Below are 51,111 nucleotides of genomic sequence, written 5' to 3'. Positions count from 1 at the left end.
TGTGAACTCTGGAATAGGGTGGACAGGAGGACTGGATTATTCTGAACTATTGGGTTGCGATGGGGAGGAAGAGGGCAGATAGAGCAAAGTCCCAGGTATGGAGCCTGGATGACTCCTTTGATTGAAACCTTATGCTGTTAGAATTGCTATTAGATCAGGGCAGCATGGAGTATCCTGGAATTTTCAATCAATAGGAAGAAAAAAATTCTCAAGACATTATATCTCACCTCTGTGTTTGCAAAATGTATTACACGCTTGCTAACCAAAACAAATGTAGGTTGGGTTGTTGTAATGAAAATTAAATCATCTGCCATCCGAGCAAGATAAAATGGACGATGCAATTTGAGTCATTACTAAGATCAAGTATGGGGAAAAAAAAACAAGATGCTAGAGGAACTCAACAATGCCTGGTCTGCTGAGTTCCTCCAGCATCTTGTTTTTTCATCTAGGTTCCAGCATCTGCAGTCCTTTGTCTCACTAAGATCAAGTACGTGATTCTGTAGTTGTAGACTTGTTAGTTTACCTTATAGTGTGAAAAATAATTCTATAAAGCAAGCAATTGAAGTCTTGTTAAGGAGAACAAAGGGAATTAATCCACTGAGTTTATTAGATTTATAATTCTTAAAGTACATATGAATTACAAGCAGGTGTAGGCCCTCAAGCTTGCTTGATGATTTCTGCTTTGGCAGTCCTCTAGGATCGAGGCTGATTCGATTCCACTCCCAATATGAGATGGCTCAGAGGATACCTTAGTAGTCTTCCACAGATGAGGTAGGAGGTGCCTGAAGAGGCTGGTGAGTCAGTTGTTTGTGAGGTGTTGTGATCTTTCTACCATTTATGCATTGCTCTGTGCTCCTGATGCATGGACTCGGTTCTTAATACCATTCCAAATGCTCTTCTCTGCTTTGAACAGTCATGGACCAGTTTTTCTAGGAGTCAATGGGGATGTTCCATTATTTCTGAGACGACTTTGAGTACAATCTTTCCCTCTGTCTGCCCACTAATCTCTTTCCATGATAGAGCTCTGAGTAGACTGACTGTTTTGGGGTATGGTGTTAGGGGTGCAAATTCCATGGCATACTTAACAGAGTTGACTGGGTGTCATTTTTACCTCTCTGCTGGGGAAGGTGAAAAATGTTGGCTCACTTATCCTTCCAATGAATTGGAGGAATTTTAGAGATGCCATTGGGTGCTACATCTCTGCCTGCTGTAGGCCATCTAATAGGGACATTATGAATCTGATTGCAACATCAACTGTACATTCCTCCCTACTGCTGGTAACCAATCACCTCACTTATTAAGTATTTATCTACCTCAACTTTTTGCTTCATCTCTGTTTAAATAGGTGATGCTCTATTTTTAGATTCTCTTGCCAAAAGAAAACATCCTTTCCATACCCACCCTGTCAAATCCCCTCAGGATATTAAATGTTTCTAAACTCAAGTAATGCAAATCTACCCCCTCCAACTTTACTGCATAATACAACCTCCCATTCCAGGTGTTTAATAAACCTTCCCTGAACTGTTTCCAATGCATGTACAACAGAGAATACCTAATATTTTGCAATCATTTGAAGACCCCGTCAAAAGAGGTGAGAAGTTAAAAACTGAAATCCAAAAGGTGTTTCTCAGATTTTGAGGGTGGGATCACTGGAGTGCCAAACAATTGGACTTTGGTTCCTGATTATAAGGTCCTTGGCTGAAGTTCTAAAACTTTTTTTTGGGACATCAGCATTCTTGAGCACTTAACTATCTGGTAAGACTTTCAATGTAACTATAGGAAACAGGTTTACAAGGATATTGCCTGGGATGGAGTGTTTCAGGTTTGAGGAGAGACTGGGTTTGTTTTCCTTCCAACAGATAAAGCTGAGGCATACAAAATTATGAGGGGCATAGATTGGGTAGATGATATCTAAAACAAAAGGGCTTACGTTAAGGTGTAGGATATAGAACACAGAATAGTACAGCACAGGAATAGGCCCTTTTTATGTCAAATTAAAACTAAATCTCTTCTGCCCGTACATGATCCATATGTCTATCTATCTAAAAAGCCTCCTATCTGCTTCCACCGCTACCCCTGGCAGCCTGTTCCAGACACCTACTGCTGTGTGTTTTATGTAAATTTAAAAAAAAAACTTGCCCCATGCTTCCTTTAAACTTTCCTCCCCTCACCTTGAATGCATGTCCTGTAGTATTTGACATTTCTACCCTGGGAGAAAGAATCTGACTGTCTACGCTATCTATGTCTCTCATCATTTTACAAACTTCTATCAGGTCTCCCCTCAGCCTGTGACGTTCCAGAGAAAAACAACTGAAGTTTGTTCAACCTCTCCCAATAGCTAATATCCTCTTATCCAGGCAGCATCCTGGTAAACCTCTTCTGTCCCTTTCCAAAGCCTCCACATCCTTTATGTAATGTCACCAGAACTGCACACAATACTCCAAGTGTGGCTTAACCAAAGTTTTATAGAACTGCATTATGACTTCCTTATTCATGTACTCAATGCCCTAACCAATGAAGGCAAGTATGCCATACACTGCCTTTACCACCCCATCTAATTGCATGGTCACTTCCAGAGGGTCGTTGGAGTCCAGAACACATTGGCTGAGTTGGTCACAGAGGCAAGTATTGGCACAACATTTTAGTAGTATCCAGATGAATACTTGAATTACCAAGGCATAGAAAGCTATAGACCAAGTTAGTGCAGATGGCTACTTGAAGATTGCATGGATGTAGTGGGCCAAAGGGCCCATTTCTGTGTTGAATCTGACAATATCAATACATGGACAACCTGCAACAGGCCCTCAAAGAATGGGAGAGGTACTGGTGCAAACTTGTCCATATTTACCGGCAGGATAAGTGAACCAAAGATGATGTCCTTTTCCCAAGCCCACATGCCTAGCATCAAGGCTCTAATTACAGTCAGACATCACTGAAGATTGGGCCACATTATTCACATGCCCAAAACCAGACTCAAAGCAGAAAGTCCATCATGGTAAGAGATTTCCAGGAGGACAAGGAGAATAATTTGAGGGATTTGCTCAAATTCTCCTTGAGAAAAAAATGTAACATCCTCACTGACCTGTGGGAATCTCTGGCTGTGAAAAATGAAGAGGCATTGGGATGGCACTGAGAACTTGTTTGTTTAGGACCATGTGAAGGCCCAGTGAAAATGACAGAGTGCAACACCTCCTTTGGTACTTGCCTACTCCAAGAAGCTCCAATGATCTTGCCCTTGGCAGGGTCCGTGGTTCCTCCACATTAGCCACCTCTCAAACTACAGAACTGGAGGGAAAGTGACTCATCCTCGATGCTGAGGGACTGCTAACGTATCAATGGAGTTTATACAAACTACTGATACTAAGTTGCCCTATCTTGCAACTCAGCACTCGCACAAGGAAACGTTTTTCCTTTTTTTTTTGAGCAAACAAATCCAAATTCAAGGTGCTCGCTGACCTACTTGAGAGGATAAAATATTCATGCTGCAAACTATATTTTCAATTGTTGATATTCTGGGAGAAAAAGACCACTTCAAAAATTAAATGCTTGCATGATATATTCATGGATTTGCAAGTTCAGCCATGTTTAATTCTTTGATGAAGGTTACTGGGAAAATTCCGGTGTTTCCTTTACACTGTCCTTCCAGCCAGTTGTCATTTACTGTGAAAAGAAAACAAAGCACTTCAAGTATGGTTAGAATGAAATGCTGATAACAAGTTCCTAGAGAGATTTTGATTTCTAAGCTTGATGATGTTTAAAAAAAAATTTGTGAGTAGGTATGGACGTTAGAATTTGTTGCATCATTTAAAAGGTCTACTTCTGCTAACTTTTAACCAGAAAAAGATTTAAATTTTAACAACTAGTTACAATTGTTCCTTTTTTAAAAATGGAAACTTGGAATTTTAAATTGAGATTCAAAGCTAAGTTGAGAAGGTCCATACAGCATGATGAAAGTTCAGATCAGGAAAATATTTTCTAAAAAAATCATTGAAAGGAACAGCAATGATTTCTTAGAAGTGCATTGCAACTCCTAACAGGAGAAAAATCAAATTTGATGGAGAGATTTGGAAAGTATTTGCATCTGGCATTACCGAAGAGAATAACTTGGAGGAGGTGAATAGTAGTGTATGGTGAATTATCATGGCAAATAAGCAAAATATTACAGATGTTCTAAGTATGAAATGACTCGTGTATCAAATAAGTATCAAAATACTCAGCAGAGAGCATCTGTGGAGTAAGAAGGAGTTAATATTTTATGTCAATGACCGTTATAGATGCTGTCTTACCTGCTAAACACTTCCAGCATTTTCTGTTATAGGAAATTTTAGTCAAGCTAAAGGAATACAAAGTGCCAGGGATTAATCATGGGGAAAATTAGTAAACTACAATAGAGTCTGTTTAGGAATTTGGAAGAGGAAGTTAAGATTTGCTTATCCTGTCATTGGAGGATAGCATAGCCCGTAAGCTTACTATCGATAATTTGACTACATGAATGTTTAAATTTATTTTTGATTCACTTGTCTGGCACTGCTACCAAGGTTTTGAAATGCAATCCCGCAAAAAAGTTACTAAAGAGGAGGATATAATGGTTGAAGAAAATGAAATTGATTTTCTGTAAGTGAGATAGCTATTTTATAAAACTATATCCTAAGTGTCTTGGGAATGAAAGATTTGGTATATTTTTCATGGATGCTGGAGGCAGCTACTGAAGTTCTATGGTTAATACAATGTGTTGATTAGAGTACAATGTTCAGGATGAAAATTGAAGCTTTGAAAGGAAACAAGATTTTTAATTCAGCAGCAAATAGAAAGAATACTAATTTGATGTTGTAGAGTTGGAATTTATATGCTTTACCATTATGAAAGGATGGAATAAGCTAAATAGAAGCAGATTGTTTTTGGAGTTGATGTGTTGAAGAACAAAAAGATAAGGAATGGAATTTTACATTGATGAACGTCACTGTCAACAATAATGATTAAAAGATTTAGACTGGAACTAGATAGTGATAGAGCAATGTTTTCTGGAACAAATTATTTCATTCTGTTTGATGGAATAGCCTCCTGTGCTGTTTGAATGTGTGACAAAAGCTGTTTGTCCTCACACTGAAGCAATGGGCAGAGTAAGGGCTGATGTTAGGCTTAACAACGGCTTGTTACCATAGAGAAATCTCAGGGCTAGGGAAAGCAATGCAACCAACTAGAGGAGAAGACAGCAACTTCCATTACATCCAATAGGAGCTGATCGGAGAGAATGTAGAATCCGGGCAATTTGTCGACATGTGGAGCAGTAATGGCACATATTGAGTGCCAACTGGGATGCAACCCTAAACATGGTGTGGCCACACTGTTCACTGAAGCTTGTCTGACACCTGCAGTCATGGGGCAGACATTGCAGAGTGCTTCTGATTTACTCCACAGAGCCTGTGGCGATGAGATTACTTTAACCTTTAACTGTTTCATTGCTTAAGGAGTGCCAGTAGTGGGCTGAGTCCTCAAGCACGGACCTAGCACAGCGGCACTGTGAGCAAGGTATTTGTTGGTGTATAACATTTATAATGGCCCTGTTTAGCACCTGTTCCTAGGAAAGCATTCTGAGTGCTAAGCAAGATACTAAGATATTGAGACTAAAACACTGCACAGGTCTCAATAATGTGTTCTAATTAAGGTTATGATGATGTCCCTGATCTAAAACATAATCCTCTCCCTTTCCACAGTTTTTCCAATACTCTATTTTTTGCATTTGCAGATATCCAGCATCTGCAATGTTTTTTTACTTGTAAGGTTCAATATGTTTAATGTAGCTCGATGGTTTTTCATCTTAATTACTTTAGAAATGTAGTTTTTTTTCTCTGTGGCCTTTTTAAACCTTTATTGCCACTTCAGTTCCCACAGATACCACTGTTGAAACTCTTATTATCAAAGTAGTATATGATCTATTTATTCTTAGTGAAATGGACTACCTTGCCATTATCTACATTAAATCTGTTAAATACACAATCTGCATTTATTAATCATTATCCTATAGATTATACTGATCTATCTGATGTCCTTTGCAGAGGTATTAAGCAGAGGGTGGTGGTTGAAGGTTATTTCTTGGAATGGAGGCTGGTAACTAGTGGTGTGCCACAGGGGTCGGTGTTGGGACCCTTGTTATTTGTATAAATGATTTGGATGCGAATGCATAAGGCTTGATCAGTAAATTTGTGGATGACACAAAATTAGGAAGTGTTGATCATGAAGGTTGTCAAAGACTACAGGGAGATCTTGATCAGTTAGGGAAGTGGGCTGAGGAGTGGCAAATAGATTTCAATACAGATAAATGCGAGTTGACGCATTTTGTAAAGTTAAACCAGTGTAGGACTTATACTATGAATGGTAAGGCACTAGGGAGTGTAATGGAACAGAGGGACCTTGGAGCACAAGTGCATGGTTTGTTGAAAGTGGCATCACAGGTAGACAGGGTGGTGAAAAAGGCATTTAGTATAGGAGTTGGGACATTATGTTGCAGTTGTATAAGTTGCTGGTGAGGCCACACTTGGAGTACCATGCACAGCTTTGGTCACCCTGTTTATGGGAAAGACTTGGTTAAACTGGAAAGAGTGCAGAAAAGTTTTACGAGGATGTTGCCAGGGTCTGAGTTATAGGGAGACGTTGACCAGGCTAGGTCTTTATTCCTTGGAGCATACGAGAATGAGGGGCAACTTTATAGAACTGTTTAAAATTTTGAGAGGTACAGATAAGGCAGATGGTAATAGTCTTTTCCCCAGGGTAGGGGAGCCCAAGACTAGGAGGCATAGGGTGAGAGAGGAAAGATTTAAAAGGAATTGAGGGGAAACTTTTTCACAAGAGGATGGTGAATATATGGAACGAACTGCCAGAGGAAGGTACAATAGTATCATTTAAGAAGCACTTGGATAGGTACATGGAGAGATATTGGCTGAATGCAGGAAATTGGGACTAGCTGAGTGGACAACGTGGTCAGCGTGGACTGGTTGGGCCAAAGGGCCTGTGTCAGTGCTGTATTGCTCTGACTGTTTTTAACTTTGAAATTCATCCAATTTCACAGAATGGAATGAATAGTGTGAACAATGCCAATTCCTGTGAAAGGGCACTTCCCATCTTTTACCCTTTTAAGTAGTTATCTTTAATCCTTATTCTGTTTATTATTTTCTATTTTGTATCCCGCTTGCTATCCAATCTGCTGCTTGTCCCCTGATGCCATATACCCTGACCATAGTTATAAATTTCCTGTTGTGGTACCTTATCAAAAGATTTTGAAAATTCAAATATTGCATCCACTACATTACCTTCGACCACAATTATGGTGCAGAGTTGGTGAGCAGATTTACCTTTGTATGATCAGTCACGTACAGCTTTCCCTTTTGGAATCCAACTACACTTTTTAGTGGTTGAGGTAATAACTGGCAATTTTCAGACTTGGATTGAATAGGTGAATGAAGGAAAAAGTAGTTGAGTTAATGGCAAAAGGCAAGTTAAAGCGGTTAGAATGATTTGCTGACATGGTGGGGGGGGGGGGGGGGGAAAGCAGTGGATGTTGTGGACCGAATGGCCTGTTTTGTTTTTGTAATGTTTATGGAATGGGTGACTTTGCCAAATCAATGTGTTTAATTTTATATAGGCAGTGAAATGTATTTTTGTGACCTTTGTGAAGTTAAACGGCCAATGTGACAACACAAAAATGACACTTCAGGTGTATGTACTTTAATATCACCATGCTAGATTGATAATATATTATTTACAAATCAATAACAAAACAACTGATCCAAAATTGAGGCAACGCCAAACAAAGTTAAATATTTCATACATGAGTAATTGGCAGTGGCATCATTAATTCTCACCTTGTGCTAAGACTTGGATGACATCTCCTTCTTGAAAACTCAGATCAACAGGGGATGAGACCTTATAGTCATATAATGCTACCACCTATTGTGGAAAGACATTAATATCAAAATCTTGTAACGAAATGTTTAATTGTTCCTGTCCCTGAGCCTGCTCCACCATTCAACAATGACATTGCTGAACTTCTACATCAAGTCCATTTTCCCTTGAACCTTTGTCCACAATTCCTAAGAAAAAAATCTACTGCTTTGTCTTGAATCTTTGAATGCAAAGTATATTCAAGACTCTCAGCAAAGCTGAAGAAGGATTTCCAAGTCCTTTAAGGTTCATCCCCTATCCCGACAGTATGATTGTAGTTGTCTGTTCATCAGTCAAAAGGAAAAGAACTTTCTAGTATTTGTTTTAGCAAACCTAATATCAGTGGGATCGTCACTTAAATATTTAAAGTCCATGGAAGATAACCCCATTCTTCTCAATCCATCCTCCACAGATTTATTCCCAGGATGAAATTAAATAAAAATAGGCTGTACTCTTCCAAGGTAATCCAATGGGTACCCAGTACTCCAGGTGTGGTCACACTCAAGCTCCAAAAATAACAATGTGATTTCCTTAATTTTGTACTCTGATTTACTTTCTAACTCCTCATGGAGTTCAGTGGTAATTCACCAACTTGCAGTTTCCCCCATCAGTTACACAGGAAAATCTGCCCGCTGAACCTGCACCAAGTTCAGCCTGATGTAGGTTGAGTGACTTCACTCACTTGAACAGGGAATAAGGACTGAGACGGAGGCAAGCTAATTAGTTAATTTATAATTATTCATTTATTTAAATATTAATTGCTTGTTAATTTGTAATAATTGTCACGCATTCAAAGACCTAAGTTTTGAGAGCTGATAAGCCTCTGTGTGTGATTTGGCCTATTATCAAAACACTCTTATGATTTATCTTCTGAGTGTGCGGTCTTGCCGGTCAGATCCGAGGCAATGTTGTGTAGGTGGTACTTACCAAGGAGGGACTTTCCAATGCAAGGGGAGCAGTGAGTGCAAATGGTTTCCTACTCCCCAGAAATTCTGCCTCATCATTATAATCCCAAATATCATGAATAAAAATCAGCACCAAGAATTTTAAGGAATAGTTAGTTACTGTGATTTTAACTGCAGAATACAAATATTTTTCAATCGCCCAAGGAAACCACTTTGCCTTAACCTCAAATTCCTCTGCACTGCCTCTATATCTGCAATTTCCTCAAGTCCTACAACGTTCAAATATCTTCATTGCTCCAATTCTTGCAATTCCACAACCATCACCTTACTATTACCAACTATGTGACTCATTATCAAATAGCTTTGTTACACTTGCTGTTAAATTTATCTAAATAAAAGTTGTTCTTCTCTTGAGATACTTCAAGGAACTAGATCAATGGGTTCTTGCAAGTATTTCTTCAAAGTTTACATTGGCTACTGCACTGATCTCCAATTGGATCCACTCTTTCACTTCACATTTTTATAGAATATTGTAATATCTTCCTTGATTTTACCTGCCATTATATTTTCATACATACTCTTAACATTAATGATTTCCTTTTTGATTTCACCCCCGCACCTCCAGGCTCTTTGCTGGGTTGAGCTTTCACTGTCTGCTGATAAGCTTACAATTCTGGCTTTATCCTTGTTCCTCATTATCCAGTGGGTGTTGAAATTGGAAGCTGTTTCTCTTAATGAGTACACATTTTTTTCTGAACCTTCATTATCTCCTTGAATTCCAAAATATATTTACTTCAAGTTGGTTACTTTTAGTCACCTTTTGCTAACTCTAATCTGTCAAGTAAACTTGGCTCCAGATGGGAAAGCCTGGTATCAGTATCTCCCCCTGAGGTCCCACATTCTGCAAATGTATAACACCACTTACACTGGCAGATCAATCAAACCTTTTATTTCCATAAACTAATAATAAGGAAGGATCTCTGTGCCAAAACTTTCCAACTCTGCACTGAAGCAGAGAGCATCATCATGTTTCTTATAAAGCTTTAAGAATGTGGAAAAGTGTGAATGTTTACACTAAGAAATACTTACCTCCAGAAACTTGCACCAAATGACCAAACGCTGATTACTGACTTCACTCCACATTTTCTTCATTTTGGTTTCGCTGGTAATGGGAATAAGCTTACCCTCAGCTTGTGATTTGTAACTAGTAAGAAGAACGAAAGATGGAAAGCACACTGTTACGTAAATTCAGTGAATTAAAAACTTCAGGCAAGCAGATTGTATTTCTACAGTAATCTTTACCCCACTTTCCATGAGCTTGAAAAGACATTAAGCACATATCTCTCTGCTCAGCTGTAAAGATGTATGTAGGCCTGACCTCTACAGTGAAATTGCCAACACCTGTGCAAATTTTGCACTAAGATTTGGTCTTTTTTAAAACAAAAACCTGTGCAATTACATCTCAGGGGCAGGGACTTAATACAGTTCAAACAGCTCATGTTTATCCTTCAAGTGACTTTAATAGCAATGGGCAAGCACATCATCCTTTTCAAAAAAAATCAAAGATGTGGGTGGAACAGGCAAGGCCAGTATTTATTGCCCCTTTTTAATTACCCTTAAGTTGGTGGTGGTGGGCTGTCTTGATGAATCACTGCAGTCTTGCTGATGAAGGTATTTATAATGCTAATGGGGAGGAATTAACACAGTTTAGAAACAGTGCCAATGCAGCAACACCCAACTATGTCCAAGTCTGGATAGTGTGCAACGTGGATGACACCATGCTGCTGGTGGTGATGTAATGTGCCATCTGCCCTTGTCCTCGGTGATACAGGTCTCAGACTTGAGAGGTGTTGATAGAGTAGCCAAGGGCTGTAATGGATTTAATTCATGTGTGCTGGTGCTGAGGGGAGTTATTGCATCAGGCGGCTGATGGGGCACCAAATCAGCCACTCTGGATACCTTGTCCTAAATGATCTCAAGCTTCTTGAGAACTGTTAATGCTGCACTCTAGGGCAGTGGAGAGTGTTCATTCCATCACTTGCCTAACTCGCGACTTGTAGATGGCAGAAAGATTTGTGTATCAATGTACAAGTCACTCACTGCAGGGTATCCAGTACTATCAGGAGTATTTGAAAAGTCTTGCATACCTCAGCTCAATTCTCTTTTCAGACAGATCGAACTTCCGACCGACGACAGCCAGCAACTCATTGAGCAACAACCCTGGTTTTGCACGTATAGCCACTGTATATTTGAAGTGTATTTTGACAATACATGTTTTGGGCATAGGGTGATTCTTGCGCTATTCCACAAGAAAAGAATTGCAGATTATTGTAATTTTATATTATTCGGCTTGTGAAATAAATTAAAGTTTGTAACCAATGCCCACACCATCAGGAATAATCACATTTCTTAATTTAGTGGTATGTCACAAGGTAATGTTTTAAAAGCAAGCTTATACAATAGGCTCAAGATCCACTCTATTATATCATTATACGAGTTTGAGTGTTTGTGCCTTCTGGATAATATTGCCAAGGTACCAAGAGAAATATTGATAAAATATCCATACTAAGTTGCTCTCACCCGTTATTATTAGACAAGTCTGGATATAGACTGACAGTCATGCAAGGACAGTACCTGGAGAGCCCAATGAGAAGGAGACACATGTTCTAGAAACATAGAAAAACTACAGCACAATTCAGGCCCTTCGGCCCACAAAGCTGTGCCGAACATGTCCCTACCCTAGAAATGACTAGGCTTACCCATAGCCCTCTATTTTTCTCAGCTCCATGTACCTACCTAACAGTTTCTTGAAAGACCCTATCGTATCTGCCTCCACCACCGTTGCCGGCAGCCCATTCCACGCACTCACCACTCTCTGAGTAAACAAATTACCCCTGACATCTCCTCTATATCTACTCCCCAGCACCTTAAACCTATGTCCTCTTGTGGCCACCAATTCAGCCCTGGGGAAAAGCCTCTGACTATCTACCCTATCAATACCTCTCATCATTTTATACACCTCTATCAGATCCTCCGTCTCTCCAAGGAGAAAAGGCCGAGTTCCCTCAACTTGCTTCCATAAGGCATGCTCTGCATTCCAGGCAGCATCCTTGTAAATCTCCTCTGCACCCTCTCTATGGCTTCCACATCTTTCCTGTAGTGAGGCAACCAGAACTGAGCACAATACTCCAAGTGGGGTCTGACCAGGGACCTATGTAGCTGCAACAATACCTCACGGCTCCTAAATTCAATTCCCCGATTGATGAAGGACAATACACCATATGCCTTCTTAACCACAGAGTCAACCTGCGCAGCCGCTTTGAGTGTCCTATGGACTCGAACCCCAAGATCCCTCTGATCCTCCACACTGCCAAGAGTCCTACCATTAAGACTATATTCCGCCAACATATTTGACCTACCAAAATGAACCACTTCACACTTATCTGGGTTGAACTGCATCTGCCACTTCTCAGCCCAACTCTGCATCCTATCTATGTCCCTCTGTAATCTCTGACAGCCCTCCAAACTATCCACAACACCCCCAACCTTCGTGTCATCCGCAAACTTACTAACCCACCCCTCCACTTCCTCATCCAAGTCATTTATAAAAATCACAAAGAGTAAGGGTCCCAGTACAGATCCTTGAGGTATACCACTGGTCACCGACCTCCAGTCAGAATACAACCCTTCAACAACCACTCTTTGCCTACTGTGGGCCAGCCAGTTCTGGATCCACACTGCAATGTTCCCTTGGATCCCATGTCTCTTCACCTTCTCCGTAAGCCTCACATGGGGTACCTTATCAAATGCCTTGCTGAAATCCATATACACTACATCTACTGCTCTCCCTTCATCGATGTGCTTAGTCACATCCTCAAAAAATCCAATCAGGCTCGTAAGACAGGACCTACCCTTGACAAAGCCATGCTGACTATTCCTAATCATATTATACCTCTCCAAATGTTCATAAATCCTGCCTCTCAGGATCTTCTCCGTCAGCTTACCAACCACTGAGGTAAGACTCACTGGTCTATAATTCCCTGGGCTATCTCTACTCCCCTTCTTGAATAAGGGAACAACATCCGCAACCCTCCAATCTTCCAGAACCTCTCCCGTCTCCATGGACGACGCAAAGATCATCGTCAGAGGTTCCGCGATCTCCTCCCTCGCCTCCCACAGCAACCTGGGGTACATCTCATCCGGTCCAGGCAACTTATCTAACTTGATGCTTTCCAAAAGTTTCAGCACCACCTCTTTTCTAGTATCTACATGCTCAAGCTTTTCAGGCCGCTGCAAGTCCCCACTACAATCCCCCAGATCTTTTTCCATGGTGAATACTGACGTGAAGTATTCATTAAGTACCTCCGCTATTTCTTCCGGATCCATACACACTTTCCCATTGCTGCACTTGATAGGCCCTATCCTTTCACATCTCATCCTCTTACTCTTCACATACTTGTAGAACACCTTAGGGTTTTCCTTAATCCTGCCTGCCAAGGCCTTCTCATGTCCCCTTCTGGCTCCCCTAATCTCTTTCTTAAGTTCCTTCCTTTTAGCCTTGTACTCGTCCAGATCTCTAACATTACCTAGCTCTCTGTACCTTTTGTATGCTTTTCTTTTCCTTTTGACTAGATTTATTATAGCCTTCATACACCACGGTTCCTGTATCCTATCATGACTCCCCTGTCTCATCAGAACATGTCTATGTAGAGCTCCACACAAATACCCCCTGAATATTTGCCACATATCTTCGGTACTTTTCCCAGAGAACATCTGCTCCCAATTTAATCTTCCAATTTTCTGCCTGAGAGCCTCATAATTCCCTTTACTCCAAGTAAACGCCTTTCTAGCCTGTCTGTTCCTATCCCTCTCCAGTGCTAACGTAAAGGAGATAGAATTATGATCACTATCACCAAAATGTTCACCCACTGAGAGATCTGACACCTGACCAGGTTCATTTTCCAATATCAAATCAAGCACAGCCTCTCCTCTTGTAGGTCTTGCTACATACTGTATCAAGAACCCTTCCTGAACACACTTAACAAACTCCACCCCATCTAAACCCCTCACTGTCTGGAGATGCCAATCGATGTTTGGGAAATTAAGATCCCCCATCACAACAACTCTGTTATTCTCACACCTTTCTAGGATCTGCTTCCCTGTCTGCTCCTCAATAACCCCGTCACTATTGGGCAGCCTATAAAAAACACCCAGCACAGTTATCGACCCCTTCGTGTTCCTAACCTCCACCCACAGAGACTCCGTAGACAATCCCTCCACAACGTCCACCTTTTCCGCAGCTGTGACACTATCTCTGATCAACAGTGCCACTCCCCCACCTCTCTTGCCTCCCTCCCTGTCCTTCCTGAAACATCTAAAACCCGGCACTTGAATCAACCATTCCAGCCCCAGAGCCATTCAAGTCTCCGTAATGGCCACCACATCATAGCTCCAAGTATCGATCCAAGCTCTAATCTCATCTGCCTTGTTCACAACACTCCTTGCGTTAAAATAGACACATCTCAAGCCTGTCTGAATACGTCCCTTCTCTATCACCTGCCTGTGGTACTTACTCCTAGTTTCCTCTATTTGAAAGCCAAACACCTCATCCCCAGTCTCTCCAGTACGGATCCCACTCCCCGACAATTCTCGTTTAAACTCTCCCCAGTAGTCTTAGCAAGCGTCCCCGCCAGTATGTTGGTCCCTTGGGATTCAAGTGCAACCCGTCATCTTTGAACAGGTCATACCTGCCCCAAAAGAGGCCCCAATGATCCAGAAATCTGAATCCCTGCTCTTTACTCCAATCCCTCAATCACACATTTAACCTCCTCCTCATTCTGTTCCTATACCCACTGTCGCTTAGCACAGGCAGTAATCCGGATATTACTACCTTTGAGGTCCTGCTTCTCAACTTCTTTCCTAACTCCCTATAGTCTCTTTTCAGGACCTCATCCCTTTCCCTACCGATGTCGTTGGTACCAATATGTACCACGATCTCTGGCTGTTCTCCCTCCCTCTGCAGGATATCTTGGACACGATCTGAAACATCCCGGACCCTGGCACCTGGGAAGCAAACTACCTTCCGAGTTTCTTTCCTGCATCCACAGAATCACTTGTCTGCCCACCTAACTATAGAGTCCCCTATCACTAGTGCCCTCCTCACTCCTTCCCTCCCCACCTGAGCCACAAGGCCGGGCTCTGTGCCAGAGACACTGCCACTGTTGCTTCCCCCAGGTAGGCTGTCTCCCCCAACAGTACTCAAGCAGGAGTACTTATTGTCAAGGTTCTCTTGAGATTGAGGCCAAGTTTACAACAGGGCCACCAGGAAGGACAGAAGACAAACGGGAATTACATCACCCCCAAGTTCCCCTCCAAGTCTAAAATCCTGGAAATCCTTCCTTAACAGCACAGCAGAAGAACGTTCAGTGAATAAACTGAATCATTCAAGAAAATGATTCACTGCTGCCGCCTTAAAGGTAACTGTGAATGTGCAATGAGTTCTGACCTTGCTATAGACAGCTGCATCCTAGGAAAATAGCTTCTGAAAGTTAGATTCAAAACATTATTGCACAGCACAAGCCTTTCTGCTCACATCACTTTGCACGTTTTTTGTTTAAATCAAGTAAAATCATAGCTGAAGGATGAAGAGATCCACAACTGCTCCCTTACATTTTTTAGGAAGAAGACCTAACTTTAACAGTAGAACTTACCACATACATTGGTTCCTCACTTAGCACTCAGGATACAGTCCCAGGAACAAGAACACTCATGGAGTTATTATACAGCATTATGTAGTACTGCACCAGGCACCTGGGTGCTGGAAATCTGGCACAAATGCAGCACAGTTCCACAGTTTGTTGTGGAGAGGCTACCTGTGAGAGTTGAGGTGAGCAGTGTAGCCACTGAATGCTGACATTTAGGGCTCAGTGCTGTACTCTGAACAATCACTGACCATGCTAACCAGGTAATGGCACCAGCTTCTCCATGTACTAACACACCACCAGATCCTCTCTTGTCACTTATCACCTCCTGTGATGGAAGCTGCTGTCTTCTTTCTTCTGTTTGGCTGCACAGCCAGAGATTTCTCTAAGGTAATAAGCTCAAGCGAGAGACGGCATCTTCCAACACATCCAAGAGAAGATGATTAGAGAAACAGGATCCAAGTGGTCTATCAATAGAGCAACCCCTGAGTGTACTTGGCACTTGCTGGGGCCTGTTTCAGCCAAGTTGCAGACCTGAGCCCTGCATCTCAGCGCTAAGTGACTGCACTTTAACCCCATTCTGCCTAGTCCCAGCCCTACAGCAGCTTCTCCAAGTCATGGGCAATGCACTGCTGTGAGAGCACCAATGGAGGACAGGGATCAGCACCAGATTCCCACCACAGCACTATGCTGCCTAACGAGATCTCTTTTTTTTAAAAAGAAAAAAGTTACACAGCATCCAAACCTGTGCCTGTTGTAACTCCTGGACCAACAGCACTACAATGAATCTGGACTCCCAGCCAATGATACAAGTGTAATTCTTTGTTAAACAATTAATGAAACCATCGAAAAGTTGAGATTCAAACTTTTGTACTTACAGGAAATGGAATAAGCAGCAACTTGGCAGCATGTGTTATGCAGCACTGGTGGGTTCGAGCCCTATTCTAGAACTTGAGCTCAATGTCTTCATTACAATAATTAGGACACTGTGTTTGAGGTGTGGTTCTTCATTTGAGACATTAAACTAAGTCTCTGATTGGCGTATAGAATGAGTACAGCGGGATCACCAACAGGATTTTCTCCTGGTGTTTGACCAGCATTCCCAACACCACCAAACCCAGTTAATATTTTACTGTTGCTTAGACTTTGTGATCCATGAAACAGCAGCTGCCTTTGGTACATGATGCTGGTCACAGTTTACACTCCTTGTGCATGAAATATTTAAGAATGATGACAAGGGACAATACAGTAACTTGCTTTCTTTTCTCTTTAACACAATTCACTCACCTGAATCTTCTTTGAAGGTTCTATCACCTGTGGGCTGGTTATGCTGGGTAAATTTTGATCTGTAAAAACAATTGAGTATTTTTTTTTCCCCAGAAACTGTTTTGTGAATTGAACTCTACGATGCCATTGATTTTCATTACATTTATAGTTAATGGCCCTGGCAGCCATTGACTGCAACATCCTCATTGCTTTAAAACCTCAGTCTAGGATCAGGATGCTGAATGACCAGAGCCAAGTCTGCTTCATCAGTCAACAAGATAGCATATTCAGGGTTCCCTACTGTACTTCTAATTTCACTCCCATTACAGATTATTGAGATACAACTATATTCAAGGATGCTCAAGTTAAACTTATTTTACAAACTTGCTATTCCTGGAAATGTTGGTATTTAGATCATTCATGGTGCAGGCTGCAAGCTCCAACCATGATTAGGATGCGGTGTTTCAGGTGCACTTCTTTCAGTGCACAGGTGCTGAGGGAAAGAAGCCTGTGGCAGATCTTTCAAGCTGCAGTGATTGGAGTTCATTCCATAGTCCCTGAAGCCCCATTAACTTTTATGAATTACCATACACTCCTTGTCAATCTGAAATCTGGACTCCTGGGGCTATCTCAAAGGGCTGTACTCAATTTAGAGTTTCTGCCCAAGATCTGCCCTCATTGCCAATATCAAGGAGTTTCCAATGCCTATCTAAAGATATCAACACTAGCCTACATTTGAAGGGATGAGGGAAAGAGACAGGCAGTGGATAAAAACATTTCTCGTTTTTCCCCGAGGACCGCCATGCACACGTGGTCCCAACATTAGGTGGGCTCTCGTCTCAGTCTGCTGTCACTGCTTTGCAGGAAAGCAAGGTGTGGTTCTCATTAAAGGGCACCAGCCTGCCATACACTCAGCACTCAGCTCCCACACCAGCATCAGTCTTTAAACTGCAGGTGCTAGAAACTTGAAATAAAAACAAAGTGCTGGAAACACTCAACAATTTGGGCAGCATCTATGGAGATATTACCAGAACTAATATTTCAAATCCAGGACTTTCTATTTGAACCAATTTAGGATTTGTGATTTGAAGAGATAATTTCTCTCTGCACTGATATTTCCTGACTGTTGAGCGTTTCCTGTAGTTTCTATTCTTAATTTGGTCTTGTGAATACAATGAATAAGTTTAATTTATTAAAATACTTTGGCCATTTTGCTTCTCATATTTATTACATAACTTGATGTGTCTTTTTTTTAGCTGGTGCAATTACAGTTATAAATACACTGTCTGGTGAAGGTGCTCACCTTTCACACTGGGTGGTCTGTCAGGAGCTGTTGTCCTGGGTGGTGCAGGGATATCAGGAGATGGTGATCTTTCAGCCTAATCAAAAAGCACACACAAAATGAGTTGCTATCTTTTATACAAAAGCTTAACTTAGAGTTTTCTTTAAAAAAAATTGCACAAAGCATTACACAAAGCAGTATTTATAAACAAATTCCGTACTGGAAAAATCAGGGTGGGTTTACATTGTTATTTATAATTCCATTTAGTAAAGTGTCACTAGTTCTCTATCTGCTTTGGATACTGTAACATTCTAGTGCTGGTAGGGAACTGAATTCAGACACCTTTTGAACTGTGCTTCTTCCTTTCATTCACAGGTCACCATCAGTAGGAGGCACAATCTGTAATTCTCCTGGATAATGATAAAGTTAATTGATGTGGGGTGGATGGGGACAGAGTAGCTCCACAGACATGTGCACAGTCAACAAGGTTGTTGTTGGGACTGACTGATTTTTGTTTGTTCAACATGGGTTCCCTGAACCCAGTTATACTGGGCCTGCTGCCCGTCTAACTGGGGTGAGCACAGACTAGGGAGCGAATACAATATGTGCCTGTGATTTCTGTGGCCATTGTGGGAAACTCCCAAATTAAATAAAAAGTTTTTAAACATCAAGCAAAATAAGGCACATGTCCTATAAACAGCTTTACCTTTGTCGATTCCAGTGGCTCCAGATAATTGTAGGGAACTAACCCAGTCTAACAAACAAGAAACAGAGTTAGGAAATGTCGATAAACCAGCATGCTTCACATATTAATGACACCAAACTAAACTTGGCAACAACAGCCAGGAATCCCTTTCAAAATTAAATTTTATGTAAACTGTTATGAGCCGAAAAGGTGCAATAATAATCCAAGGAACTTTACATCATATTACTGGCCTTCCATTTTATACAGGTTGAAGAGGAAGGCCGAGTGCTACTGGGAGAGTTAGGATGTGTTGTGAATAAACTCTTGTTGAGGTGATCCTCAATGACCTTCCTACGTCTCTCACCATTCCTCAGTCACTTGAGTTTTGGCATAACTAATGTCCAATCTTCAACAACTTAAAACACTCCTAGGACACCAGTTTCGCAACACAAAGAGCCAAAGTAGGGTTACCACCCATGCCAAATCCAAATGAGATTAGTGGCAAAAGGATTGGAACAGAGCCAGACTAAAAGACATCAATTTGTTTCTCTCTCCACACATGCTGCTTGACCTTCTGAGTCTTTCTATCTTTTTCTGTTTTTATTTTAATTTCAGTTCAGCTGAGTTTTGGTGGTTCTCAGTCAGCCCACTAGATGGTGCAGTGCAGAGAAGACAGGAAGAGGAACAGAAAATAGTGACTCTAAATGGTAATGCTGGTTTCAGCTACACCGGAAACTGACAGCTCATCTTGCTGCAGCTGGGTTTTTTCTACCCTGTAGAGCTCCAGTGTAGTAACATATATAAATGTATTTATAACCTACATACAGAATTGAATGTGTATAGTTGATAGTCATGGTACTTTTGGGGGCTTATCTTGGGGCACGTTTTGGTCTAACAGATGGAGTTTTAGTTAACGTCTACAAGAGCTGTGTTGGTAGATGTACATTCAGCAAGAAAATAAACTTCCTAAAGGATGAACCTCAGCCTCCACCTTTGATACATTAAGATATTGCATCTATAATGGAGGTCCAATTCCAGCTGTAATAACCCTTCCTTTGCACTTGGTGGTGTTGCCATCTCTGGTTGGAGGCATTCTGAGGTGTGATTTTTGTAACTTTCTGGCTACTTGGTGCCCAAGCTTGTGACATCTGACCACTAGCCTTTGACAGGCTGCACCCTGGTGGTTGAATATTTTTGCACCAGCAACTTCTGTGGGTCAAGTCACGAGGCAGAAGGCTATATGAGCAGGTAATCAGGGCAACCAAAGGTGGGGAGTGTGGCTAATCAAGGAAATGGAGCCCATTTCTTAGCTTCCCATACACCCTCTCTCCCTGCCAGTGACATCACCAAACTGGAGGCTGCTCCAGAACCAAACCATGAGAGGCAGACTGTTCTGGGGCAGCAAACAGACTACTGAACTCCAAATGATCAGAGCCCTGGTTCAGTAGTGCTCAGTCCCAGGAACTGACAGAACAAATTGACCACAAACAGTTCCAGGCACTGAGCTCGCCAATTGACTGAAGGGGAAACATAATGATCCAAAATAAAAAGAAAATATTGGAGACACTTAGCAGGCTAAGCAGCCTCTGGAGAGAAAGAGTTATTGACATGAAACATTAACTGTTTCTCTCTTCACAGATGTTGCCTGACGTGCAGAGTGTCTCCAGTATTTTCTGCAGTTCCAGCATCTGCAGTTGTATGGTACATTGTGCAGTAAGTACTCATTACCAGAAAATCCCATCAAGTTCGTAGAGGACTGCAGTGTGGAACTGGAGCAGACTCCCTGGTAAAACAAGCCTCTGAGCATCACGACAATGGGATCAATCCACTCCAGTGTTTCACCATTCAAGTTATTTTCTGAATCCAATACAACATCCCTGGTTACCCAAAAAACAAGAATCCTTTCTGCTCAAGGTCCTTGATCTTGTACAGAATACATATTCACACATGCACTCCATAATATCAGTAGATTATAAAGTAATAGATGGGTTAGTTTAGAGGCATTTTTGAGCCGTTATCCTTTCCTTTTGTATCTTTGCCAGTTTGGGGCATTGAATTGACCCAACAGTCAAATCTATTTTAATCTTAACATTCCACTTGTCACAGGATGGACACGCCTGAGGGAGAACCCATAGGAGTGAAGGCTGACCCAAGGCTGCCACAGATAAATTATTTTTACTTTAATAGGTATTTCAGACCAGCTACTGTGTTACTTTTGTTGTAGCAATTAGCGTAATGCTATTACAGCGCCAGCGACCCCAGTTCAATTCTGGCCGCTGTCTGTAAGGAGTTTGTATTTTCTCCCTGCGTCTGCATGGGTTTCCTCCCACATTCCAAAGACGTACAGGTTAGGAAGTTGTGGGCATGCTATGTTGGCGCCGGAAGCATGGCGACACTTGCGGGCTGCCCCCAGAACACTCTACGCAGAAGATGCATTTCACTGTGTGTTTCGATGTACATGTGACTAATAAAGGTATCTTATTGCAGACAACATGGACATGCTGAAAGCACACAATTGTATTGAGTTCTACATACACAAGGATGCATCAAACAAACCATAATGCACCTGCTAGCCTGTTGCTTTAAATGCCAACAGTTGTCTGTCCATAATTTCACCACAAAATCTCCCAGAACATTACTACAAATTTTTTTAATTGCCATACCGTTCTGGGACTGCAGGCTGCATCCAGTGGGTTTTAATCAGTCATCTCCTAAAGTGTGTGCACTATGCTCTGGTGAGCATTGCTCCATTAAAACTTGCCTTGTCGTTAAACATGACTGTGGCCCAGTTGTCCTGCCCTTGCTCCAGCAGGAAGACTATATTTCCTGATGGCAATTCCAGCTCCATTTCATTATTTGGGATGAAGTTAAATAACACACGGTAAGGTTTACCCTCCAGTGTCCTACACAGATAAAGAAACTTTATTAAATCTGGTCATATCTCTTTATGTACATTTTTCAATGTTGCACATCACGGCAGAAATAGCTGGATAATTTTATGTCCCAGCCTACCTCGACAGAAAACAAAAATGCCTCTGATCATGTGTCAAACTTCCTCATACTTGATGGACAGAATCAATCTTAAGGAGGCAACTGAGTAAACCCTCAGAAAGAGGTTAAGCTGATTAACTCTTTCAAAAATGAATCCAGCTGGGTGCTGTCTTACAGGCAAAAGGAATAAAACTGACTAAGTCATGGAACACATAGTTGGAAATGGACACACTGTGGTGGAGACACAAACATCAGTAACCATTCTGAAGTCTGGATTTATTACCTTTTGGGATCTGAGAGATTAAATGAAGCACAGTCCACAAAGGGAGGAGTAAGCATGGCCTGTGCATGCCGATAGTCATTTTGAGAGACTGACAACGAACAAGCGTAAACCTGTGAAATATCTGTGAATAATGTAATTGGCTTAATTCTAGTAATTTAAGTCTCAGAACCTCTGCTCAGCACTGGGAGCAACTAGTCCCTCTGTAGAACTTGGTATTCGCAGTCTATCTTATGATCAGAGGGTGGCAACGACTGGGTAACTCACTTGCAGCTATAAACTATATGCAAACATGCATGCACCAGTTGCCCACAACTCTCTACTAGCCAGCAAGCCATATAAATACAGGCATGGCTCAAATAAATTTTAAAAACTTACCTGAATTTTTCTGGTGCTTTCTTTTGTGGAACAGGTTCTGGTGCCTGTTAATTAAATTTGAATAATAAATCAGATTAATGTATTGGAACTCACACCTTGTTCTGAATAAAAGGGTGGGTTCAAGCTGCTTAACAGAAGTGATACAGAGGATGTGTATTACTGAAGATAAACCGCACTGACATTGCCTACAAATTATGGCTAGCTATTTCATTTTACTAACTTAAACAGACCAAGGTATAGGCATTGAATGTTCTCCAGGCTAAACAACCACAACTAGGTTTCCACAGTGTCTCACCATCACTGTTAGAGATGGTGGCAGAGAGACAGAGAAAAAAATATCAGGTTGGCTTTCCATTCATAATTTCCAACAACTGAGCATTAAATGAAATTCTACACGTTCCCTATCAATTGCTGAATAAAATGACTTATGAAGTTTTAATAATGTGGCATTAGGGGCTTGATCTTTCTGTCTTTCCAAAGCACAAGGAAATAAAATGAACAAGGGAAAAATTCAAAGCAACACACTGGTAACCAGCAAATGTCTGTTGACAAACATGATCAAGTGTTTCATAGAGACAAGATCTGCAACTCAGGTTCAACACTGGGAGGAAAAGGTTAAGTTAGAAATACTAGTTGTTAGACAATTAGAAAAAGGTTTGAGTAACAGTAGCCATGAAACTTGTGGATTGTCATAAACAGCCATCTGGTTCATTAATGTCCTTCAGGGAAGGAAGTCACCATTCTTACCCGGCCTGACTGTTGACCCATCAATGTGGTTCATTCATAACTCACACCTCAATTCGGGGTAACTGGGGATGGACAATAAACGCTAGGTGACAGCTACATCCCGCAAAGCAATAACAAATTTAAAAGTGGAAACACATCAATTTTTAAAAAAGGATACAGAAATTACTCATTTCACTAAGGCCACTTAAAAGTGCTGGTTTAGTTATATTTTTTTCCTAAATCTAGTTACAAAAGAGATTCAAAACAACAGAAGCTTCCAAATGAATTAAAAGTGTGCAAATTCAAAATTAAGTGTCACCTCTGTCTCGGACAAGATCGGCCTTTTCAGTCAAAATAACCAGGAGTACTGTTGGTATTCACTCGTATTTAGGCTCACGGGTTAGCAGATTTGAGTGAGAAGAAGATGTGTAATTCAACTCAAAACTTCAATTTTTTTTTGTCTAGGTGAAGCTGCTCTGTTATTGGCTTCATGGAAACAGCTTATTATTAACCAGTTCATCAGTGGAATGCATCGAATAGTCTAAGGTTACTGCACGTCCCTCAGATACAAAACAAGCATACCAAAGGAAGCTAGCACAGGTTGTTTCAAGTTTAAATACCTTTTTAATGATGCAACATGTGTTAATAACTGCCAAACAACTTCACTGCACTGAACATTTACTACAAGTGCATTCATTCCTTCCAACCTTGATTGTTCTTAAAATTTTCAAAAACATTTCTCTCTCTCTTCTCTCTTTTAATCCACTTTTCGCCCCTTCTCTCTATTTTACCTTCTGTACCAAATTCAATACTGAATTCACCAACCTAATTTGCAATTCTTTTCCACATGCCATCAATCTGATTGGTTCAGGAGATAGACAGTTGCTTCTTCCTTACACTCAGGTTCTTTGAGATGTGGATGTCACGGTAGTGTCGGGTTCCCACATTGTAACATCAACAGCACTTTCAGCAACTCTATGAAAAAAAATTCTACTCTAATGTCCTCGTCACAATATTTAAATATAACCCCAGAGGAAAATCTGGCCCATTATTCCATTTGAAGGGATTGGAGTTAGGTCCTGTTCAGACATTTCTATCTATTATGCATTAGGCCCCAAGACCAAAGAATTTCTGATATGGTCAAATTGGAGGATTCTCTGTGGGACCAGCTCTGTCCCAAATTCATTCCACCTTTTACCCAAACTGTGCAATTCTTTCACCACCAGAATGATGGAATTTTAGTGCTCACAATTCTAACAAAAGTAACATTTGCATCAAGTTGACGGTATGTAAACCAGTGATTAACTGAACATTTAATAACTATGGTGCAAGCCATATGTTCATCTTTTAAAACAATAATTACAAAAAATGAAGCATACCGGAGGCTGCAAGGGAGCAAAACCTGAGAATGCATCTTTGTCGATGACTGATGCGACCACCTAGAATACAAACAAATGAGAGCAGCTAAAATCAGTGTGTAGACTCAGTAGAGGCTGCTGACCTGACAGAACATTCATCAGTGATCATTGCTGGTTTAGGTCTTAACAGTACAAGCATTTTCTAAAATAACATATAGCACAAAAACACATACAACAGATTAATTTAGACCATCACCGGTTCACCCTTTCTCCCAGGTAACACCCGAGGACCCACCAGACTTGGTGTCACATTTGACCTGGAAATGATCTTCTGACCACATAACTAACCCAACACTGGCAACTTTCACCTCGAGAACAGCACCTCTGCAGCAGCTCATCTGATTTTTCCAATGCTTTCCAAACTAACCTCCCTCATCCTACACGTGATCCGGAGCTCTGCTGCTTCTATTATCATTCTCATAAGGTATCCATCAGCCACATGGCCCAAAATTAAAATTCTCACCCTGGTTTTCAAATCCCTCCAGTCCATTGCCCCCCTCTATCGCTGTCAACTCCCTAGACCCCGAGAGATATTTGTGGCTCCAGCGCTGGTTTGGAGCACCCTAGTTTTCAATTGGCCCAATACCAGCTCTGGAATTTCCTCCTTAACTCTCATTTTCCTCCTTTCAAATGCCTTTAGCTCTTTGACCAAGCTTTGGTACACAGGTCCTAATACCTACGCTATGTGGCTTTGTATCAGACTTTCTTTGATTGCACAGTGGCAAAACACCTTACTGCATCAAAACTGCTGTATAAAATGATGGACGAGGTCAGAAACTAGCTGGAGGTGTCATTTTGGTGTGATGGTGCACAGAGTGTGTTATTGACTTGTCAATGATCTACATCACTTACCACTTTTATCTCTGCTGATCTTGATCAGAAAAATGCATCAGGAGAGGTAAAGAGCAGGCTGCCAATTCACTGTCATCCATTTTATTTGATCTCAATTGTCAAAATAACCCACCATGTGGAATTTGGAAGCCACTGTTACCATGGTGTCTAAACTCTGTTCTCTACTGTGCTTCCTCATTTTACAATACTTCCTCAATCTAAGTGTTCTATGAACAACATTTCCCAGAGAACCACACTTTCAGCCATGGGGGCCCCCATGCCTGTTTTTTTAGTCAAAAACTAACCCTACTCCCCAGGCTCTTCCCCAACAGCCCTGTTTCAACACGGCTCCTTTATCCACTGATGCAGATGTGGCGGTCTCCCTGGGTCACTTGACTTTTTGTTTGAACAAGAACAACATTGGCAGGAGCCCAAGTGCAGGTCAGCTCCCCATTCACTGCAGGGATAGCAAGTCATCAACTAAAAAAATGGGAGCCAAAACTGCTCCATTTTGAGCTCAGGATTTAGCATTTAAAAAAAAAGTGACAAAATCATTCCATCAGCTTTTGTTGTGCAATATCTAAATGTCCAACATTGCTAACTGTTTAATTTTATGTTGCCATCCTTCCCCGGGTTTTCAGTTAGCCTGTATTTCTTAAAGCACAAATCAAACAAACCCTCCCTTTTCAAATAAAAGGTGCCTTCAGAAAAGGAGGCTACAATTATTAAGACCTATTTACCTCTTCTCGACATCAGAGCAAATCAAACCTCAGAGTAAAAGACTTGTCAGGAGAAAGTCTGGATGGTGGGGTTAGTTTTGGGTTGAAAAATGGAAGTGAACTGGGCCTCCCCATCGCATTTGGAACTGGGCATTTGACAGCACCTGTGAAGTGGTTCACTTTTTTGGCCATGTTCACAATTCTCTCTCTTTGGTTAAAATCTCACAAGTTGGAGAATTTACAATGATATCCGTGATCATGAGACGTGGCCCCTTGCAATGCAGCAGAGACAGCAGCAGAAAGCTGGAGCTCTGCTGACCAATGGAGTTGGGCAATCATTTAAAATACTGATTGGTTAACTGGGAATGAATCATTACCTTGGCCTCTCCCAGGAAGTCCTGCTTTTCCAGCTGAGCCACTACTTTTTTCTTTGGTCTGAAGAATTCCCCGACTGGAAACTGAAGGAGCTCAAACAGCTCTCGCTTCTGTGGAAACAGATCAGGAAACAGATAGTCACTGTACTTATTTAAAAAAAACCCACAACAATCCAAATATCGCAGGGAATTATCAACGAGACCTCAGACCTGGCGCAACTGTTAGCAGCTTCATGATGTCAGCACAAGCAGCGGAAACAGGCAAATCCCAGACTTGCTGTCAGGAGTTTATTTTGCTGACTGCATTCTGATGCTGGGCTCTGATGGAGATTAGCGTAGGGCAGGATGTCACAAAGATCTGCCATCACCTATAATGGGAAATCCTGCAACTATCTGCCAGACATTTCATTGGAGGGAAAGTGATAGAAGCAGTCCCTGCAATAATCATTGGAGTCTATAAGTTGGTTGGAAAGTTTTCTATTTTCTTCTAAGAGCTTTAAGAATTTTTTTAATATAGTGGTTAATGTTTTTGATTGTTTGAGACATTCAGAAACATTGACAACTGTGAGGGGTTGAGTTGTGCTCAATCTTAATGCTGGGCCATATCATCCCATTACAGCACAAATTCTATCCAATGTTTAGGAAGCAGGTTGTACTATGGGCAAGATTAACCTCCAGTCATTTTAAGTTTACTTTCATTTGCATTTCTATCAAACCTTTTCATCCCATTCGATTCATGATAGCAGCTGGTTTAGAGTCTCTCATGTAAGTGAGATTAGCGACAGGCCCAATAATAGATTCACAGAGTTATACAGCACGAAAACAGGCCCTTTGGCCTAACTCTTCCAATGCTAACAAAGTTGCCTTCCTGAGCTAGTCCCATTTTCCTGCATTTGGCCTATTTCCCTGTAAACATGTACCTGTCCAAACCGCTACCACTTTCTCTGGCAGCTCATTCCATGTACCCACCAGACTGAGAGGAAAAACTTGACCCTCAGATCCCCTTTAAATCTTTCTCCGCTCACCTTAAATCTATGCCCTCTAGTTTTAGACTCCCCTACCTTGGGAAAAAGACTGACCATTCACCTTATCTGCGCTCCTATGATTTTATGAACTTCTATAAGATCACCCCTCAGCCTCCTGCGCCCCAGCCTATCCTTATAACTTGCGCCCTCCAGTCCCAGTTACATCCTTGTGAACCTTTTCTGCACCCTCTCCACTTGGTGACATCCTTCAGTGAATGGCATCTGCACCAAAGGACAGACCTCCATCTTCACTCTTCTTGCACAATGACAAACCTGAGACGAACACCTGGACTAGTATCACCCAAACACATAGCGGGCCAGTACAACGCTGGGGTACTTCGCTCAAGCATACTTCATTTGTTAGCCAAGTAAAGCTGGGCAGGATCTACCGCCAATCCTCGTTCAAGTCAATTACATTGGCAGAGTCAGCAGATTAATGAGAATTAATTCTTATAAACAAATTAATTCAGAGCAGGAGGAGGTCATTCGGCCCCTCAAGCTCGCTCCATCACTTAATAAACTGATGGTTGATCTGACTATAACCTCATCTCTGTGATAATCTTTTACCTTCTGGCTTATCAAAAATTTAATCAGTCTTAAAAATATTCTAGATTCTGCTCCCATCACATGTCGAGCAAGAGAATTCCAAAGGTGTGCAATCCTCAGAGAAAAAAATGTCACCTACTCTGCCTTAAATAGGTTCTTCCACCCCCCCCCGCCCCACTCCTTTGTCTTCCCATATTCCTGTGGCTCCCTTCCACCACCTTGATGATCTGCCCATCTCCTCACCTCCCCATCCTTTATCCCACGGTCCACTGCCCTCTCCTACCAGATTCCTTCTTCTTCAGCCCTTTGCCTCTTCTACCCATCACCTCTCAGCTTATTACCTCTTCCCCCCTCCCCCACCCACTACCTTTCCCCCTCACCTGGACTCGCCTATCACCTGAACCTACCTCTCCCCTGCCTGCGTGTGCTCCTTCGTCCCCCCCACCACCTCCTTATTCTGGCTTCTGCCCTCTTCCTTTCTAGTCCTGATGAAGGGTCTTGGCCCAAAACATCGACTGTATATTTCCCTCCACAGATGCTGCCTGACCTGCTGAGTTCCTCCAGCACTTTTCATGTATTGCTCCAGATTCCAGCATCTGCAGAATTTCTTGTCTCTCTTAAATGGGTTACACCTTTTTTTTATTATAAAAACAGTGACTCCTAGTTTTAAATTCTCCCAGAAGAGGAAACCACCCTCAGGATCTTGTATGTTTCAGTCAAGTCCCCTCTCACTCTATTAACCTCCAGCAGATACAAACCTAGCCTTTCCAACCATTCCTCCTAAGAAAAGCTGACCACTTCAAGTATTAGTCCAGTAAACTTTCCACGAACTGTTTGCAATGCAATATCACCTTCCCTTAAATAAAGAGACCAACAGTGTACACAGTTCACCAGATGTGGTCTCTCCTATGCTCTAATTTATCATGGTTAACACACAAGGGGCTTGTGGACCCACGAGAGGACAGCAAATAATAGAAGACCTGTAAACTTGTAAACACTGGAGGAAAGACAATACCAAAACAGCTTCCAGAGCTTGATCCACAAAATTGTGCTTGGCTTCCGTTTTAAAAGTTAAGGCTTTCTTCATAACCTTTTCCGCTTTGTCCCACTCCTGTAACATAGCATGTGCCAGTGCTAAATTGTGAAGCACCTGCAAGGATCAAAGAGCAAAAGGGTTAAAGTACTGGTATTGTCTGTACACTTAAATCATCAGCTTTTAAGAACAAATGAACATTGTGATATAGACAAGAGTAACATTATGAGCTTTACCACACTGCTGGGCCCCATGCACCGATGCTGCAGTGCCTGATTAGAACCAACATTTTTGACAATTTCCAGCTGGCACTATGACAGCCATAGGTGGGCATTTCACAATTCCCACAGTGTCTACATTCTTACCCTCCAACTGCTCCCATTCACTCACTGACCAAGTAACCTTGTTTACAGCTTATCCCCATGGTCACCCCGGTTTTACCCTATCAAGGACTCCCCCCCGCCCTCCCTGCATCCTCACAAGCTTCTTCCGTATCCTTCCCAGTTCTGACAAAGTGTCTCTGTCCTGAAACATTGACGCTGTTTCTCTTCCCACAGATGCGGCCTGACCCGCTGAGTGTTTCCAGCATTTTCTGTTCCTCCCCCACTGGCAGCCATAGATTGGCCACAGTTACCCACTTAAATGAACGATTTAGATGCCACATCCTTTGTCTGGGCTCCACCAAAACGTCAGCCTAACTTTAAAACATTAGGTGCTCCAAAGACTTATGGTGCTTCGCGACTCCAGCCACCCACCTAAAGTGGAGAGAGAGGATTTGCATTTTCATGTGCACTTGACTGAATTCTGCTCCTTGAGGTCTCAGCTGTTAAATATTAAGTTCTTCCCCCCCCCCCCCCCACAATATTTTTTCCTCACTCATCTAAATTCCAGACTTTGTCATGGATCAAATGAAAATTTATTTTTGGTGTTGGGAGGGAGGAGTGATCTCTGGATACAATTCATCATACAAGTTGAGCCAATCAAAATATTTTAGCTGCATCACCTCCACAGGAGCTGCTCCTGGTCAGGACAGAGAAAGCCTGTCTGCTCCTTTCATTACCACAGTGCTGGTATTCCTTCTGTTTAGATTGTTCCAACCCACCTCAAAGCTATCTGCAGTGTATTTCTCCATGCTGGGGATAAATGTAACTTAATTAGGCCACAGGTTCAACCATTTCCCTGTGGTTGCAAGCATCACAGGGATTAGCTATGTCAGCACAACATTGTGGGGTGAAGAGCCTGTTGTGTGCTGTACTGTTCTATGTGCTATGTTCTGCCATATAGTTGCTGTCTTCATTTGCTGCAAGTCAAACATACTTATCCAGGATTTTGGACTCCCCATTTCAGCCACCTTCATGAAACAGATGGGGATTAATACTGAGGTGATGTCCAATTGCAAACAAAAACAGCATGTGAATTTGTGGGCATTACCCAACAAGCAACCATAATGTGCAGCACACCAGGGACCCATGTGTTTTTTTTGAAGGATATGGAATATCTGGGTGGTCAGCTCAGCTTCAACGTGAACAATACCTTCCCCTGCTGCCCGAGCTGATAATCCAACATGGAAGCTTCCCAACAGGTTGAGAAGCATCTTGGCGTTTGATTCTTGATCCTCAATTGCCATCGTCTAAAATTTGCCCAGCAGAAAGACAAACTGGAAGGATTTGAGCATGGTCCCCAGAAGCAGCAGCCATTGCCATTGAAGTTTGTGGCATGGCTGATGCCTCCCTAATCCAAAATATTTCCAGAGTGAGTATCATTTCCCTAATTTTTTCTGGATTGCGCTATTGCTCAGCAACCTATGAGGTTGGTCTTCCTATCATGGAATGCCTGTAGTGGGATCTCCTTAGTTTCTTAATTTACTGAGATGTAGTAAACAATTGGACTTCTTTTCTGTCCCTGCCACCCTAGTGGATGCCCCTTACCCCATGGGCTTTCTCTAGCTGAGCCAGTTTTGCATAGGTGAGCTTGTTCTTTAAATGTACTTACTTGACAAGCGCCCAGCTTGTACCTTAGGCCCAGCTGCTTGTAGTCAATTAACTGATTGCCTCTCAGTAGATTAAACGCTTCTATAAAGTCCCTCGAGGCCTCTTCATACCTGAACAACAAAATTTGATTCAATATTAAATGCAACAACAAAAAAAAACTATTCTGAAAAGACATCACATAAGTAACTTCTAACTTCCATCAATAATGCTTGGCTTGCAAGTTCTGGCAAACACACAGCACCAAGTTCCAAAACAGACAAAATACAAGCAGTGCTTGTATTGACCACAACTCATTATGTTTTCAGATAGTTAGAGTAAGAATAAAATCAGATCTTGCGGGAACGTACTAAATTGGGGGAGGGCAAGTTACAACAGGATAACCATAGAACCACAGAACAGTACAGCACAATACAGGCCCTTCGGCCCACAATGTTCTGCCAACCTTTAAATCTCGCCTAAGACTATCTAACCCCTTCCCCCCACATATCCCTCTATTTTAAATTCCTCCATATGCTTATCTAACAATCTCTTGAATTTGACCAATGTTCCTGCCTCCACCACCACCCCAGGCAGCGCATTCCATGACCCAACCACTCTCTGTGTAAAAAAACCTCCCTCTGATATCTCCCTTGAACATCCCACCCATTACTTTATAGCCATGCCCTCTTGTATTGAGCGCTGGTGCCCTGGGAAAGAGGTGCTGGCTGTCCACTCTATCTATTCCTCTTAATATTTTGTATACCTCTATCATGTCTCCCCTTATCCTCCTTCTCTCCAAAGAGTAAAGCCCTAGCTCCCTTAGTCTCTCCTCATAATGCGTACTCTGTAAACCAGGCAGCATCCTGGTAAATCTCCTCTGCACCGTTTCCAACACTTCCACATCCTTCCTATAATGAGGCAACCAGAACTGGACACAGGACTCCAAGTGTGGTCTAACCAGAGTTTTGTAGAGCTGCATCATTACCTCATGGCTCTCGAACTCGATCCCACGACTTATGAAAGCTAACATCCCATAAGCTTTCTTAACTACCCTATCCACCTGTGAGGCGACTTCCAGTGATCTGTGGATATGAACCCCCAGATCCCTCTGCTCCTCCACACTACCCAGAATCCTGCCATTAACCTTGTACTCCGCCTTGGAGTTTGTCCTTCCAAAGTGTACCACCTCACACTTCTCCCGATTGAACTCCACCTGCCACTTTTCAGCCCAGCTCTGCATCCTATCAATATCCCTCTGCAAGCTTCGACAGTCCTCCACACTATCCACAACACCACCGACCTTTCTGTCATCTGCAAACTTGCCAACCCACCCTTCTACCCCCTCATCCAAGTCATTAATAAATATCACGAAAAGTAGAGGTCCCAGAACCGATCCTTGTGGGATACCACTAGTCACAGCCTTCCGATCTGAATGCACTTCCTCCACCACAACCCTCTGCTTTCTACATGCAAGCCAATTTTGAATCCACACGGACAAGCCTCCCTGGATCCCATGCCCTCTGACCTTCTGAAGAAGCCTACCATGTGGAACCTTGTCAAATGCCTTACTAAAATCCATGTAGACCACATCTACTGCACTACCCTCATCAATCTGCCTGGTCACCTCCTCAAAGTACACTATCAGGCTTGTGAGACATGATCTGCCCTTCACAAAGCCATGTTGGCTGTCCCTAATCAGACCATGATTCTTTAAATGCTCATAGATCCTATCTCTAAGAATCCTTTCCAACAGCTTGCCCACCACAGACGTAAGGCTCACTGGTCTATAATTCCCTGGACTATCCCTACTATCTTTTTTGAATAAGGGGACAACATTTGCCACCCTCATTCCTGTGGACAACGAGGACTCAAAGATCCTAGTCAACGGTTCAGCAATCTCCTCCCTCATCTCGCAGAGCAGCCTGGGGAATATTCCGTCAGGCCCTGGGAACTTATCTGTCCTAATATTTTCTAACAGCTCCAACACATCCTCTCTCTTGATATCTACATGTTCTAGAACATTATCCTCACCAACACTGTCCTCAGCGTCATCAAGGCCCCTCTCCTTGGTGAATACTGAAGAGAAGTACTCATTGAGAGCCTCACCCACTTCCACAGCTTCCAGGCACACCTTCCCACCTTTGTCTCTAATCGGTCCTACCTTTACTCTCGTCATCCTTCTGCTCTTCACACAAGTGAAAAAAGCCTTGGGATTTTCCTTAACCCTACTCGCCAAGGCCTTTTCATGTCCCCTTCTTGCTCTCCTCACCCCCTTCTTAAGTTCCTTCCTTGCTACCCTATATGCCTCATGAGCTCTATCTCATCCTTGCTGCCTACACCTTACGTATGCTGCCTTCTTCCTCCTAACTAGTTGTTCCACTTATCACCCCCCATGGTTCCTTCACCCTGCCATTCTTTCTCTGCCTCACCGGTACAAATTTATCCCTAACATCCTGAAAGAGATCCCTGAACAACGACCATATCTCTATAGTACATTTCCCTTCAAAAATGTCATCCCAATTTACACTCGCAAGTTATAGCCTTATAGCCTCACAATTTGCCCTTCCCCAATTAAATATCTTCCCGTCCTCTTTGCTCCTATCCTTGTCCATGACAATGCTAAAGGTTAGGGACTGGTGGTCACTGTCCCCCAAATGCTCACCCACCGAGAGATTTGTCACCAGATCCGGTTCATTACCTAACACTAGATCTAATATGGCATTCCCTTTAGTCGGCCTGTCAACATACTGTGACAGGAATCCGTCCTGGACACACTTCAACTTCCCAAATATTGATTGGCACCTGCTTAGTACCAAAGGTTTAGATGGGGCAGAGTTTAAGTCTCCCATGATAACAACCCTGTTATTCTTGCACCTTTCCAAAATCTGCCTCCCAATCTGCTCCTCAGTATCCCTGCTGCTACCGGGGGGCATATAGAATACTCCCAGTAGAGTAACTGCTCCTTTCTTATTCCTAACTTCCACCCATACTGACTTTAGATAGGATCCTTCAAGATTATCCACCCTTTCTGCAGCTGTAATAGTATCCCTGACCAGTATCGCCACCCCTCCTCCCTATCCCTTTTAAAACAGTGAAATCCAGGAATATTCAATATCCATTCCTGCCCTGGAGAGGAGCTAAAGGGCAACGATTGGGAGCAGCTGCTGTGGGACAAGTCCACGTCTGACATGTGGGAGTCATTTAAAGACCAGCTGATCAGAGTTCAGGATCAGCATGTTCCGGTAAGGAGGAAGGACAAGGATGGTAAGGTAAGGGAACCTTGGATGACCCGAGAGGTCCTAAATTTAGTCAGGAAAATAATGCAACCATACGTAAGGTTTAGGAAGCTAAAAATCAGACTGGGCCCTTGTAGAATATAGAGACAGCAGGAAAGTGCTCAAGCACACAATTGGGAAGGCCAAAAGGACCACGAAATTCCTTGGCAAGCAGGATCAAGGAAAATCCCAAGGCATTTTAAACTTACTAAAGAGAGGGTAGGTCCACACGAGGATAAAGAAGGGAATTTGTGTTTAGAGTCAAAGCAAGTGGCTAAATAAGTACTTTGCATCAATATTTACCAATGAGAAGGACTTGGAGGATAGTGAAAGCAGAGTGGGGCATGCTAATGTGCTGGGCAGTGGATGTTACCCACATGCTCTTTAGTAAGGTGTTTGATAAGGTCCCTAATGGTAGGTTCATTCAGAAGATAAAGGTGCATGGGATCCAGGGTGAATTGCAAGATTGGATGTGGAACTGGCTTGCTCATAGAAGACAGAGAGTAGGGGTGGAAGGCTGTTATTCTGGCTGGAGGTCCGTGACCAGTGGTGTTCCGCAAGGATCACTGCTGGGACCTCTGTTGTCTGTGATATTGGTGGAGTCGTGGACAGTGTAAAGGACTATCAAAAGAATACAGGGGGACATAGATCAGTACAGATATGGGTAGAGAAATGGCAGATGGAGTTTAATCCAGGCAAGTGTGAGCTGTTGCACTTTGGGAGGTCAAATGAAAGGAGAAAGTATACAGTTAATGGTAGGCCCCTTAACAGCATTGGGGTACAGAGGAATCTTCGGGTCCAGGTCCATAGTTCACTGAAAGTGGCTACGCAGGTGGATGAAGTGGTAAAGAAGGCGTACAACATACTTGCCTTCATTGGTAGGGGTGCTGAGTATAAGAGTAAGGAAATCATGCTGCAGCTACATAAAACTTTAGTCAGACTGCACTTGGAGTATTGTGTGCAGTTCTGGTCACCCCGTTATAGGAAGGATGTGGAGAGGGTGCAGAAGAGGTTTAGAAGGATGCTGCTTGGATTAGAGGATATGAGCTATAAGGAGAGGTTGGTCATACTTGGGTTGTTCTCCCCAGAGCATTGGAGCCTGAGGGGAGACCTGATAAAGGTTTTTTAAATTATGAGAGGCATAGATAGACAGTCAGAAGCTTTTCCCCAGGATATAAATTTCAAACACAGGAGGACATACTTTTAAGGTTAGAGGGGGGAAGATTAAAGGCAATGTGATGGGGAAGTTTTTTTTAAATGCAGGGAGTGGTAGGTGCCTGAAATAGGTTACCAGAGGTAGTAGTGGAAGCAGTTTGGTGGAGTTTAAGAGGCTTTTAGTTAGACACATGAAAATGAAGGGAATGGGTGGTACACAGGAGGACATTTGGTATAAATTGGCGTCAAGATCGGCACAACATTGTGGGCCAACTGGCCTGTCCAGTTCTATGCTTTGAGTCAGTCACAATTCTTACATTTATACAGCTTTCAAAAAATAACTAATAAACTGAATTCAAACGTTTCCCCCAAGCAGCCTGCTCCTGCCTACCATGGAAACCTTAGGCTACCTACTGATTTCATTGGGAAAGGTATAGAGCTGACTCTAAAATAATGTAGGAAAGCCACTTACTTTTCACGTTTGTAGAAAGTTATCCCTCGTTGAAAGAAAGCCACTGCCAAATGCTCATCCCTGCAGATACTCTTATCAAATGCCTGGAGAACAAGGAATGCAAATTAATCTTCCTTTCCCAAAGAATCCTATAATAACTCATCTCTGCTTCAAGGTGCTCTGATGTTTTAAGTTGCCATCATTGAACCCCATAATTTCCATTCTATTTAAACAACCAGTAAAGCTGCAATATGAGGCAAAAAATAGTCTTTTTAAACTAAAACAAGTGAATGCTGGTTTTCAACTTGCTAGCAACATTGTGGGAACCAAAAGCATTATGGAAGTGTTGTTGAAACTTTGTCTGCCATCACGGAGGGCAGACAAAGATTATTCTCCTGCTTGTAACAGAAGCAAAAACCACCGGAACTGGCACAGATGAATTGGAGAGGTCTGTTATGTATTACATTTGCCTCAGTGGTACCGTTCATACATGATATAAGCCTGCGTATTCAAACCCCATTACAGGACTTGCACACAGCTAGCACTGACTGCAATGTTGGAGGTAACACACTAAATGTGCCTGTCAGTGCAGTTAGAAGATGGCCTGGAAAACAAGGGAGTCTGCCTGGCTCCCTGCTAACACTCCTCTCCCAACCAACTCTCCTCAAACAGTAATTTAAGATGCTGTGTGCAAACTGGCTGTTGCACTACCTACACTGTACTTCACAAACTGAACAAATTTGGGACCTCAGAAGGTTGTGAGAGGTGCAATATAAATCCCATTTTCACCCCCTCGAGTGTTTGTACTGTTACAGCTTGTGGAATTTGGACTTCCCACAGAAACACTACCAAACACACCTTCCCAAACCAAGATAAAGGACTGCCAACCTGTTGACACATAACATTAATGCAAAGGATTGCTGAAAGCAATCTAACCACCCGTGATCAAAAACAGAGAAGTGGTACACTTACATATTAGTTTGTAGGAAGAAGGTAGTCCTTTAAAGACAATTAGAGGGCATGGATTCAAAATTCAAACCACAAATTCCCATCCCTTCCCCATCAACCACCATTGTACAAGCAGCTGACATGAGCAATTGACAACCATCAACAGTGACCCATGCCAGTTCTTTTACCTTAATTAAGCAATTTTAAATATCTAGCTGGAAATGTGATTTACCATCTCAGGGCAAGAGACCGAAACAGCTAATTAAATATTCTGTGGAACATGATCTGCCCTTTGGTGATGAGAGGCATGAAAATATAATTTGTGCAAAACATTTGCCAGCATTGTTAAATAATAGTTGCTGGGTTAGAGAGTTGTTGCAAGTGACATTTCTGTAGTGGATTAACATCACACAACTTGACGAACAGGAAGTTGTGATGGCGAAGGACAGAGGCGTATACCAGGCACAATTTGGTAAAGCATGTTTGTCTATGGCTGATACACCTAGAATGTGACCTGAGGTGATGTTTTTTTGTTTAATATTGACCTCCTGTTGACAGTGTTGGTTCAGGGCAATAATTGAGGAAGGAGTGGGAGAGGTAATTAGACACACCGTCTCACACATCTTGGAAGTTGCCTGATCAATGAAGCGTGAACATTGCCCTCACTTGCAAGCTCAAACTTGCCATTTGCAACACTCCAAAGATGTCGTGGTAACCTTTCCATTAATAGGTTTGATTATAAAGCTGAACTGCAACATTGCAAGTTTGGTATATTTTAAGACAAATTTAAATCTGCGTCAAAAGTCGTTTCATTTCCCCTTTTTCATTAAATCGCTTGCATCCATTAAACAATGTATCAACCACGCCCTTCCCCAGAACGTACAGACCCATTAAATTCTTGATAAATTAAACTTTCTCTCAGAATCTCTCTTTTTTCCAATCTTCTGCTAAGGATTACAATGTTGACGTGATAATCGTAACATTTTGGCTTGCTTTTAGCGTGGTTTGGAATGGATAAACTAGTAAAATCTCTCTGGTTAACCCTTCGGAGTTGCCACTCACTCACCTTCTCAGCCTCGTTCAGCTGGCCCAGTAAGAGGTGCAGGGAGCCGATATTGAAGCAGATTTTGGAGCTGGGCTCCCGAATTGCAGCGAAAGTATCCAGCGCTGTGGTCCATTCTTGCTGGTCTGCTGCCGTGATCGCTTCATCCCACAGCCTTATGGTGTCGGTCAAAGACATGCTGGACTCTGGGTTTAGGAGCTGTGATGTGTGAGACGGTGTGTCTGACACTGGTTTCTCCAAAAACTAATCAGTTCCAGGCACCGCCGCTTCTGCCCTGTTTCCTCCACTGAAACGTTACAAGTAAAATGCAACCGCAAGGCTGGCTGTACTGTAACTGGACCAGTTTCACAGGAAATCAGGGCACTGACTTGGCCACTTGACTCAGCGGACCAGCATGAATGGGCAAGGGAGCTGGATATATCTGCTAGTCATGGGGACAGGCAAACGGTCCGGAAAATATAACAATTGTAGTGATGTAGAATTAGAAAGACGTGAGCGATTTACCAGAGCCAATTCCTTTCCCTACCCCCCTCTGTAATTTGTGCTTATTTTGTTTTTTCACTTGCAAACCAATGCATCCACTGCTTGGATTTCTGCTGCTAATTGTCACTGAGGGCTGAACTGTGCCAGCCTTGGGCAGGGCTGCTCCTATACAGTAACCGCTCTGCGTTCAGGTTTCCCCGGCAACAAGAATAGCAACACAGCCTCTGCCTCTCAGTGAGAACCGGCTGCAGGAGCAACAAACAGCCACCGTCAGGATCAAGCGACAGATGGTGCTGAGATTTGGTGAGTACTTTGGGGAACATGTCTGATTTCACGTCCACGTTCCCATTTGAGTTATTCTGCCTCCGTTTAGTCACTTGCTCTGTTCAATATTTCCAGCTGACAGATCAAATTTACTGATATTCCACTTCATTGCATCTCAGGCGGATGGCACCACAGATAGGGAGGAGATGGTTTTCTTCCATAACAGCCACTATATTGTTAATGATAATTACATGTGTGTAACTCTTCACCTCGTTTGCTCATGATTTGGGTTCCGTGATCTCAAGCTCTGATCCAAGTCTCCATTAATTAATTAAGATCACCAGAGCTCCTGAATAGAGTCCGCATTACTACAGAAGGGGTTGCCTCCTGACTCCAACCTTTTGGCGGCAACCAGCCCAAGGGCCAAGGTGGGGGTCCATCTTCTCTTCATACCAGACATGAAAGGGGAAGGGAGAGCAGGAGCAGTACGGGAAAGGGGTGGGCCGACGGCAGAGCCGTGGGCAGAGAAAGGAGCAAGAGGAGCGAGCTGGAAAGAGCAAATGAGCTCATGCTGAGGAAAAGAGAGGGAAGCGCAGAGTGCGGGGGAAAAAATGGGGCTCAGAGTGGTGGGGGAGAGAGAGACAATGTTCTCACAGCAAGAAAAAGGGGTGGGAATCCTCTGGCACAAAGCTGGTGGTGGTGGTGGTGGGCCAAAGAGAAGACAGCTAGAAGGTGTGATGCAGAGGGGGAGGAAGTTGGTGAGCAGGTGGGAGGGGGAGAGAGGGGCCTGAAGCAGGGAAGAGAAAAATACAGAGACTGAACAGGAAGAGTGCAAGAGAGGCACGGGACGTTAATCAAAGCTGGGGTGGGTAAATTTGAGCACAAAAATTGCAACCAATATATGGCCAAGCTTGACGGTTTGCACATTCAGCACCCACTGTGTGTGCAGTGCCCAACGTTCATCAATGCAGTCACTAAAGGACACCAAACTGTTCAGGTGTTCAACACTGAGCAGCTGTCCTCGTACAACATGGGAACCACCACCACCACTCCATGAACACACTGTCCCCCATGAACACTGCATGACATGAAATTAGGTGGTGGTGTTGATAGTGAGGAAGGTTATTGTAGATTACAGGGGGATCTTGATCAGGTAGGGAAGTGGGCCGCGGAGTGGCAAATGGATTTCAATACAGATAAGTGTGAGGTGATGCATTTTAGAAAGTCAAACCAGCGTAGGACTTATACTATGAATGGTAGGGCTCCAGAGAGTGTAATGGAACAGAGAGACCTAGGAGTACAAGTGCAGAGTTCATTGAAAGCGGCATCACAGGTAGTCAGGGTGGTAAAAAAAGCATTTAGCACGCTGGCCTTCATCAGTCATGGCATTGAGTACAGAAGTTGTGACATTATGTTGCAGTTGTATCAGTCATTGGCGAGGCCGCACTTGGAGTACCATGTACAGTTTTGGTCACCCTGTTATAGGAAGGACGTGGTTAAACTGGAAAGAGTGCGGAGAAGATTTACAAGGATGTTGTCAGGAATAGAGGGCCTGAGTTATAGGGAGAGGTTGGCCAGACTAGGTCTTTACTCTTTGGATGTAGGAGAATGAGGGGCGACCTTATAGAAATATTTAAAATTATGAGAGGCATCGATAAGGTCGATGGTAACAGTCTTTTCCCTAGGGTAGGGGAGTCCAAAACTCGGGGGCATAGGTTTACGTTGAGAGGGGGAAGACTTAAAAGGGACTTGAGGGGCAACTTTTTCCACAGAGAGGGTGTTGAGTATATGGAATGAGCTGCCAGGGGAAGTGGTTGAGGCAGGTACAATAGTATCATTTAAGCAGCGCTTGGATAGATTCATGGTGGGGGGGCTTAGAGGGATATGGACCAAATGCAGTAAATTGGGACTAGCTGGGTGGGCACCGTGATCGGCATAGACTGGTTGGGCCAAAGGGCCTGTATCTGTGCTGTATTGCTCTACGATTCTATGACTGCATCATCTGTCTCCTCTCCCATAAAATACTCAACCAGATATTTAAGAAGGTTTACCATCTGAGACTGAACCAATTTTACTATCCCACACTTTCACAACCCCAAAAGAAAAGAATATTTCTCGCCATCTTCAGCCTTGGTTCAGGCCTGGTTATTTTAAGCTCCAGTTCTGTACTCAACAGCACAAATCCAAAGTCTATTTCCATCTCGGGTAGCCAAACCTCTCAGTTACCAGCCTCCTAGCTGGCTTCCACAGAATTACTTTTGCACTATAACACTGATGAAATTCACACCATAAGTAACTTTGATGAAAATATTTAAATTGAAATGCAGAAGATTTTTGTGATTTTCTGTACATGTCCACAAGAATCAAACTTCCCCAACTAAACCTTTGAATCCTTTCCTTCCAGAGAATGGCAGAGACTGTGACTGTTTTTGGGGCTGACAGGCAGCAAGGGAACGCTGTTGCCACGGCCTTGCTGGAGGATGGTGGTTTCACAGTCCGTGCAGTAGTGCAAGGGTTAACTTCTCCAACAGCTCAGCTGCTTCAGGCAGGTGGAGCACACATCATGCTGTCTGATGTTAATGACCCAGCCAGCATTGACTGTGCTCTGAGTGGTGCACAGAAATGCTTTGCTATCACTCACACCGACTTCAACAACAGGGATCCTCTGCAGGTTGGTCACACAGCTCGTATTCTATCCCCCCCAGTCCAATCCCTTCCCACCTACGTCCGTGACACATCACACGCTCTCCAATTCTTCCTGATAGTCCCGCAACCTTGGACTGCCCGCTTCTATCTCGTTCCCAAAATCCACAAGGAGGACTGTCCCGGCAGGCCTATTGTCTCTGCATGCTCTTGCCCCACGGAGCTTGTATCCTCGTACCTGGACACTATCCTGTCCCCCTTGGTCCAACCCCTTCCCACCTACGTCCGTGACACATTACATGCTCTCCAACTCTTCCACCTACCACATTTGGTGCTTCAAGTGTGGCCTCCTCTACATTAGTGAGACCAAACGCACACTAGGTGACAGTTTTTCAGAACACCTGCACTCCGTCCGTAACCACGATCTGCATCTCCCCGTTGCCAGTCACTTCAACTCCCCTCCCACACTATCACTGATATGTCAGTCCTCAGCCTCCTCCACTGCCAGGAGAACTCCAAGCGCAAACTGGAGGAACAGCATCTCATTTTGTGTCTTGGAACCTTGCAGCTTAATGGCATGAACATTGAGTTCTCCCACCTTAAGTAATCCCCACCCATGCCTCTTCTTTTCTTCCCTTTCCTAGCCTCTCTTTTTCTCTAACCCCCCCCTCCCCTTTTTTTCTCCTTGCTTTTGACCCATCCCCTGGTGGATCTGCTCTCCCCTCCTCCCCCACATCTGCCTATCACTATCTCTTACCTGCATCTACCTATCACCACCCTGTGCCCACCCTGCTTCCCCTTTTTTGTCCACCTATCACTGCTCTGCTTTTCCCTCCTATGTATTTGGCGTCCCTTCTTTCTATCGTTGGTTGTGAAGAAGGGTCGTGACCTGAAATATTGACTGCCTGCTTTTCTCCAGGGATGCTGCCTGGCCTGCCGAGTTCCTCCAGCATCAACGTGTTTTTCATCTAGATTCCAGCATCCACAGTCCTTTGTTTCTCTTCGGTCAGACCATCTTTCACTGTGAAACATCTAAACACAGGGCAAGCTCCATTGTTTCGGTCAGGACCGGAGCCTAGGCAGTTTTATTAATAAGATATTAATGCACATACAAAAGGGGGAAAAAGGAGGATTTGTAAATGACTAGCCTTTTCTATAGTGAAGAGCTAAGCATGGCATGCACTGCCAGGACACTAGAGAGACATTCACAGCATGAAGTCAGTATCAGTACGGGGCGGGGAACAGCACTGTGACAATCCCCTGAGTCTCGGGGCAGTGGTGAAGAAGGATGAGAAAAGCCTGATTTTCAAAAGAGATTAGGAAGTGTCAATATTGGAGGTCTTAAAGTTAGCAAGTGGAATAGAAAAAAAACCTTGGAACAAAATTCAAAGTTAATCTCTGACTAAAAGCAGAGATCACAAGGTGGGTAGTGAAGGCAAAAAACCAGAAAGCTTCGAACAAACAAGAGAGCCTATGGCTAAGACTAGGTGGAAACGAATTTGGGAAAGAGATGATTGACCACTGATCCAGGTGTCAATCCAATAACTAAGTAAATAAATGACTGTGTAAACAAGCACACAAGCTACCCAATATACACCTTCCCTCTCACGTGAACTAACGATTTTGGCACTTGAATAAAGCCCATGTTCTTTTTGAGTTTAGGAAAGTTTACAGGAGCCAAACATTATCAAAGTTTGTAAAGGCACCAAGGTTACTGCTGACTCTGGCAATTTTACCACATCCCGTACCTGCTCTATCACCTTTCCATTTGGATAGAATCTGTATCAGGGCTGTTCCTGTGCACCTGGAATGATGAGGCAGAATCCTTTGAAACAAACAAAGATAACTTGTGTCACTATGTGTGTATTGGTTAAAAACAGCCACATTTTCTTACCAAAGGCCCTTGCATCTTCCCACAGGATGAAATTCAGCAGGGATACAGGATAGCTGATGCATGTAAAAAGCACAACATCAGGCACATTGTGCTGAGTGGGGCTCATCACGTCCACAGGAAGTACAGCCTCCCAGCCAGGCACATGGATGCAAAAGCCTGCATCAATGATTACATGAATGAAATAGGTCTGCCCAAGACCGAGATGATAGTTCCATTTTACTTCGAAAACTTTCTGACAAAATTTAAACCAAAGCCGGCTGGAAATAATACTTATAAAATTGGTAAGGAATGAAATTTAGTTTCAGTGAATCGCTAATAGAATAAACTCTTCTATTTATTATAATCTTCAAGGAAGGCAATTCCAAAGAATCCACAATGCATCCCTCAACAGATCATTAATAACCATGCCATAATGAGTTGTAGCCCAGTGCAGTGGGCTACTGATAGCAAGGCGGTGGATTTGTTTTTATATAGTTGCCCATATTTCAGCCACCCACCCACAGGAGCTGCTTGAAAGCTCAGAGATGCCCCATTGAAAAGTAAGAGGGGGAATAAAGAATGGGGGTAGGGGGAAGTCACCCAACCTCACAGCTACATGCTCCATGCACCCACTTTGAGTGCTTAAGAAGCGGGAGATAATCATCAGAAATAGTTCTTGGGTTAGGGTGTTCATGAAAATCCCCACCTAAAATCTTTCATCTGACAGTGAAGAGGGTTATCTAAGATTAAAATGGGATCTAGATCAACCTGTGTCTCCAATTTCAGGGATCTATGTACCTGTTCCCCAAAGTCTCTCTATTCTACAACACTCTCAGGGCCCTGCCATTTACTGTGCAACCACTCGTCACTGTCCAGAATACACTAATTTGTAACATTACTGGCCCTTATCATTTGGACTGTTGTGATGATCAGCTAATCGGACATTGAAGCACTGCTACACGTCACGATGCAAGTATATGAACCATGGCTCGACATGATTGAGGAATCAGACTGGGTCATTCACTAGTTCAATATCTGATGGTTTGCTTCATGCACTAAAGGCCCAAACAGAAATTGTTCAATATCTGTTACCTGTACAGACACTCAGCTAGTTTGGCAGGTGGCTATAGCTTCTTGAAGCAGGGAACTTTTCAATGATTGTTACTCCTGTCATGGTTTTGAAGGCCAGGAATAATTTAACAAGTGTTGTAAATTAGGCCTCCAGATTACTGGCATACTTGTTGCAAAGAACTTGTTGGGCATTTGTCTGTAGTTTTGATTGGCAGCAGCACTCTGGCCTCTGACTGTCTCTCCCAAACAAGATAATGAGAGAAGACTCCGGAATGTCATCATGCAATCTGAAGCTGACAGTGAACAGAGCAACATCCAGTGAGCTTGGCGCCACTAGATCAGACCATCTTCTGGATCAGACTCTACCTGCCTGACCAGGCAGATATAAAAGTTCTTAAGTCTGGATATATTCCATCAGTGTCCAGGTCAACAATAATCCTGCAACCATTTGCTGCTAATAAGCCAATTACTAGCTAGATTTGTCCCCATGTCCCTGCATTCAGAAGTAGTGGTTTGAAACATCCCAAGAGCATAAGATTGAGAGTCATAGAGTCAGACAGCACAGAAACAGGCCCCTTGCCCCAACTCATCCATACCGACCAAGTTGTCTACCTGAGCTGGTCGCATTTGCCTGTGTTTGGCCCATATCCCCCTAAACCTTTCCTATCCATGTACCTGTTTAAATGCATTTTAAACGTAATTGTACCTGCCTCTACAGCTTTCTCTGGCAGCTCATTCCATATACCCACCACCCTCTGTTTGAAAAGGTTGCCCCTCAAGTCCCCTTTAAATCTTTCCCCTCTCACCTGAAACCTTTGCCCTCTGGTTTTAGATTCCCCCAGCCTGGGAAAAAGACCTTGACCATTCACCTTATCTATGTCCATCATGATTTTATAAACCTCTATAAGGTCACCCTTCAGCCTCCTATGCTTTAGGGAAAAAAGTCCCAGTCTATCCAGCCTCTCCTTATAACTCAAGCCCTCCAGTCTCAGTAACATCCTTTTAAATCTTTCCTGTACTGTTTCCAGTTTAATGACATTCTTCCAATCACTCGGCAACCAGAACTGCACACAATATTCCAAGTGTGGTCTCATCTACATCTTGCAATCAGTAAGGATAGGCAGCAATACCTCCGGAACGATTATTCTCAACACTGGTGCCCCACAAGGCTGCGTCCTCAGCCCTCTACTCTACTCCCTATACACATGACCGTGTGGCCAGATTCTGCTCTAACTCCATCTACAAGTTTGCAGATGATACCACTGTTGGAGGCCATATCTCAAACAGCGATGAGTCGGAGTACAGGAGGGAGATAGAGAGCTTAGTGGAATGGTGTCATGACAACAACCTTTCCCTCAATGTCAACACATGCACCTGTCTACATCAATGGTGCTGAGGTCGAGAGGGTTGAGAGCTTCAAGTACCTGGGGGAGTGAACATCACCAACAGCCTGTCTTGGTCAAACCACAGCCAAGAAAGCTCACCAGTGCCTCTGTTTCCTCAGGAGGCTAAAGAAATTTGGTTTGTCCCTTTTGACTCTCACCAACTTTTATCGATGCACCATAGAAAGCATCCTATCTGGATGCATCACGGTTTGGTACGGCAACTGCTCTGCCCAGGACCGCAAGAAACTGCAGAGAGCTGTGGACACAGTCCAGCACATCACGGACACCAGCCTCCCCTCCTTGGACTCTGTCTTTGCCTCTCGCTGTCTTGGTGAAGCAGCCAGCATAATCAAAGACCCCACCCACCTGGGTCATTCTCTCTCCTCTTCCATTGGGTAGAAGATACAGGAGCCTGAGGGCACATACCACCCAACTTAAGGACAGCTCCTACCCCACTGTAATAAGATTATTGAATGGTTCCCCTATACGATGAGATAGACTCTGACCTCATGATCTACCCTGTTGTTACCTTGCACCTTATTGCACTGCATTTTTTCTGTAGTTGTGACACTTTACTCTGTACTTTTTTTTATTTACAGCGTGGTAACAGGCCCTTCCGGCCCAACAAGTCTGCGCCGCCCATTTTAAACCCATATTAACCTACCCGTACGTCTTTATTGTTATTGTTTTTACCTGTACTACATCAATGCACTCTGTACTAACCCAATGTAACGGCACTGTGTAATGAATTGATCTGTACAATCGGTATGCAAGACAAGTTTTTTTTCCCCCCACTGTACCTTGGTACAAGTGACAATAATAAACCAATACCAATCCCAACTCTTGTACTTAATGCCCCAACTGATGAAGGCAAGTGTGACAACACCTTCTTCACTACCCTACCTCTGTTATCACTTTCAGAGAACAATATAGCTGTACCCCAGGTCTCTCTGTTCCACAAGACACTCCAGGGCCCTACAATTCACGATGGAAGTCCTGCAATTGTTTAACTTTGCAAAATGCAACACCTCGCACTTGTCTGAGTTAAATTTTGACATGTCTGGGCCGAATCTCAAATAACGATGAGTTTGGAGTACAGGAAGGAAATAGAGCACCTAGTGGCATGGTATCATGACAACAGCCTTTCCCTCAATATCAGCAAAACTAACAAGCTGGTCATTGACCTCAGGAAGGGGGGCATTGCACAAGCTCCTGTTTACATCAATGGTGCTGAGGTCAAGAGGTTTGAAATCTTCAAGTTCCTAGGAATGAACATCACCAATAGTCTGTCCAGGTCTAACCATGTAGCTGCCATGGCAAGAAAGTGCATCAGCACCTCTACTTCCTCAGGAGGCCAAAGAAATTTGCATGTCCTCTTTGACTCTCACCAATTTTTATCAATACACCATAGAAAGCATCCTATCTGGATGCTTCATGGCTTGTTATGGCAACTGCTCTGCCCGAGACCACAAGAAACAGCAGAGTTGTGGACACAGCTCAGCACATCATGGAAACCAGACTCTCCTCAATGGACTCTGTCTACACTTCTCACTACCTCAATAAAACAGCCAACATAATCAAAGACCCCACCCACCCCGGACATTCTCTCTTCTCCCCCTTCTCAATGGGCAGAAGATACAAAAGCCTGAAAACAAGTACCACCAGGCTCAAGGACAGCTTCTATCCCACTGTTATAAGACTACTGAACAGTTCAATAAGATGGACTCTTGACCTCGTGGTCTACCTCATTATGGACTTGCACCTTATTGCCTGCCTGCACTGCACTTTCTCTGTAACTGTAACACATTATTCTGTTATTGTGTTCCTTTGTACTTCCTCAGTGTACACTTGTAATGAAATGATCTGTATGGATGACAAAGTTTTTCACTGTACCTCAGTAAATGTAACAATAATAAACCAACTTACCAATTCCATCTGCTATTCTTTGGCCCATTTCCCAAGTTGATCTATATCCTGTTGTAATCTTAGATAACCCTCTTCATTGTCCACTATACCACCAATTTTGGTGTCATCCACAAACTTATTAACCATACCACCTACTTTCTCATCCAAATCATTAATATAGCTGACAAACAACAGTGGACCCAGCACTGATCCCTGCAGCACACTACTGGTCACAGGTCTCCATTCTGAGAAACAACCCTCCACTATTGGCCTCTGACTCCTTCCACTCAAGTTAATTTTGTATCCATTGGTAGCTCACCGTGGATCCCACGTGACCTAATACCATGCGGAACTCGTCAAGGGCCTCGCTAAAGTCCACGTAGACAACATCCACCACCCTGTCCTTGTCAATTCTCTTCATCACTCTTCAAAAAACTCATTCAAATTTGGGAGATATGATTTCCCATGTACAAAGCTGTGCTGATCATCTCTAATCAGTCCTTGACTTTCCAAATGCTGGTAGATCCTGTCCCTCAGAATCCCCTCCAGTCACTTTCCCACTACTGATGTTAGACTTACCAGTCTGTAGTCCCTGGCTTGTCCTTGCAGCCTTTTTTTAAATAAAGGCACAGCATTTGCCACCCTTCAGTCTTCCCTACCTCACCCATGATGCAATAAAAATATACAAATAGATGTTGCAAACATTTTTGTCAAGCCCCCACAATTTACTCCCTAGTTTCCCCACAATGTCCTTGGATACACTTGGTCAGGCCCTGGGGATTTATCCAACTTAATATGCTTATTAAGGTAGATAAATATGCATCTCCTGTTTTGTAATGTGGATATGTTCCAACATATCACTGTTCATTACCCTTATTTCCTTAGCTTCCATGGCCTTCTCCATAGTAAACACAGATAAGAAATATTCATTTAAGACCTCGCCCACCTCCTGTGGCTCCACACATAGACTGCCATATTGGTCCTTAATGGGACCTATTCTCTCCCTCATTACCCTTTTGCTCTTCATATACTTGCTAAAGAAAAGTAAGTTTAACCTTTTCAGAGTATAAAGCAAAAATAAATGTAAAAAAGTTTTAATATTAAGCTAAATGCTCCAGTTTAAACCAGTTAGCTATAAACTTTATAAAGGGCATAATGTGTTGAATTCTTTCAGGAGATGGAAATATTCCAGGTGTCATAGTTTTTTGGTTTTTAGAAATTGTGTGTTCTTTTCAGCCATTCCAATGGGAGAGGTTGCCATGGACGGAATAAGCATCAAACAGATTGGTCCAATTGTGATGGCCTTATTTAAAAACCCGGAGCGCTGGATTGGAAAGAGCTGCTTTCTGTCCGCAGGCAGGATGACAATCCAGGAATACGCACAAATCCTGACACATCACCTGTATCCCAAACAGTTTAAAGATTCCCAGGTAGGATTTTATCAAGAAAAGCTGATCGTTAAGTGTGATTATTTTTATTATAATGAAAACAGAAAATGCTGGAAACACTTAACAGTTCAGGCAACATCCATGGAGAGAGAAACAGATAATGTTTCAGGTCTAGGAAGGGTTCCAATGCAAAGTCCCAGACCTGAAACATTAACTTTTCTCTTTCCACAGCTACTGCTTGACCTGCTGCCCGTTTCCAGCATTTTCTGTTGTTATTTCAGATTTCCAGCATCTGCAATTTATTTTATTCACTGTGATTGTTTTTATCCTACGATTACAATGTGACAGAGCTGTAGTTGAGGCATAGGGCACATTGACGTTTTACCCAGGAACTTTGATGGGAAATCTAAACAAGGTACACGAAGTTCTCTTCCACAGTGGGTTTTAAAGCCCTCACTGAAGTACTTTTAGACAAACTTTGTCCTAATCTCATACAAATCTCAGGCAGGCAACTATTCACAACGTGACATGATTCAGCAAACCAAATCACATTGGGCCTGAACTGCCAGCACTTGGTGCCCACTCACCTACCCAGAATTACCTTCTCTGGAAGTGGAGCCAAATAAGACGGGCATGCCGTCCATTAAGCTCCACGCTGGAATATGCTGACAGCCTCTGATGGTTTCCTACATCGAGGGCTTTTGAACTGTTTAAATCTGTGACATTCAGAGCCATTACAAAACTATTCAAATAGGATGAAACAATTAAAAATATATTTAAGTTTTAAACTTTAAAAGCACTGTAAAATACAATTAAAATACCATTAAAGTCAAATACCCACCTGAAGTGCATCCATCCCTTTATTCTTTGGTGCATGATCCTCCTCGAGTCTTCTCCCTCATTAATGATACCACGGGCACTGCCAATCTAAATTATTGTCTTGATCTTTCTAATTTCACTTAGTCCACTTCCTCATTCCAGTCCACTGTATATGCTCACTATGTTTGAAGCAAGATTCACCACATCACCTACGTTGAGGTTTAAACAGGTTTTCCTTCCTTCTGCGGCCTGCAAACTTATGAATCCTGATCTTACAGTGCCAGTCCTCTCACTATCCAGTTTGCCATACATACCATTTCAAATCTTGGCCTCTCAACTAATGCTGGCCATATCCCTGTGAAACGAGAGAGCTCAGACGTAATCCGGTTTCCTGATTAAAACATCTCCTAATACAGTAAAGGACAATTAAGATATATCCTCGCAGCTCATAATCCTATTCAATGTTACTGGATTACATTTGCGCTGATACATATTGGAACAAGGAAAGTACTGCCTTTCAATCAGGACAATGTTATCCTAATAATCAGAATGATGCTTTCCCCCTTTTATTTTTCTGTGACAGATTTCAGTCCGAGAATTTGTGGAGTCCTATGGAGGACCGGGGGCTCAGGACCTCGGGAATATGTTTGAATTTTGGAAGAGAGGCGGACAGAAAATGAACAGTACTATGAGTTTTGAACTCTATCCAGAGTTAAAAACGTTCCAGCGGTGGGTTTCAGCAAACAACACTTCACTGGATAGTTAGCTGGCAGTACCATGGGTAGCCAGAGTCCCATGGATGAAACAAAATGCCTGTTTCTGAAATGTTTCCACAAGGCAAGATGTGGGTCTCCTTTAACATTGTGTACTAAAAGCTCAAAAATAAAGTTATTCTTTTAGGTTATTGTGTTAAAACTTTTTCTTAGTCTAACGATCCTCATGCAATGGGCCAACTCAAATTTCACCTGCAGGCTGTAGGCCAATTTGCTTGTAGGTCTCAAGTGGTGTTTCACCTATCATAGTGCTCATTGTGATCATGAGCGGAAAATCTTTTTTAGGCACATTCGTTGAGGAATTAATATTGGCCAGGACACCTGTTCCTCTTCAAAACGGCACCATGGACTATTTAATGGTCATTTGAGTGATGGCAAAAGGTCTCAACTGAAAGATGGCATATCCAAGAGTATACTCAACACTGCACTGAAATGTCAGCCTTGACCTTTGTGCTCAGATCTCCAGAGTGGATTTTACAATGAATCTTTTGGCTTAGAGGCAGGAACACTATCAACTGAATCCATCCCCTCCCTACTTCAGGGATTA

At 42.9% G+C, this 51,111-nt stretch overlaps 2 protein-coding genes across 3 annotated transcripts; one reads left to right on the top strand and one right to left on the bottom strand.

Moving 5' to 3' along the window:
• Positions 1-589: 589 nt before the first annotated feature.
• Positions 590-38,284, bottom strand: ncf2 (neutrophil cytosolic factor 2). 2 transcript variants are annotated; one of them, XM_052011035.1, is made up of 15 exons: positions 37,964-38,284; positions 35,971-36,053; positions 31,091-31,199; positions 29,081-29,215; positions 26,498-26,605; positions 24,532-24,591; positions 22,427-22,470; positions 21,539-21,680; positions 18,799-18,846; positions 18,114-18,189; positions 16,832-16,890; positions 10,991-11,142; positions 9,933-10,047; positions 7,860-7,944; positions 590-3,660 (listed from the first exon to the last, which is right to left on the bottom strand). In XM_052011035.1, the coding sequence occupies exons 1-15, from the start codon at positions 38,135-38,137 to the stop codon at positions 3,560-3,562; spliced, it is 1,491 nt and encodes a 496-aa protein (XP_051866995.1). In that variant the 5' UTR covers positions 38,138-38,284; the 3' UTR covers positions 590-3,559. The 2 variants fall into 2 exon arrangements, with proteins under 2 accessions (XP_051866995.1, XP_051866996.1); XM_052011036.1 differs by lacking the exon at positions 7,860-7,944.
• A 371-nt stretch (positions 38,285-38,655) lies between these two features.
• Positions 38,656-50,645, top strand: LOC127567877 (nmrA-like family domain-containing protein 1). Its single transcript, XM_052011037.1, has 5 exons — positions 38,656-38,746; positions 41,112-41,378; positions 43,270-43,525; positions 48,821-49,014; positions 50,375-50,645. Exons 2-5 carry the CDS (start codon positions 41,115-41,117, stop codon positions 50,555-50,557), a joined length of 897 nt encoding a protein of 298 aa, XP_051866997.1. The 5' UTR covers positions 38,656-38,746; positions 41,112-41,114; the 3' UTR covers positions 50,558-50,645.
• Positions 50,646-51,111: the final 466 nt, after the last annotated feature.

Source organism: Pristis pectinata, chromosome 3 (assembly GCF_009764475.1).
Source record: "Pristis pectinata isolate sPriPec2 chromosome 3, sPriPec2.1.pri, whole genome shotgun sequence".
NCBI classification, from domain to species: Eukaryota; Metazoa; Chordata; class Chondrichthyes; order Rhinopristiformes; family Pristidae; genus Pristis; species Pristis pectinata.
The sequence above is the reverse complement of the archived record's forward strand: the minus strand, read 5'-3'. Positions and strand labels throughout refer to the sequence as shown.

Bases quoted from the DNA above. Each gene is read 5' to 3' on its own strand.
- ncf2 (XM_052011035.1), bottom strand. From the start codon at position 38,137: ATGTCTTTGACCGACACCATAAGGCTGTGGGATGAAGCGATCACGGCA. The intron at 26,606-29,080 runs GTATTGTCTTTC...CTGTTTCCACAG, and splicing joins AAGCTCTGGAAGCTGTTTTG to AAGCGAGAGCTGTTTGAGCT. The intron at 3,661-7,859 runs GTGAGAATTAAT...TTCTTTTCACAG, and splicing joins CATCCAAGTCTTAGCACAAG to TAAATGACAACTGGCTGGAA.
- LOC127567877 (XM_052011037.1), top strand. From the start codon at position 41,115: ATGGCAGAGACTGTGACTGTTTTTGGGGCTGACAGGCAGCAAGGGAAC. The intron at 43,526-48,820 runs GTAAGGAATGAA...TGTTCTTTTCAG, and splicing joins AAATAATACTTATAAAATTG to CCATTCCAATGGGAGAGGTT. The intron at 49,015-50,374 runs GTAGGATTTTAT...TTTCTGTGACAG, and splicing joins AACAGTTTAAAGATTCCCAG to ATTTCAGTCCGAGAATTTGT.